This window comes from Urocitellus parryii, chromosome 5 (genome assembly GCF_045843805.1).
Source record: "Urocitellus parryii isolate mUroPar1 chromosome 5, mUroPar1.hap1, whole genome shotgun sequence".
Classification (NCBI taxonomy): Eukaryota; Metazoa; Chordata; class Mammalia; order Rodentia; family Sciuridae; genus Urocitellus; species Urocitellus parryii.
In genome coordinates this window covers 102,759,332-102,831,420 of record NC_135535.1, presented here as the reverse complement: position 1 = coordinate 102,831,420, position 72,089 = coordinate 102,759,332, and the positions used below count along the sequence as shown (strand labels likewise).

The 72,089-nt window shown below is 37.3% G+C and overlaps 2 protein-coding genes across 2 annotated transcripts; both read right to left on the bottom strand.

Annotated features, from left to right (window-relative positions):
• Positions 1-12,947: 12,947 nt before the first annotated feature.
• Positions 12,948-23,148, bottom strand: LOC113201514 (C-type lectin domain family 4 member A-like). The gene is made up of 5 exons (XM_077799080.1): positions 23,047-23,148; positions 21,400-21,466; positions 18,274-18,396; positions 14,865-15,013; positions 12,948-13,049 (listed from the first exon to the last, which is right to left on the bottom strand). Exons 1-5 carry the CDS (start codon positions 23,146-23,148, stop codon positions 12,948-12,950), a joined length of 543 nt encoding a protein of 180 aa, XP_077655206.1.
• Positions 23,149-46,430: 23,282 nt separating this feature from the next.
• On the bottom strand, positions 46,431-60,055 carry Necap1 (NECAP endocytosis associated 1). The gene is made up of 8 exons (XM_026415274.2): positions 59,950-60,055; positions 52,752-52,852; positions 52,493-52,597; positions 51,568-51,649; positions 50,627-50,735; positions 50,328-50,511; positions 48,446-48,548; positions 46,431-48,114 (listed from the first exon to the last, which is right to left on the bottom strand). Exons 1-8 carry the CDS (start codon positions 60,042-60,044, stop codon positions 48,066-48,068), a joined length of 828 nt encoding a protein of 275 aa, XP_026271059.1. The 5' UTR covers positions 60,045-60,055; the 3' UTR covers positions 46,431-48,065.
• Between the last annotated feature and the right edge of the window lie 12,034 nt (positions 60,056-72,089).

The window sequence follows — 72,089 nt, the reverse complement described above, 5'->3', positions numbered from 1 at the left end:
TTTCTCCAGGATTTGTTTCACCATGCTTAGCTACCCAGGCACTCAGAGGCCACTGCAGTATTAGCTCAAAGGAACTCAGCTACTACTTGAACTTAGAAGACCTTGATGACATCTGTTTCTGAAGAAATGTAGATGCTAGAGTAAAGTGCTCATGGAGGCTTCCACTGAGATTTCAGAGGAGGACCTGTGAGGCCAGGCAAAGTGTAGCATAGTTGGAATCTCTTCAGGCAGCCCCTGAGAAGGCAATGCAGTCGTGAAAAGAAAGACAAAGCTGAAAGAGATCCTGAGGATTAATAGATGCCAGGAACATGCAACATCTGCTGAGGAAAGATGCCGGATACAAAGCCAGCCTAAGAGCAAAGCCAGGTTGCCTGTGATCAGCAAGACCAAAGGTGCAAGGCTGACCAGGCCTGGTACCAGGGATTGAACCCAAGGGTGTTTAGCCACTGAGTCACATCCCCAGCCCTTTTTTATTTTTTATTTTGAGAGGCTCTCACTAGGTTGCTTAAATTCTTACTAGAGCTATTGGATTTTGCCCAACTGGACTTTGGTCTTGCTTTGGTCCCGTCCCTTCTTCCTATGCCCCTATTTCTTCCTTTTGGAATAAGAATATTTATTCTGAGTCTTTGTAATATTGGATGTAACTTGCTTTTGGTTCTTACAGAGGCTCATAGCCAAAAGTTTGTCTTGAGTCTCAAAGAAGATTCTGCACCTGTACTTTTGGGCAATTCTGGAACTGTTAAGATTATAAGGACTCTTGGAGATGGGTAGAATGCATTTTGCATTGTGAGATGGAGATGAGTTTGGGAGGAAATGCTATGGTTAGAATATAAGGTGTCCCCCAAAAAAGCTCATGAGCAATATTCAGAGGTGAAATGATTATATTATGGCAGCTGTAACCTAATCAGTGTATTATTTTTTTGAATGGATTATTGAGTGAAAACTATAGGCAAGTGGGGTGTAGCTGGAGGAAGTAGGTCGGTGAGGGCATGTAATCTGGAATTATATTTCATCCCTGGCTTCTTTGTCTATCTCTCCCTCTCCCCTCCCCTTCATTCTCTCTCTCTCTCTCACCCTCTCCCTCTCCCTCCCTCTCTTCTTCCTCTACCCCTCCTCTCCTCTCTCTCCTTTCTCTCTCTGATCCCTGGTGGCCAGGAGCTGAGAAAATTTCCTTCACACACCTCTCCACTGTAATGTTCTGCCATCACCTTGGGCCCAGAGCAAGGATGTCAGTCAATCATAGCCTGAACCTTTAAAATTGTTAGCCTAAAACAAATTTTTCCTCCTCTAAGTTGTTCTTGTTATTATTTTGGCCATAGCAATGACAAGCTAACACAGTTAATTATCTAGACTTAATTATTCCATTTCAGAGCATGTTGTACTTAAGAAGTACATACAGTCTGTCAATTAAAAAAAAAAAACAGAAAAAAACACAACATTACACATACCAAAAAGAATAATTAGATATAAATGTCACATAATATGTACAAGGTTTTATGGGAGAAAACACAAAACTTTAATGAAACATTAACTAAATAAATAAATAAACAAACAAATAGGAAGATATCCCATGTTCACGGAAAGGATTTCTAAACATTGTTAAGGCACCAGTTTTGGGGGGATTTGGAGGGGTTTTTTGTTTGTTTGTTTTTCCAATTTGATCTGTGTTCAATGCAATCTCAACCAAAACCCCAGCAAACTACTCTTTTGGATATCAACAAACTGATTCCAAAAATTGTACAGACAGCATAATCTTGAAGAAGAATAAAGTTGGAGGGCTGACACTGTCAGTCTTACTATAGTAATCAAGACAGTGTGGAATTCATAAAAGACAAATGGATCAAGGGAACAGAATAGAGTATGGAAACAAACACAACTGATTTTCAACAAGAGAGCAAAGGCAATCCAATGAAGAAATGATAGATTTTCACACCAAAGATGGTGCTAGAACAACTGGAAGTCTACATTTTTAAAAATATATATATATAGACACAGATATAATATTTTCAAAAAATAACTCAAATGAAATATTGGCCTAAATGAAACACAAAGAGAAAACTTCTGGGATATGAGAGAGAAAAAATCGAGGTGGTCTTGGGTTTGGCAGTGACTTCTAAGGTTCAAGACCAAAAGTCTTGGAAAAAAAAAACGATAAGTTATAATCCAGAAAAATTTAAAACCTCTATTCTAAAAAGACAATGTCAAGAGAATGGAATTATAAGGCACAGTCTAGAAGACAATATTTGAAAATCACAAACATGATACAGAACTTATATTGCAAAATAACTAGAAAATTTCTTAGTTTTCACCAAAAAAATTAAGAATAAGCTGTGCTTTAAGAATAGTCAATTCAGTGACTGAACAAAGCATTTAATAAACCAGGTTCTTTCCATGACTTTACTCTGGCATTCACAGTGTTTCCATCATTCTAAAACTAGGCCAGCCGTGGTGGCTCAGGCCTGTAATCCCAGGTGCTCGGGAGGCTGAGGCAGGAGGAGCTTGAGTTTAAAGCCAGCCTCCGCAATTTAGGGAGGCACTAAGCAACTCAGTGAAAGCCTGTCTCTAATAAAATACAAAATAGGGTTAGGGATGTGGCTCAGTGATAGAGAGCCCCTGAGTTCAATTCCCATATCTTCCCCCTCCCGAAAAAAAGTGTATTCTACTGTCAAGTATAACTAATTAAAACAAATTAAAAATTAAAAAAAGAGAGAGATTCATTCCCTGATTACTCTGAAAGCAATTTGTTGGCAGGATTTGCATTTCATGATGTTCCTACCCAGCCACTACTGTGATTGTTTTGATAACTTGAGTTAATCACTATCTACCCACAGAGCTGAATGTGAAATCAACAGCCCAAATCACCTGAGCTTCACCAAGGAAAGTGACATTAAACAACATTGAACTTTTGTTGGAATAACTTTTGTGAGGAAAAGGTATGGATAAACATGAACCACAATCCTCAATATCAGTTCCTCATGAAATCTCATTTGCAACATTCTTAACTGCTGCAAACCACTTACTTGTGTATACATAATATTTCCTCAAACCCTCAGATGAAGATTGGTTTAACACATTTGGATTGCATCTTACTATTTCTTCTCTCCTTGAGTCACTGTGTTTATTCCCAGTAAATATACACTATTGACTTCTATGTAGGCAAAGAAAGAACTATTAACATTCAGTACTAAGATTATCTGAACAAAATGAAGATAAAATGGGCCCTGAAGGGTTGTCAAGTGTCAGCAGATTTCTACATTTAGAAAAATCATTCAGGTTGATGACCTATAACTCCAATGTACAAACATTTTTCTCAGTATTGGACATGCCCCAGAATTTCTTCCTCCTCTTCCATTTACTAAATGGCAGATTGGCCAAAACAGTTAAAAATGAAGATTTATCATCTTATGGTTTATTTGTTTTTTTATTTTGTTTTTGTTTTTGTTTTTGTTCCAGGGATTGAACCCTGGGGTCACTTAATCCCTGAGCCACATCCCCAGCCCATTTTATATTTTATTTAAAGACAGGATCTTGCTAAGTTGTGAAGGCTGTCTTTGAACTCAAAATCTTCCTGCCTCAGCCTCATGAACAGCTGGGATTACAGGCATTACATACAACTGTTTTATTTGTTTTTAAAAGCAACTATAAAAATGAATATGGAGCCTGTTACGGTTTAGATATGAGGTGCCCCCCAAAAGCTCACGTGTGAGACAATGCAAGAAGGTTCAGAGGAGAAAATTATTGGATTGTGAGAGTCTTAACCCAATCAGTGAATTAATCCCCAATGGGATTAACTAAGTGGTATCTGGAGGCAGGTAAGATGTGGCTGGAGGAAGTGATTAATTGGGGGTGTGACTATGGGATATATTTTGTATCTAGAGACTGGAGTCTCTCTCTTTGCTTCATGATCACCATGATGTGAGCTGCTTCCCTCTACCACACACTTCACCATGATGTTCAGCCTCATCTCTAGCCCTGAGAAATGGAGCCAGCCTTCTATAGACTAAGACCTCTGAAACCATGAGCCATCAAATAAAATTTTCCCCCACTATACTTTTTCTGGTCAGATCCTTTAGTCACAGCAACAAAAAAAAAAGCTGACTAAACAGAGCCTAAAATTCTAAAATACATACAATTTTATCTGCCAATTAAACATTAATGAAGCCAAAGATGGGGAAAGAAAATAGAGGAATTATATCATATATCAGTAAATAAATCTTAACAATCAGAAAGAAATTTGCAGAGAGACCTGTGTGCCTCCCATGTGTTCACAAAAGCAGTCTCTGGGATAGTTTCTGGCACTTTCAAAATTCTCAGTAAATGCTTTGTGAATCAGGAAATAAATTAATCATTGAGTAAATATATAGAAAATATTCTCATAAGTGAAATAGTTGACCACATATCTAAAATTCTATATATGTAAAGATAATAAGTACTTTATATATATATATATATATATATATATATATATATATATATATATATATATATATATTAGATAACCATTCAATCACATGTACATTGAGAATATTTTGATTCATAAGAAGATCTTCATCATCTCACAAACTGACCTAGAATCATGCTGACAAACCACATCATTCAAGTCCCATCCTGTATTTTGATGGAAAGTTAGCATAACACATTGCTCTTGGCTGTGACTGGGCCTACCTAGATGCCAGAATCTGAAAGAGAGAAAAAAGATGAATAGTAATTTTAAAAGGGTTAGAGACAGTAAAAGGGCCAGAGGCCAGGGTAGAATTTTGTGAAAATCAGAGTCAGATACCCCAAACAACCCTTCCCTGCTTCTCATGCAGTTTCTGTTTCACTATCCCCTCTAGTATTCCCCTTGAAAACTGTGCCTACATCACCAAGTATTCTTATACCTTAAAAGCATTAAACATCTTCCCAGCGAGTGCAATGGTGCACACAGCAGCTCGGGAGGCTGAGACAGTCAGATCAGGAGTTCAAAACCAGCCTCAGCAAAAGCGAGGCTCTAATCAACTCAGTGAGACCCTGTCTCTAAATAAAATACAAAAATAAATAAATAAATAATAGGGCTAGGGATGTGGCTCAGTGGTCGAGTGCCCCTGAGTTCAATCCCTGGTACCCCCAAAAAAAATCCTCCCAAAAAATATCCCAGTTTCTCCTCAGTTTGTGCATCCATAGGTCCTGTTGCCAGGAGACTGTCAATCCATAGGGCTTTCTTATATAATGAAGAGATGTCACCATGGTCTCATGTAAATAGTATTTTTTCTTCTTCTTCTTCTTAATGGAATGATTTTTGGAGTCTGAAGAACTAGTTAAAATCTATAGATTCTTTACTTATTCTTGTCTTCTTGGACAAATAATTTAATTTCCTCAATTCTCAGTTTGCCCATCTAATAATTGGAGAGTACAATAAGAGTACTATATGTTTCACAAAATAGATATGAAGATCAAAGGTGGAAATATGCTGAAGAACTTAAGGGTTTTTTAAGATTATATAAATATGAGATATTATAAAATTACAAGAATTTAGGCTTCTTGCTTTTTATGAGAAACATTAAAGCTTCATCAATTTTGATCTTTTTTTTTTTTTTTTTTATTGGTCGTTCATAACATTACATAGTTCTTAATACATCATATTACACGGTTTGATTCAAGTGGATTATGAACTCCCGCTTTTACCCCGTATACAAATTGCTGTATCACATCAGTTACCCTTCCATTGATTGACATATTGCCTTTCTAGTGTCTGATGTATTCTGCTGTCTGTCCTATTGTCTACTATCCCCCCTCCCCTCCCCTCCCCTCCCCTCCCCTTTTCTCTCTCTACCCCTTCTACTGTAAATCATGTCTTCCATTTGTATTCTCTTGACTTACCCCTCCTTACCTCTTATATGACATTTTGTATAACCCTGAGGATCGCCTTCCATTTCCATGCAATTTCCCTTCTCACTCCCTTTCCCTCCCACCTCTCATCCCTGTTTACTGTAAATATTCTTCTCAAGCTCTTCGTCCCTACCCTGTCCTTGTTTACACCCCTTATATCAAAGGAGTCATTTGGTATTTGTTTTTTAAAGATTGACTAGCTTCACTTAGCATAATCTGCTCTAATGCCATCCATTTCCCTCCAAATTCTATAATTTTGTCATTTTTTAATGCAGAGTAATACTCCATAGTGTATAAATGCCACATTTTTTTTATCCATTCATCTATTGAAGGGCATCTAGGCTGGTTCCACAGTCTTGCTATCGTGAATTGAGCTGCGATGAACATCGATGTAGCAGTGTCCCTGTAGCATGCTCTTGTTAGGGCTTTAGGGAATAGACCGAGAAGGGGAATAGCTGGGTCAAATGGTGGTTCCATTCCCAGCTTTCCAAGAAATCTCCATACTGCTTTCCAAATTGGCTGCACCAATTTGCAGTCCCACCAGCAATGAACAAGAGTGCCCTTTTCCCCGCATCCTCTCCAGCACTTATTGTTGTTTGACTTCCTAATGGCTGCCAGTCTTACTGGAGTGAGATGGTATCTTAGGGTAGTTTTGATTTGCATTTCTCTGACTGCTAGCGATGGTGAGCATTTTTTCATGTACTTGTTGATTGATTGTATGTCCTCCTCTGAGAAGTGTCTGTTCAGGTCCTTGGCCCATTTATTGATTGGGTTATTTGTTATCTTATTGTCTAATTTTTTGAGTTCTTTGTATATTCTGGTTATTAGGGCTCTATCTGAAGTGTGTGGAGTAAAGATTTGTTCCCAGGATGTAGGCTCCCTATTTATCTCTCTTATTGTTTCTTTTGCTGAGAAAAAACTTTTTAGTTTGAGTAAGTCCCATTTGTTGATTCTATTTGTTAACTCTAGCGCTATGGGTGTCCTATTGAGGAATTTGGAGCCCGATCCCACAGCGTGTAGATCATAACCAACTTTTTCTTCTATCAGATGCCGTGTCTCTGATTTAATATCAAGCTCCTTGATCCATTTTGAGTTAACTTTTGTGCACGGCGAGAGATAGGGATTCAGATTCATTTTGGTGCAAATGGATTTCCAGTTTTCCCAGCACCATTTGTTGAAGATGCTATCCTTCCTCCATTGCATGCTTTTAGCCCCTTTATCAAAAATAAGATAGTTGTAGTTTTGTGGATTAGTTACTGTGTCCTCTATTCTGTACCATTGGTCCACCCGCCTGTTTTGGTACCAGTACCATGCTGTTTTTGTTACTATTGCTCTGTAGTATAGCTTGAAGTCTGGTATCGCTATACCGCCTGATTCACACTTCCTGCTTAGTATTGTTTTTGCTATTCTGGGTCTTTTATTATTCCATATGAATTTCATGATTCTTTTATCTATTTCTACAAGATATGCTGTTGGGATTTTGATTGGCATTGCATTGAACTTATAGAGAACTTTTGGTAATATCGCCATTTTGATGATGTTAGTTCTGCCTATCCATGAGCAGGGTATGTTTTTCCATCTTCTAAGGTCTTCTTCTATGTCTTTCTTTAGGGTTCTGTAATTTTCATTGTATAAATCTTTCACCTCTTTTGTTAGGTTGATTCCCAAGTATTTTATTTTTGGGGGGGATATTGTGAATGGAGTAGTTGTCCTCATTTCCGTTTCAGAGGATTTGTCGCTCATATACAGGAACGCCTTTGATTTATGCGTGTTGATCTTATATCCTGCCACTTTGCTGAATTCATTTATTAGCTCTAATAGCTTCTTTGTAGACCCTTTTGGGTCTGCTAGGTATAGAATCATATCATCTGCAAATAGTGATAATTTAAGTTCTTCTTTTCCTATTTTTATGCCTTTAATTTCTTTTGACTGTCTAATTGCTCTGGCCAGTGTTTCGAGGACTATGTTGAACAGAAGTGGTGAGAGAGGGCATCCCTGTCTTGTACCAGATCTTAGAGGGAATGCCTTCAATTTTTCTCCATTCAGAATGATGCTGGCCTGTGGCTTATCATAGATTGCTTTTACAATGTTGAGGTATGATCCTGTTATCCCTAATTTTTCTAGCGTTTTGAACATAAAGGGATGCTGTACTTTGTCGAATGCTTTTTCTGCATCTATTGAGATGATCATATGGTTCTTATTTTTAAGTCTATTGATGTGGTGAATAACATTTATTGATTTCCGTATATTAAACCAGCCTTGCATCCCAGGGATGAATCCTACTTGATCATGATGTATAATTTTTTTGATATGTATTTGAATCCGATTCGCCAGAATTTTATTGAGGATTTTTGCGTCAAGGTTCATTAGAGATATTGGTCTGTAGTTTTCCTTCTTTGATGTGTCTTTGTCTGGTTTCGGAATCAGGGTGATGTTGGCCTCGTAGAATGAATTTGGAAGTTCTCCCTCTTTTTCTATTTCCTGAAATAGCTTGAAAAGTATTGGTGTTAGTTCCTCTTTAAAGGTTTTGTAAAACTCTGCTGTATACCCATCCGGTCCTGGGCTTTTCTTAGTTGGTAGTCTTTTGATGGTTTCTTCTATTTCCTCTATTGTTATTGGTCTGTTTAGGTTGTCTATATCCTCCTGGCTCAATCTGGGCAGATCATAGGACTCAAGGAATTTATCTATGCCTTCACTATCTTCTATTTTATTGGAGTATAAGGATTCAAAGTAATTTCTGATTATCTTCTGTATTTCTGAAGTGTCTGTTGTGATATTGCCTTTTTCATCCCGTATGCTAGTAATTTGGGTTCTCTCTCTTCTTCTCTTCGTTAGCATGGCTAAGGGTCTGTCAATTTTATTTATTTTTTCAAAGAACCAGCTTTTAGTTTTGTCAATTTTTTTAATTGTTTCTTTTGTTTCAATTTCATTAATTTCAGCTCTGATTTTAATTATTTCTTGCCTTCTACTTCTTTTGCTGTTGTTTTGCTCTTCTTTTTCTAGGATTTTGAGATGAAGTATGAGATCATTTATTTGTTGGTTTTTTCTTTTTTTGAGGAATGAACTCCAAGCAATGAATTTTCCTCTTAGAACTGCTTTCAATGTGTCCCATAGATTCCGATATGTTGTGTCTGTGTTTTCATTTAACTCTAGGAATTTTTTAATTTCCTCCTTGATGTCTTCTAAAACCCATTGATCACTCAGCAACCTATTGTTCATTCTCCAGGTGATGCTTGCTTTTTCCTTTCTTCTTTTATCATTGATTTTCAGTTTCATTCCATTATGATCAGATAAGATGCATGGTATTATCTCTACCCCTTTGTATTGTCTAAGAGTTGCCCTGTGACATAGTATATGGTCTATTTTTGAGAAGGTTCCATGTGCTGCTGAGAAAAAAGTGTAGCTACTTGATGTTGGGTGGTATAGTCTATATATGTCAATTAAGTCTAGGTTGTTAATTGTGTTATTGAGTTCTATAGTTTCCTTATTTAACTTTTGTTTGGAAGATCTGTCCAGTGGTGAGAGAGGTGTGTTGAAGTCTCCCATGATTATTGTATGTTGGTCTATTAGACTCTTGAACTTGAGAAGAGTTTGCTTGATGAATACAGCTGCACCATTATTTGGGGCATATATATTTATGATTGTTATGTCTTGTTGGTGTATGGTTCCCTTGAGCAGTATGAAGTGTCCTTCTATATCCCTTTTGATTAGCTTTGGCTTGAAATCTATTTTATTAGATATGAGTATGGACACTCCTGCTTGTTTCCGCGGTCCATATGAGTGATATGATTTTTCCCAACCTTTCACCTTCAGTCTATGTATATCTTTTCCTATCAAATGCGTCTCCTGTAGACAGCATATTGTTGGGTCTTGTTTTGTGATCCATTCTACTAGCCTGTGTCTCTTAATTGGTGAGTTTAAGCCATTAACATTTAGGGTTATTATTGAGATATGGTTTGTTCTTCTATCCATATTTGTTTATTGATGTTACTAAACCTGATTTGTTATCCTCTATGACTACTTTCCCCCCTTTACTGTCCTACCTCCCATTGTTGGTTTTCAATGTTGTTTTCCATTTCCTCTTCCTGTAATGTTTTGCCAAGGATTTTTTGAAGAGATGGTTTTCTAGCTGCGAATTCTTTTAACTTTTGTTTATTGTGGAAGGTTTTAATTTCATCTTCTAACCTGAAGCTTAATTTCGCCGGATACACGATTCTTGGTTGGAGCCCATTGTCTTTCAGTGTTTGAAATATGTTATTCCAGGATCTTCTAGCTTTCAGAGTCTGTGTTGAGAGATCAGCTGTTATCCTGATTGGTTTACCCCTAAATGTAATCTGCTTTCTTTCTCTTGCAGCTTTTAAAATTCTCTCCTTATTCTGTATGTTGGACATCTTCATTATAATGTGTCTAGGTGTGGATCTCTTATGATTTTGCACATTCGGCGTCCTGTAGGCTTCTAGGATTTGGGATTCTGTCTCAATCTTCAATTCTGGGAAGTTTTCTCGTATTATTTCACTGAATAGACTGTTTATTCCTTTGGAATGGAGCTCTGTGCCTTCCTGTATCCCAATGACTCTTAAATTTGGTCTTTTGATATTGTCCCATAATTCTTGGATGTTCTGCTCATGGTTTCTTAGCAGACTTGCTGAGCTGTCTATGTTCTTTTCCAGTTGAAATACTTTGTCTTCATTGTCTGATGTTCTCTCTTCTAAGTGATCTACTCTGCTGGTAGTATTCTCAATTGAGTTTTTAAGTTGGTTTATTGTTTCCTGCATTTCTAGAATTTCAATTTGTTTGTTTTTTATTACCTCTATCTCCCTGTGAAATTGATCTTTGACTTCCTGGATTTGTTTGTCAATGTGATCTTTCATTGTCTGATTTTGCTGTCTCATGTCTTCCTTGAGACTCCAGATCATCTGAAGCATATATATCCTGAACTCTTTATCTGATATTCCATCTGTTGCAGCTATTACCTCTTCTAAAGTTGAGTTGACCTGCATTGCTTGTGGTCCTTTCTTTCCTTGTCTTTTCATACTGCCCGCGTTTCTTTCTGCTTGGTGCAACTGTTGTGTTTTGAAATTTACCCCCTATTTATTTATGTTGCTCTTGTATACTTGAAAAGTCTCCCTTGCAGGTGCGGGCGGTGGCTGTGCCCCTACTCCAATTGGGGTGACGTGTCTATCACGCTGGCGGCTCTCTGGGCCTGTTCCGGGAGTGGAAGGCGGCTCTGCTCTGTCCCTATTCCAATTGGGGTGTCGTGACTACAATGCTGGCAGATCGCTGGGCCTCTTCCGGGCGTGGGCGGTGGGCTTGGCTGGTGGGATTCCACCTAATGGCAGTCCCTAACCTCCCTGCTTGCTAATTAATGGCTTCTCTGAGGCGCCACGCCTTCTGTAGCTGCGGGGCAGGCCGCGCGAATCAGTTGGCCTGGATCTCCGGGGTCCTGCTGCTGGCTGTTTTGATGTTACAAGCTGTTGGAGAGTGGTGGTGTATTCTTCAGCTTTCCCGGATGGTGGCCACTGACTGCCTGGATGGAGTGTCCGCTGTTTTGATGTTGCACTCTGAAGGAGAGTGGCGGTGTATCCTTCAGCTTTCCCGGATGGTGGCCGCTGACTGGCTCGGCGGAGTGTCCGCTGTGGGGGATGGGACTGTACCGCTTCCTTCCCCTTCTGAGAACCCGTGCTCGGCCCAAGGGTCCGTGTGGGCTTGGCTGGTGGGATTCCACCTAATGGCCTTCCCTAACCTCCCTGCTTGCCAATTAATGGCTTCACTGAGGCGCCACGCCTTCTGTAGCCGCAGGGCAGGCCACGCGAATCAGTTGGCCTGGCTCTCCGGGCCCTGCTGCAGGCTGCTGGGATCCCTGGCACTCTATCACTTTGATTTTTTCTGCTTGCCCCTCCCCCAGCGCTGGCTAGCCAGGTTTCCTTTTGGCTGCTACTGGGAGGAGGGGTTGGAGGTCAGGTGTCTCTGGTTTCCCCCTAGCCTGTATGGAGGCTCAGCTTGATACTCCCTCTCCCGGCAAGCCTAGGAGAGATTTTATGCGAATTCCCGCTGTCTGGGGGGTGAGCTGAATGACACCGACCTGTTTTGATGTCGCACTCTGAAGGAGAGTGGCGGTGTATCCTTCAGCTTTCCCGGATGGTGGCCGCTGACTGGCTCGGCGGAGTGTCCACTGTGGGGGATGGGACTGTACCGCTTCCTTCCCCTTCTGAGAACCCGTGCTCGGCCCAAGGGTCCGTGTGGGCTTGGCTGGTGGGATTCCACCTAATGGCCTTCCCTAACCTCCCTGCTTGCCAATTAATGGCTTCACTGAGGCGCCACGCCTTCTGTAGCCGCAGGGCAGGCCACGCGAATCAGTTGGCCTGGCTCTCCGGGCCCTGTTGCAGGCTGCTGGGATCCCTGGCACTCTATCACTTTGATTCTTTCTGCTTGCCCCTCCCCCAGCGCTGGCTAGCCAGGTTTCCTTTTGGCTGCTACTGGGAGGAGGGGTTGGAGGTCAGGTGTCTCTGGTTTCCCCCTAGCCTGTATGGAGGCTCAGCTTGATACTCCCTCTCCCGGCAAGCCTAGGAGAGATTTTATGCGAATTCCCGCTGTCTGGGGGGTGAGCTGAATGACACCGACCTGTTTTGATGTCGCACTCTGAAGGAGAGTGGCGGTGTATCCTTCAGCTTTCCCGGATGGTGGCCGCTGACTGGCTCGGCGGAGTGTCCGCTGTGGGGGATGGGACCAATTTTGATCTTAACAAGAATTTTATTATAGAACTACAAATAGTTAAAAATCAATGCAGAACATACCTGGATTCGAGGACCATTGTTGGGTGACCTTAGTTGAAGTATCTATACTCTCCAAACACAATCTGCCTCGTCTCTATAGTGGAAAAAATAATAATCTATGTGTCTCACAAGTTTCTTGTGATGATTAAATGACAATAGAATTTCTTAATCCTGTGCTCTACAGTCAGTACAAGAGAGTGAGCTGTTTTAGTTTTAGTTTCATAACTGATGTTGGACAACCTACATACCCTGCCTGATCCAGGACCCTGCCTTTATCTAATTCAATACTCACACGGCACTCGGATCCTAAGGTGTCCCATTGACCCATTGCCAATGTCTCTGACACTCTGGATCTGACAGGCCCACATCATAAACCGCATCTATTTGCAGATTTGGAATGATAAAATCCTAAGGGGAACAAAAACAAAGGAAAAGTACTCAGCAAAACTAAGTTCCTTTTGTTGTTGTTGTTGTGGTGGTTGTTGTTTGTAACTTTGGATTTTTTTAATGTATTTTAATTATACAAATTTATGGGGTACACTTTCGGTGATGGGGCGACCCTGCGGCCTGATGGCTCTGTGTAGGTCCAAGGCCTGACCTCCTGCACAGGTGCAATGGAGCATCTTGCCAGTGGCGGGGCTGACACAGCGGCAGTGCTAGCGCCAGGAAGTTTGCCTACCAGAAGCTACCAGAAGCTACCAGAAGCTAAGCGCCTTCAATGAGACGCTGCGGCCTTGAAAAAAAGTGACTGAACCTGCTTGTGGTGTGATCTTCTCCAGGACAACCAACCAGCTTCTGCAGCCCGGTTAAGATCCAAAGAGTCCAAGAAGGATATAGTCCAGCCTCACCCGGTGGCCGCAGCCCACCTCCATCCTTGTCCAGGGACTTGCTGGGACACCTTCCTCTGCTGGGGGCTCAGAGAAGTTACTTTTTTACATAGGCTGAGGTCACGTGTTAACACCAAGAACATTAAGATTTATGGATGAAGTTTCAGAATATCAACTGGAATAATAACTTAAGTTTTAAGCAAAAGGTGTTCGAGTGCATTAAAAGATTTGCTTCATGTGCTTAAAAAATACATATGAGAAATTTATGGGGTACAAGGTGATAAGTTGATCCATTGTATAGTGTGTAATAATCAAATCAGAGTTGTTAACATTTCCATCTCCTTTAACATTTTTTAAGTTTTTTAACATGTAGAAATTATACCTATTTATAGGTACAGTGTAATATTTCAACTGAGTTCTTCAAGGTCAAACAGAAATGAGAAGAAAAAGAAAAAGCATCCAGGAATAGCCACATGGGGGTTCCCCAGAAAGGCAGGTCTTCTCTAGCTGAGCAAAGCAAGGTCAAAGACATCACTTACGATCCTGATTTTCATTACATATGAAAGCAATTCCTACCCATGATCTTAATGATTTCTCATCTCAGATTCAATTCCCCTCTTTTTTTCACTAAGAGAGGGCATTGTTCAAAGTTGTCCACAAGAATTTTTTTTCAAATCTAATCATTTTCCTTTCATAATTTCAAAGATTCTTTTTTTAAATATTTTAAAAATTGCCAATGGATCTTTACTTTATTTATTTATATGTGGTGCTGAGAATCAAACCCAGTGCCTCACACACGCTAGGCAAGCACTCTACCACTGAGCCACAACCCCAGTGCTCAAAGAATCTTTTTTTAAAATATATTTTTTTAGTTGTAAATGGATCTCTTTTATTTTATTTATTTCTTTACATGAGGTGCTGAGGATCGAATCCAGGGCCACACACATGCCAGGCAAGTACTTTACCACTGAGCTACAATTCCAGCCCCCCTCAAAGATTCTTTATATTCATTTTTGATTGTTTATTGTGACTCTTCATAAATTAACTTTATTTTCCCATTCAAATTAATACTCCTCTCTCTAAGAAGTTAACAATTCATAAAACACTTACATATTAAAATAATAAGCTGGTATTTCAGGTAGAAATATATTCATCTTTTCACTAAACCCCTAGTTGCATATTTTTAATGCCACAATTTCTTTGGGGTAATTTAGTTACACTGAAGTAGGAATAAGGTGTGGAATGAATGGAATGGCTGAGCAAGCCTTTCCTACCTATTTTCTTGAAAGCCTTCTGCCATAGCACCAATACCCAGAACAATAAAAACTACCGCCTTTTAGGAAAAGAGTATAAATAATCAGACAGGCTCATGACTCCATTATCTCCTAGAAAGTACCTGCTCTTCCTTGCTGTTGATCACTAGCAAATGAGCCTCCATTCTAGAGCAGTTCTGACTCTTATTCCAAGATTTTGCATCAGTAGAAATAAAGTAGCAACTGGAACTAAATGACTTCCAATTCTTTGGGCAACAGCTCCAGATTTTTCCTTTATTGGGAAGAGAGGGATATAGGTGTAATATAAGGAAATATCTTTTAAAATAGTGTGTAGTGTTAAAATTAAGGCCCAATGGAGACCACAAGAACACTGTAATCCTATCTCCATCCAGATGTAGCAAGGAGTCTTGTCCTATCAGGTGTCAATGAGCCCAGTCTGCATCAACCTGGATGTCAGTGTCCCTTTCTTCTGCTGAAGTGCTATCAGGCAAAGTCAGCTAAAATATAATGTTTAAATAAGACCCAGACTCCAAAACCTCAATACAAAACTGTCCAAGTCTCAACAGAAAATAATTAATTATACCAAGGACCAGGAGTTCTCAAAAAAAAAAAAAAAAAACAGATATCAACAGATGCCAAAAATCAAGATAACAAAAAGTTAGAATTATCTGACAAAGATTTCAAAGCTGTCATATATTTCAAGAAAAATGAATAAAATAAATGTCCATCAATAACGAAAGAAAGAAAGAAAGAAAGAAAGAAAGAAAGATTGACAATGAGAGTTTTTTAAAAAAGAATGTAGAAATATTCTTGAAATGAAAGGAAAAATAGACTCAGCAAAGAAACTGAAGATGTAAAGAACAAAATGGAAATATTATCATTGAAAAATCCAAAAACCTCTTTAAAAGCTTATGGATGAACTGGGCATGGTGGTGCGTGCCTGTAATTCCAGCGGCTTGGGAGGCTGAGGCAGCAGGATCGCAAGTTCAAAGCCAGCCGCAGCAAAAACGGTGCACTAAGCAACTCAGTGAGACCCTGTTTCTAAATAAAATACAAAAAATAGGGCTAGGAATGTGGCTAGTGGGAAAGTGCCCCTGAGTTCAATCCTTGGTACCCCCCCCCAAAAAAAAATTAAAAATCTTATAGGTGAGATAAACATCAGAATGGAGAAGGGGACAGAGATATCAGTGAATTGTCAGAAAAAAAATAATAGAAATTTCCAACAGAAAAACAGATGAAATAAATATAAAAAATATAATAAAACCCCATATCATGATCCTAAATGTGTAATACCAAACAATAGAGGTCCAAAATATATAAAGTAAAAACTTACACCAATGCAGAGTGAAAACAAAAGAGAGATTTACATTATCATAGGTGGACACAACTATACATGCCAAATATCAACAAGAATATTGAAGAACTCAAAAACCTCATCAACCAAGAGATTCTAATGAACATGTTTAGAACAGTTCACTCAACAACTGAATACCCATTCTTTACAAATGTCCATGGAACATATACCAAGATAGACCACACACTGAGATGTAAAACCTCAACAAATTTACCATCATTAAAATCACATAGTGCCCTCTAACCATTATGAAAACATACTAAAAATCAAAAACAAAACAGGAAAATCACCAAACACTAGGCACTAAGTAAATGAAGTGCCTCCCAATGCCTAAGCTAGAAAAACAAAATAAATTTTTTTTAAAGTATTGAATTATGGCCCAAAATATAAAATAAATATCCATGGGTACATGTAGATATAAATTACTGAATAAATTAGTAAATAAGATAGAAGAGGCAAATCTCATACACATAAGCCTTTCAATTAAATTATGTAGATATTTGGGGTGGTTCATTTTACATACTATTTTGATCAAGCACTCTGGGTATTGCTTCAAGGATGTTTCTGGATGAGATTTACATTTTAATCGGTGGACTTTGAGTAAAGAAGATTGCTCCCTTAATATGGATGGGCCTTGTTTTATCAGTTGAAGATTTAAACAAAACAAAAGAATGCCCTCCCCAGAGCAAGAGAGAACTCTCCAGCACACTGCCTTTAGACTTCATCTGCAACACTCACTTTTCCTGATCCTGCAGCAGACTGTCATTGGCCTCAAACTGCCACTCTTTCCTGATCTCCAGCCAACTGGTTTTCCCAACCACATTTTGGGCTTTTCAAGCCTCCATAATTGCATGAGCTAATTTCTTGAAAGGAAATATCCATATTTTCTATGTATTCTACTGGTTATGTTTCTCTGGAGAACCCGGACTAATGGACACCCTAATGGACAGGGAGCATAACTCCTCAATCCTGAAATGTGGACAGCACTTAGCAGCTTTCCTTGGAAGAAAACAGTGTGGAATAGGGAGAGAAAAAGAGCAGCTTTACAGTGGAGAAACCTGAGAAACACTACTTTACCTAGGTGATCAAGGTCAACAAATCAGCAGCCAAAAAGTACTTTGATAATATATATCCTTGATATGATGTAATGAAAATAGCAGTTTACATCTATGGCCTTCCTCCCAAAAACTAATAACCCCAGTCTAATCATTAGAAAAACATTAAAAATTTTGTTTTTTGGACCAGGGATTGAATCCAGGGGTGCTTTGTCTCTGGGCCACATCCCCAGCACTTTTTTATACTTTCTTTAGAGACAGGGTCTAACTAAGTTGCCTAGGCCTTCACTAAGATGCTGAAGCTGGCTTTGAATTCTCATTCCTCTTGCCTCAGCCTCTCAAGCTGCTGGGATTACAGACATGCACCATCACACCCAGCAAAACATCACATTTTAATGGAGGGACAGCCTAGACTAGTATTCCTAAAAAATATCAGTCATCAAAAAAAGTTTGAAAATTATCATAGCCAAGAAGAAAATAGATATGAAAACTAAATATAACATGATGTTCTGAGTGAGATTCTAGTACAGAAAAAGAACATTAGGTGAAAACTAAGAAAACCTTAATATATAATGAACTTCAGTGATAATATATCAATATTGGCTCATTAATTATAATGAATGCCCTCACTCATGTAAGGTGGTAATAATAGGGAATATTGTATATACAAGGTAGGGTTCAAATAGGACCTATTCATATTGTCTGCTCAATTTTTCTGTAAATGTAAAAATGTTCATTGAAAAATGAACATAAAATGTGAGTAAAATACTCAAAAAATAAAATGTCATTAAAAATACATTTTTATTTGCATATTTTAATGTTTCAAATAAATTAGTTCATTAATAAAAATACTCATAAAAATGTGAGAGAAAAAGTAAGTGTGCACAGAAACTTCAGAAAGAAACTAAAACTAAAGAGATGTAAAGGCAATATGTCCTTTTTCATAGTCAAACCTCCAATGAGCAACTTAAAATATACATATAAGATTATTAGGTCCTATAACATTCTATACATGTAGTTTAGAATGATCATGAAACTCCCTTTTTTAATATTATAAACCTGGAAATCTTATTGTAAATAATAATTTAGGATCCTTACTAAATTCTACTCATTAAATTTTACCTTTCATGGTTGAATAGTGTCTTGAACACTTCAATTCTGGGTGGATTGGTTCTTTTGTAGAATTTGGATACTTCTTTTCTTCAAGAATCTGAGAATATTTTTGAAATAAAACTGGAAAAGAGAATTTAAAGACATGCATTTTTCCAGGTAGTATTATGACTTTGTTCTTTACTATTATTTTCTTGCATTCTTTATAGAAACAAAATATACTAATGTCTGATTACCTGAGTAAATGTAGCCCTACTGGAAAACATTTCCCATCATCCCACAGACAATGTAATCCTAACCCTGTTGATTTTGAAACTATAAACTCACACACACACACACACTACAGATATATAACATATAAAGTATATTTATATAGAGATTAAAAGAGGACGTGAAAGTTCCATCATAATGGGTCTAAAAGAACTTATCCATGTTATCCATAAACATATACAAAAATTCATATAAAGATTAAATTTCAGTGAAAGGGAATAAAAGTCAGAAAATACTTTCATTTAATTGGTACACAGCCTGGGACTTTGTGGGAGGGAGAAATTAGCTAATTCTGAGGAGTTTCGAGATATCTTAGATAATAGAAATTTTTAAAAGAACCCAACATTGATCAAGAGGACATGCTTTTTCTCCTATTCTTTCCTTTCTCTTCATCCCAACTGCCTCTTATTCCTCAGGGTACGAACACTCTCATGTCACTCCCTATTTAAAATTAACTCTCCTCTCTCCCTCCGCCCCCCTCTCTCTATTAGATTTGCTCTGTTTCTTCCTAACCTTCTATTTGTTTCTTGACCCACCTCATTCTGGCTTTGATTTCTACCATTTCACCATTTCTACCATTTCTACCATTTCTACCATTTCAAAGAGATCACCTAAGACCACTTACTAGTCATCTTCCTAATGAACTTCTTGCAATATTTGACTCCAGTTCTCTGCCTCCTTAACTCTTCGGACACTACTTTCTATTTTCACCTAACCTTTCTTGCTATTGCTTCTTGTGTTTTTTTTATGAGCTCTTGCCCCTCCATCCATCTCTTCTAAACTGTTAACATTCCCCAGAATTCCACCCTTATCATTTCTTCTCATACTAAGTCCTCTTCCTGAGTAATATCATATATTCCCTGGTCTCACCTGTTGCCATTATGTGAATAACTTCCAGAACTCAGACCTAACTCCTAAAACCCAGACAAATGTTCCTCCCACTAAACATGGGCACATCCAATGTACCCAAAAGTTAAATCATCATCTTCCAACTAAACCTGCTACTCATGCTATCTTGTCTATCTTTTTGAATGGCTTCATTGTTGCTGAGTTTACCAGGTCCAGAATATTAGAGTCACACTTAACTTCTCTGGGTCTGTTAATCACCAGATCTAAATATTCATCAAGCCTCTTTGATTATATCTTCTTTGTCATTCAGAGCTACCTTCTCTTCTCTTTCTTCAGTAATAGTATCCTTGAATCAGGTTCTCAATGTGCCTCAACAGGATTATCCATTAGCCTTCTAACCTTTCTTTAACACCAACATTGTGCTCATTGTGCCATCGTCACAGCTTTGTAAAAACAAACTTTCTATAAGTCAAATTTGATCATATCAATTCCTTGCTCAAAATTCCTCAATGGCTCACCATGACTGTGACACATTGTTAAAATGGCCTCAATGTTTAACCCTCCCTGTATGAATTCACACGCCTTTGCAATGTGACTTTGCAGCTTTTCCAATCAAGAAGTGAGGTCTATTTCTCCACCACTTGAGTCTGAGCTGCTTTTAAATCTTTCTTTGGCCAATAGAATGTGCAAATGAAACTGTGATTGTTCCAAATTAAAACTTCAATATGACTTCGTTCCACACGCAGCCCTGGAAGTCTGCAAGGGGTAATGTGAACAAACCCAGTCTAGATTGATGAATGATGCCAGAAATGTGGTGAAACTGTCCCTGTCATTCCTTGACATCCTCTTTCTCAGAAGCCAAGTTACATGTGACTGGTATCTGACATCATATGCATGAGTGAGTTCAGCTAGGAAGAGGAAACTTTCAGCTGAGACCAGTCTAAGTGGCCAAACCTCAGAAGTGGAAGGTAAATATATAGTTTTAGACTATAAATTTTAGATTGGTTTATTAAGCAGCAAAAGACACTTTGTAAAATAATCTTTAGGAAAAAAATCCAAATTTTTTCTAATGGTACACTACACTCTTGGTAATCTGAGCCCTGCTCATGCCTGCCACCTACAACTTCCTTTCAAATTTCTTCATTTAGCTCTTTAGGTTTCAGTCATATACACTTACATTTCCCCAAAAATTATTCCATGATGCCTATGCCATTCTTGGTACACATAGCTCTAGATGTCGCCTCCTGAGGAAGTCTATCCAGCCTCCCATGCTCACTTCTTCCCTGCACAACACTTCCTGTTGCAATATTGTAAGCACTGGTCTGCTTGACTATACTCTTAATCTCTTAAAACCAGGGCTTTGTGGCTGGCTTTTTCTGTGTCTCTAACACAGTGCCTGACAAATTTCCATTGCTACTTATTGAATGGCCAAATGATGAGTAAAATATCTATATGAAAATATACTAAGCTTTATGGCTTCTAAATTTTTGATAAATTCTGAAAATATGAACATGCAGTAACTCAACTATTTCCTAAATTGGCTTTTAGGTCTCACACAGTCTTGAGCAGGACAAAAAAATAATTACAAAGAAATTCATTGAAGAATTCTTCTTGGAATATTTCTTCCCATCTCCTTGTCCACCTGATCACCCCAAAATACATTCGTACTCTCAAAGAGGGCCGGCCTTATAAATTTTACTAAGGAAGTATAGATTTTTCCTCATATAGAGTGTAATATAAAGATGATGCCCCATAGATTTCACTGGACGACATCGACACATACATACACATACACTTTTCAAATTTTCTAATAAGAATGGATTTCATTATTTTTGTAGAAGAGTTACTAAATCCAATTAAAGAGCAAAATTCCCAATGGATTCTTGTGAATCATATCTCCTCAGGAAAAGAATTTTAGATGTGTGGTTAAACTCATTGTGAAATGTCAATTTCAAATGGGCATCTTCTCTTCACATAAAGCAGATATTGTTCATTGTTCATTGTTCATAACATACTTATCAATAAAAGCAACAGATAATAAGACTGTCTTTAGCAGAAAAACTATCAGTGATGAGAAAAGAAGCAACTTTGGAACATGTGGATTACTTTTGTGAGCTGAAGAAAAAATCAAATTAATTTCATCAGTAAAAATTTGTCATTATTTCCTCTTCTCCCTTCTCTTATTCTCCTTTTTCTTCCATGACACACAATTAGTATAATGACAGTTGAAATAATATAGTAATAGGAACAGAAAAAAATAATGATGCTCATTATAGAAAATTTGAAAAATACATAAAAACACAAATCCCAACTATTGAGAATAACATTGTTAATATTTTGCTATATATCCTTTCAGCAATTTTTTTCTCACCAGTTCTTGCCATCATGCCAAAAAGATAACAGATATGTTGCTCAGAATAACAGACTTGAGTTTATTAGAAAAAATAGGGAAAAGGAAATGGGGACCACTCTCAAGGGAGAGTGATTTCTGTCAGAGAGAAAAAGGACCATCCTTTCAGCGATTTTTGAAGAGTATATACATATATGCACATTGCCTTTTTTTTCTTTTATGTGGTGCTAAGGATCAAACCCAGGGTCTCACATATGCTAGGCAAGTGCCTGCCACTGAGCCACAGCCTCAGCCTCCCTATTTTCTTTTGTAACACTCTTTATTATGGTTTCATATTATTTCATTATATATTTAAATATTTTTTTCAATTGCAACTTAAAATATGCGACAGCTGGTAAATCTTTATAATCCTAATTCACATTTTTAGGATAAAGTAAGTCTTTTCAGTTGCCATCTCACAGTTGGGAACCATTTTCTGGGCTGGGGAGATAGTTTAGTGGTAGAGTGTGTTTGCCTAGGATATGCAAAGCCCTGAGTTCAGTCACTGCCAAGGGAGGGAGTGATCCATGGGGACACCTTCCATCAAGATAAAATCAATGAAACAATTTTCTTCATGTTGGGATATATTGTCAATTTCAAGGCAAAAAAGAAAAACTTCAGCTTTCTGCTTTGGAAAAAATATATACTTTACATATTATATGAATTTTTATATATGTGTAAGAATATACAATAAAATGCCAAGTATGGTTTTCTGTAAATAGAAAGTATCATAAATAACAAAGTATCATGAATCTTTTCTTTCCCACTTTATAACTCCTTAATGCCTATCTACAGAACTCAATTTCAGAGCCTGCTGGGTTTCCCAAATACAACCACTCTAAAGAACCAGCAAATAGCATCACCTGCTTGTAAACATTCCCTTCCTCCTAAACTTGACCATTAACTTTGACCACTGGAAAATAATTTTTTAAATTTTTTTTTTAGTTATAGATGGACATAATATCTTTATTTTTATTTGTTTATTTTTATATGGTGCTAGGGACCGAACCCAGGGCCTCACGCATGCAAGGCAAGCGCTCTACCACTGAGCTACAACCCCAGCCCCTGGAAATGATTTTTTAATTCTAATTTGTTATATATGACAGGAGAAGGCATTACAATTCATATTACACATATAGAGGACAATTTTCATATCTCTGGTTGTATATAAAGTATATTCACACAATTCGTGTCTTCATACATGTACTTAGGGTAATAATATCCACCTCATTCCACCATCTTTTTTTACCCCCATTCCCTCTCCTTTTCCCTCCCACCTCTTTGTGGAAAATGAAAACTGCAGGAGAATTTGAGTTGGTGACTGAGGACTTTGGTTTATTTTTGAGTCTCATTTCCATATGAGTATTTTCCAAAGCCATATTCAGAAGAGACCTTCTGCTTTCTTCAGAAAATCAGAGTCATCCCTTCCTCAAAGCATCTTATATATGATGGAGGCCAGCCTGGGCAATTTAGCAAGACCCTGTCTCAAGATAAAATAAAATAAAATAAAAATGACTGGGGATGTAGCTCAGTGGCAAAACACCCCTGGGTTCAATCCCCTGTACCAAAAAGTAAAATAAAATCTTATACATGAGTTGTCAGAATGGTGTTCAAATGTCCTATTACTCAACTAGATGAGAGCAGAAGCAATAAATAAGCACTTACCACTGAGGGGTATCATGCAAGAATTAAAAACCATATGAAGCCACTTGGTCCACAGAAGTGCAATCCCCAAGACCAGCACAGTGTGAATTATAGCCTTTAAACATACTAAACATAACTAAAAATATATATATAAGAAAAGCAGGAACTCAAGTGGTGAGGGAAAGAAATAGGAAGGAAAGGAAAAGAGGAACCAAGCAAGTTGTTCTTTTCTAAAAACTGTGTTCTGTAGATATGCCAACCCAAGTAAAATTTGTGTGCTTCCACATGCAAGCATAACTTCTTTTTTTAAAATTGCATTTATTTTTTAAATACATAACAGCAGAATGCATCACAATTCTTATTACACATATAGAACACAATTTTTCATATATTTGTATATAAAGTATGTTCACAACAATTCATGGTCTTCATACATGTACTTTAGATAATGATGTCCATCACATTCCACCATCATTGCTAATCCCCTGCCCCCACCCCTACCCTCCCACCCCTCTGCCCTATCTTGAGTTCCAATGAACCTGAGCAAACACTTGTTCATGTTGCATTCATTCCTCATGTCTGGCTAATCAGGCAGCTTCTTGGTATCACATTCTAACAATACTTGCACCAAGCTCAGGTGGACAGCCTCCCCACATTCAAGAATCAACTTCCTTTAGCATGGTGGGAAAGGCAAAGTTCAAAACTTACTGATTTTGAAGAGACTCCTCTGTGCTCTCTGTTATCCTCTGCTGTTCATAATTAGCTCCATCACGAATCTCTGTTCATTTTGCTACTGGTCACCTCCTGAACTCCTGAAGGCAGCTCTCTTTATTAGGTGATAGAGGAGAAGCCATCGTTTATTCCACACTTCTCTCTCCCTTTACTCCCCACGTCACCTCAACAGCTCTAGAAGGTACACACAACTATTTTGAACAGTTGAGATGATTAAATAGAATTATATGTAAAGAGAATAAACTTAAACTGAATGCCAAATATTATGTTTTCCAAAGGCCAAGAGGAAAACACTCCAAAAATTAAATCTTTCGTATAGGACCTTTCAACATAATTGATCTCAACTTGTGCCCACATTCTGTGCCCTCAGCTCTCTCCAAATTATTTGCTTTCTTTTAACATCCATCACCTGACCCTTCCTTGTCCTAAATAACTCACACATATACATAAGCATGAATGCACATACACATATACACACATTAACCTCTATATTTCCATTGCATTTCTATATATATGTCTATCAAAATGTACTGAAAATCATGAGGTTACAATAATACCTCTAAATCTAATCCAATGCCATAGGTTTTTATTTTGGTTTCTATATTTCTTACTTTGTGACAGTTAGAAAACTAAGTTCATTTTCTTTAACTTATTCACATATTTAGTTAACCTTCTGGATGTTACCAATCTCCCATCTTTAGTGCCAGCTCTCCCCCACTAAAACATCCTTCTCTCCCTCTCCAACTTTTCTTCCACGGTCTAATCCACTGTCCCCAGAACTGATGCCATGTGTATAATGCTTGTATATTCTCACATCTTACCAATCAATGCCTCCCTCACTGAGAACATTCTCTTCACCTTGCTGAGGTTCTGAAATCCTGTGCTGAGCTACCCCTTCATAGAAAAACCCTCTTTGCTCTGCTCCTTGAAGCTCTTAGCAATGCACACAAGGTTACCCCCATATGTAGAAGCCCTCCTTGCCATGTAAGGCTCTGACTCCCCCACACTGGGCTATGCCATCACATGGACAGCCTCCTCATCTTGTTCAGACTCTGAAATCCACACCAGGTCTACCTTCTGCCTAGACATTTGATCATCCTGCTTGGGATTTGACACCCAATATCAGGTATTACACCCTCAACAAAAATGCCTTTCTTACCTTGCTTAGGCAGTGAGTTCCCACACTGATCTCTCCACTACATAGATACCCTCCTTATCTGGCCTGGTCTTTGAAACCCCATCAGATCTACCCTCTGCAAGGATATATTCCTTACTCCTTTGGGCTCTAAATCTCAACCCACATTGGTGCCAATACTATGCATGCATACCCCCTCACCTCTCCCCAAGGCCAATATCCCACACCAGGTTGCCCCTCCACCTCAAGCATGCATGCCCTCCTCACACTGCTTGAACTCGGATTCCCAGATTGAAAATTAAAATATGCAACAGCAGATAAATCTTTATAATCCTACTTCCCGTTTTTAGGATAAAGTTAAGTCTTTTCATTTGCCATCTCATGGATGGAAAGCATTTTGGGGCCTGGGGGTATAGTTTAGTGGTAGAGTGTTTTTGCAGTGAGCTTCTTCTCTCTCAGACTCTTATCATCCCACGCTGGATTTCCCCTATTTTGGACACTTCCTCAATCCTTTATCTGTGCTACTCTACACTTGGCCAATATCGTGTGTGAACACCCTCCTTGCCATGCTCAGACTCTGATTCTCCATGCCACATGACATTCCCACACCCACGGTGATATTTTCCTTACACTGCTTAGGCTCTGATATTATTGTTAAGTAAACCCCCTGCATGGCCACCCTTCTAACACTACATGAGCTCTGACACCCAGTGCCAAACCACCGCTGAACTCCTTTAACAGTGGTCCACTCTGTGCTTTGAATATAGCCCCTGCTGCTCTGCCACTGAAGCTTATTTTTTAAAGGAACATGTTTCTTTCTCTTTCTCTGTCCCTGCTCCTCCCTAACCTCTCCCATCTCTATATCAGGGGAAACAGGATTAATTTTCTTCCCCATCCTAGGCAGAGTTATCTGTCCTTGAGCACTTACCTACCACAGGAACCAAGTAATTCAGATTTGTGGATGGCACCAGAAGCTTTCAGAAATGACTCACCTAATTTCACAAGTGAATTACAACTTCAAACCAGAACACATGGAACATAGCCTTTGAATTATCTCCTTAAACCCCCCCTTCTCCCCCAGATGAGCAGAATCACAGCCTCTGAGACAAAAGTCACCAGTGCTTCCCCTTTGCTAACAAAGCAATAAAATTTCTTTTTCCTTTTTCTCAAAACCATGTCCTCATTATTAGATTGACATCAGGGACAAGGACTGGGCTTTTGGTAACACTCACCTCACCCTACCACAAACACCTACCTTTCCTGTCCCTTACGAATTATGTAATAAGGAAAAAGTTATGACAATGAATAAAGGAGTTATAAGTTCTCTGCAATTATTGAATTTAACAAGTAGTTGCCTAAGAACATGTGTGCATGCATGCACTCTCCTCCCAGTAATAATTGCTGATTTTCAGAGGCTTTACCATCTAAGCTCCTTAAGCAATATCTATTTCTAAAGTTACCTCTCTCTCCCTAGAATAAGTCATATTATAAATGGATTAAATTGAGTCATAAACAATCAAACTCTGAGTGGTTGTTTTAGTCAGCATTTTTGTGGCTGTGACCAAAAGTCCTAACAAGAACAATTTTAGAGGAAGAACAGTTATGGTATTCATAGTTTCAGAGATCTCAGTCCACAGACAGCCAGCTCCATTGCTAGATGAAGCAGAATATCATGGCAGAAAAGTATGGTGAAGGAAAGCAGTTCAGGACATGGCACCAGGAAACAGAGAGGGAAAGAGCAAGAGCTCCTCTTAACAAGGACAAAATATGCCCCCAGTGACCTGTCTACTCCAGCCACACCCTATCTGCCTATGGTTACCACCCACCTAACCCATTCAACAGGACTAATGCACTGATTAAGTCATTTTTACCTCTAAATTTTCTTGCATTGTCTAACACATGAGTTTTGGGGGACACCTCATACCTAAACCATAACAGTAGCTTACAACAACTAATAGCTATTTCTCATTCACATTACATCTGGCTCAGAGTCTACATAGATAGAGTTGACTATAGCTCTGTTTAGTTTCTCTACAATTGTTTTCTCATTCTGGAACAGAGGATCACAGAGTAAAATGAACCTTTCAGTAGAATCCTCAATTTGGATTAAATGTGCATTATATTCATTTTGATGCTATTGGTCAAAAGAGACTACCTGGACTAACCTGCAAATGGGGCAGAAAAATATACTCTACCTACAGGAAGATATGTCAAGGAGGTCAAAAATTAATCCTTTCACAGAAGACTATATAAGTTATTGGGTAACAATAATACAATCTATACCCAAACCCTTTAAATTACTTAGCCAATAGATCTCAGGCAGTAATCTCCAAAATGGGGCAAAAGTACCCCAGATGGTATAAAAAAGGAATCACTGGAACACAAAGATAAGATACTAGAACTTCTATTTACATTTATTTATAATTTTAAGGATAATAGTCCTTAATGGTATCTTATGGATTTAATATGCTATGGGACCTATCCTGAGTGGAAGTTCCTGAGAAGCTGATAGAATGCCTTTACTTGTTGATTTATTTATTCTCAGAATGTTGCATAACATTGCAGCTGATCTGTGAAAGAAGAAAATTTGTCTGGGCTTTATTCCAGTTGCTGGGAGATAACTTCAACTCTTAGGAATTTCCTGAGGAATTGGAGTGTCTTTGCTGTCCATACTGGACCATGATACTGTATGCTATTGAGGTCTCTTCATGGTGGGCCCTTGATAATTTAGGCTAACAAGATGATTCAAGTTGGGGCTGGCCATGCTCAAAGACTAACCATGTGATTAGAGTGTTGGGGCTCTGAGCCATGAGATACCAGGCCTGGCAAGGAGGAAATACTGGAGATTGGATTCAAACTCACTATTTGAGCAATCATGCCGACATAATGAATCAAAAAAAAAATCTCTGATCATCAAAACTCAGAGTGTTCCTCTGGTTGCCAATACTCTCTGCATTTCCATATATTAAGTGCTAGAAAGGTGACAAATACATGGGGTCAATGGAATTTTCATATTTGGGACCCTCCTAGACTTTACCCCATGTGACCATCCCTTTAATTCTGATCTGTATTCGTTTAATACAATAAAACTATAATCATAAGTATGATACAATCCAAGCTCCGTGATTCATTCTAGTAAAAGATTCCTGAAAAGAGTATTAAAAGATACTTAAAGCACGACAGTGGCCATGGAAGTTGGAATCTGCTAAGGAGTATGTAACAACTCACCTACGGAATCAACTAGTCCTGCAAACGGACAGCTCTGGAGCATCGGGCCCAGACCTGTCATTGCCAGCAGTCAGATTGGGACAGGGGTGACCCACAAACTCTAAGCCACACTGAGTAGGAGGCTGCAGTGGACCAAGAAGCCTACATCACTGGCCCATGTGGAGTCACCACAGGTGCAGATTTTGGTGGTAGTAGCAAATAAAGAAAAAAATACATCAAAGAAAAATAATTAAATAAAAGATATTTAAAGACACTGTTGTTCCCAATATGACACAAAACTTCAATAAGGAAAATATTTTTAAAACCATAGTTATATTTGATATAATTTAAAAATTAATTTACTTCCTAATATTTTCTATTTATTCTGTCTGAATTTTTGTTACCTCTTATTTAATAACTTTTTAACATAATGAGTTCTGTAATATCAAGGTGTAATAATGTAAGAATAAAATGTAATTTTTTGAATTTTTAGGGTATATACCTAAAACTCAGAGATGCTCAAAAAAATTGTTTTCCACAGCTGTTTTCACAAAACATAATACTAAAATTAGACGTAAGTATATAATTACCTTCAAAAATGTTGAAATCTAGATTTATTTAGTAGTCATTAAGTGAAGCTTATCATAACTATCTCCCAATATAAGCTTTAACTATTAAAACTTGGTTGTAATACCAGTCATTCTTACAACTCTTTTATCCTTTATTCCCTTTTATTTGTCTTTATTGTGTATCAAACATTATTGGGAGTCAGGGGGAAGAAAGCAATACAATTCCTATTGTAAAGGGATAAAGTCTAATAGACATGAATGTAAATAATTTCAATACAGTGGAAGAGGCATAATATCACACTGTGTGGCAAAAAAAGAGAAGGAAGAGACTGTTTCCACTTGAGCTTATCAGGAGAAGTTCTACAGTAGAGGAAGAAGGACCTATGAAAAAATTCTGGAGCCCAGAAATGAGATTTTCTGCAACACTGACGGAGCATATAAGGAGTATTTAAGTCATGTAATTATTTGAGGCAGAAAGACCAGAGTGTGCAAAGGCACTGAGGCATGAAATAATGGAGCATTATGATTACATCTGAATGTCTGAAATATTAAGATGAATATGGAGAGTCCCTCTTTTTGTAATGAAGGTACAGAGGTAGGCCACAGTCAGTTCATTAGTCATTATCTTTTATACTAACAGAATTTACCCTCCCTATGTCTGTGTTCCTCATCTGTAAGATATAGAAAAACATATTACCTACCTTGGAGGGTTGTGTGAAGATTTAATGAGACAATTCATACAAAGGATTGAGCTAGTGCCTAGCAAATGACCACTGCTCAAAACATGCAGGGTGAAGAGGCAGTTGATTTGGGTTTCTTAATTCTACAAAAAGCTATATAATATAAAGTTATAAAGGGGGCTATGCAGAATTACAAGAGAGAATGAAATCTCAGCACTTACTTATACATTCAGTCCAGTCCAGGGAGCTAGCTTTCCAAAGCATGTCTCCCATCATCCCTTACTCCATTCCTCCCTTCCAGCTGGTTCCTCCTACTTCATTCCCCACTCTGGAACACCTACCTCAGTTCTACTACAACATCACTTTGCCCTAACACCATCCCATTAAACACCCTGACAGCAGGAAAGAGTGAGTCACACAAGCAGCATTAGTAGTAGCAAAGGAAGTAGTAGTAGCAGATATTTACATGGAACTTACCATGTACCAGGTCCTATTCCAAACACTTTTAGTTTTCAGTTAATGAGGAAACCTATCATGAAGCTGATTGCCTCAAGAAAAAATTATATTTTAATTGTTTAACTTATTTTATTGTCACAATAACTCTATGAAGTAAGTACTATTCCCCTTGTTTTGCATATGAGGAAACTAAAATCTAAAATCCAGTAAGTAACAGAGCAAAATTTTGACCAGAGGTTGTCTCCTACCAGATCTGTGGCCCTGATCACTACTCTTTATTGCCCACATAATAATCTATTATGGGTGGAGATGGGACAGAGGGGATATCATTAATAAATGTTTTTGCTATTCAAATATTTACTTAAGTATTAGTCTGAAGGAAGTATCATTTTGTACTTCACTTTCTGCCTGCCCAAACAGCTACTTTCCTACATTCTTAACAAACTCTGGAACATACTCGCTCAGACTCCCTAGGTAAAATTCACCCCGACAGTCTTCATTTCTTTCTGTTTTTTTAAACGTCTCCCTTCCACAAGAAACTTATTTCCTACAATGGAGAGTTGCTAGAGAGAGCATGCCCTCTAGTGGTTCCACGCTATCTTGCAGTCAAATGCAATAATAATATACGTACAATAATCACGGATCTTTTTTTCCTAATGCGTGGGCCAGGGCAGGACATACATGAGAACAAAGAAAATATTGAAAATCAAACAAAGAAATCGATAGACTCCGTAAATAAAATGGCTCCAACACAGTCTTTCTTTTTAAACGCTTCCTTTCCATCATGAAGTCTGAGCAATATTTCCTACAATTGTGCAAGAGTTGCTAGAGGAAGCTTGCGCTCTAGTGGTCCAAAGCTATCAGGCAGCCAGATGCAACTAGGGTTCCAGTGACATTTCTTTCTTACTGAAGAGGCAGTGGCAGAACCCACATGCGAATAGAGAAAATACTGAAAAGCAAATCAAAACGTCAGTAGTAGATCTCTGAGCAGAATGAAGAGGTGAGAACGATCCCCAGACGGAGCAAAGCAGTGCGGTTGTATCCCAGAGTCTAAGTCCCTCCTCCATAGTTTCCACCAAGCCCAAGAGAAAGGCTGAAGAGTCTGCCAAGGTGAAGGACCAACTAGAGAAAAGATCTGCAAGGTTGTCTGCTTAACCTACTCCTCCAAAGCCAGAGCCCAAGCCTAAAAAGACCCCTGCAAAAAAGGAAAAAAAGGTATCCAAAGGGAAAGAGAGAGAAACTGACACTGGTAAGGATACGAATAACCCTGCAGAAAATGAAGATTTTCATTTAGAACAGACGACACAGAAAGCTTAGCTGGAGATGCTAAGTGAAGTGTGTGCATTTTCGATAATCGTGAACTACTGGTGACTGTACAGTTTGGAATACCATTTTTTAGTTAAGCTTATAAAAAAAAGAATTTTGTTTTAGTTTTTTTTTTTTTTTTAAGCTATGTTGTTAACATTTCGTTTTTGTTTGGGGGGGGGGGAGGAGAATATGTCACTAATAGAATGACTCCGAAGCTGGATTGCTGGGGCGGTGGGGGACACCTTTCCCTGCTAGTTTTAAAAGACTTCCTCTCAACTCCAAGGAGCCACCTTGGCCAAAAAACCTTCATCTTTATGTCCTCCTTCCTCTCTGTGATCAGCATGGACTTAACTCCCCTAAACCCAGAGATGGATTGGGTCCTGACACCCCCAATCCAAAATTGGTTTTACTAATGCATACTTTCCAGTGTCCCTCAAAGGAGCAGTAGTTCCTTTCCTAAATTGTGGATTTTCTAACTGATAAATCTTAAAAGTTAGGGTTGGCTCATGAAAAATTGTTAAACAACATGCTAAATGTGAAACTTACCCTGTTCAGAGCATCAAATGAAGATACCATTGAGTTTTATAGTAGTTTTTTGCTCTAGTAGTTCAGGAAGGGAGTTTAGAAGCTGCTGTATACTGTTGATGATTGTCTTCCCAGGTCCTGGGTGAAATGCATGATTATTTATGAACAGTATTGGAGGGGGTGGCTACCGAGGAATATTCAGGAGCACTCAACCACTAAGCCACAAACCCAGCCCTATTTTGAATTTTATTTAGAGACAGGGTCTCACCGAGTTGCTTAGCACCTCGCTTTTGCAGAGGCTGACTTTGAACTCAAGATCCTACTACCTCAGCCTTCAGAGCCACTGGGCTTACAGGCATGTGCCACTGTGCTCAGCCAAAAAGTATTTTTAATAAAGCTGGATTGGCAAAATAGATCTTAATACACTGTTTTGTTTAACTGAGGACATACTACTATCGCTAAATTCATGGGACAAATTATGAGAACATAAAACACAATTATTTTACTATTGACTCGGACGCTGGCAATACAAGTGCACTAGACCTTTTTTAAAAATACATGATATACACATATCATGTATTTTTTTAAGAGAGAGAGAGAGAGAGAAGAGAGAGAGAATTTTTAATACTTATTTTTTAGTTTTCAGCGGACACAACATCTTTGTTTGTATGTGGTGCTGAGGATCAAACCTGGGCCGCACACATGCCAGGCGAGCGCGCTACCGCTTGAGCCACATCCCCAGCCCCCACATATCATATCTTTTAAAAGGTAACTGAAAATGATAATCCTGGAAAATTTTTTAAATAAATGTCAGACCATAAAATTTCTGTGAAAATCATCACAAACATCCTCAGGCATAGGAACTCACAAGTAAATAAAGTTCTCCTTTTTTCTTTCTTTTTTTTTTTAAGATATGTGATTGATAGAAAGCTTCTGAGTATGAGTTAAACACAAGCCATGTGTATATATTTATGTACAATTAAAAAGCATTAAAAGAACCAGACACAGTGGCACCTGCCTATAATCCCTGTAGCTGGGGAGGCTGAAGCAGGAGGATCATGAGTTCAAAGACAGCCTCAGCAAAAGTGAAGCACTAAGCAACTCAATGAGACCTTGTCTCTAAATAAAATACAAAAAAGGGCTGTGGATGTGGCTCAGTGGCTGAGTGACCCTGAGTTCAATCCCCTCTACAAAAACAAAAACAAAAAAAATGCAATAAAAGAGATGATTTTTATAACTCTACCAAAAAAAAGTAAAACAATGAACCAAGTGTGGTGTAATCTTACTAATTATAATCCAAATGAGGCTTTAAGCTAACAAATTTACCACAGCTGTATTACATAATACTTAGTGTTGCTACCTCAAGTCTAAGAACAGAAGGGAAATTTTTCTTTATTGCTGCTCACTTAGCCTTCTCATACTGACTCAGGAGCACAGAAAGGAAGTTTTCTATAGATATGACATGTAAATAGCATGTAAGTAATATTGAAGTCATATCACCAAGAGCAACTCACATGAAAATGAATAAGAGAAGGAAAACAATTAAATGACTAGTAACTCTTAACTGAAATCACTACAATTAATGAACAGCTACCATCTACATGATGTATGGGAAGTAATGAAAGCAGATAAAAAGAAAACATGATCCTTTTATGTTAAGAGCTAACAAACTTGTAAGAGGACAATTTCAATAGCAATTCAAACAAAATGAGGGTTTTTCACTTCTCCAACTGGGAGGATGTGAATGTTTCATGAGATAGTTATCTGAGCTAGACTGTCACAATGGGAAGGATCTCATCAGGCCAGTGAGAAAGGAAGGTATTTTAGGCTGAGGGGACTTTAGCCAGCATTCAATGCTCATGTGTGTGAAGAATGACTGGCAGTTTGCCAGAGCATGTTGTAACTGAAAGGGAAAATTGAGAGTTGCCAATAGAACAATATTTTGGACTTCATTCTGGACACAAAGAGGAATCATAAAAGCCATGAGTAGGGGAGAAAGGACACAGGTGGTACAGCTTTGCTTCAGAAAGATTATTCTAGTGGCAACAGGTAAGCTGAATTGCAAGGGAGAGAGCCAGGGGCAAGCAGGCCACAGAGCATAGAAGAAGTGAAGCAGGTCCAAATTCCAACAGGGAGGGGAGATATCAAATACAATCGAGGGAATTTTGCTGGGAAAGTGATTGTCAGCATTTTTCCCAAAAAAATCTGAGGTTTAAGACATACTTTTCTGTCAAACACAGCGCCTCAGAATCTCAGCAATGACAATAAAGGACACAGTTTGGAGGTCATCACAGCCCTAGGGTCTTAGTTCATCTTCTGCTGCTACAATAGAATGCCACGGACTGGATGTGTATGAAGAATAGAGGGGAGATTTGAATCAAAGGTGTGGCTGACGGCAACCGAACACAGGCTCCTCCGTAGCACGCGGCCCGGGCGCTCTCAAGTCCTCTGTCCAGAGCCGACCTTCAGCCCCTGGATCGGGGAGGCAGAGCAGGAGCGGTGCCGTCTGCCCAACGCTCGCACCCTCTGCCTCCCGCCAAGGGCCCGCGCCGCCCGAGCCACAAGTCCGAGGCCCGGACAAGGCACAGTCGGTGGGAGTCAGGACTGGATGGAGGAGATCAAAAAGCCGCAGATCAAAAAGCTGTAGAGCGCTCACCTAGCACGTGCAAGGTGCTAGGTTCAATCCTCAGCACCAAGTAATGTGTATTTTTTTAAAAAAGCTGCAGAAGAGCACCGACCGCAGATGTATTTTTAACTCACCTCTTTGAGGATGCCTCTCTCCCCTCTCTAGGCGCTGGCAGAGTCACTGTCTTCTCCAAGTACATGCAGCGGGTCAGGAGGATCCTCAGCGTTGAGAAAGGACTTAGCTGAGCTCCTGCAGCAGCATCCCCGGATGTTATCTGGGACTCTGGAGCCACAACTAGATACAGTGGTATCTGAGGTGCCACCTGGATTTTGCTGTCTCTGAGTAGTGTGTGCATGTTGCCCTTTAAATTTTCTTTATGAAAGAGAAGACTGTGGGCTGGGGATGTGGCTCAGGGGTAAAGCAGTTGCTTGGCATGTGTGAGGCCCTGGGTTCAGTTCTCGGCACTGCACATAAATAAACAAGTCAAATAAAGGTTCATTGGCAACTAAAAAGATATTTAAAAAAAAAAAAAAAAAAAAAAAGAAGAAGACTGCGTGTTTCCTCTGTAGCAGAGGTATTATAGGAGATTATCAACACAGTTTCAAAGGCCTGAAAAGACAGATTCTCTTTAGTTGCTGTGTTACTCATAAGATTGTTTAAGGTTTGGGAAGACATCAGATCTGTCATGTTATAAAGAAGCATATTTACTTATTATTTTAGATCTTTTGGTACTATATGCATTTTTACCATACTTATACTTTTATTAAAAATGTAAGGGAAAAATAAAAGAAGATCGCTTCCTTCTGTTACATGAAAGACTCAGCTCTCCTAGGGTACAAATCTCTGCCTCCCAGATTAATATCATTAGTGCTTGTCAACAAATGTGTTGCTTTTCAAAACTAAACTGGGAGTTGAAAAAGAAATAATTTTTTGTTTCGTTTTGTTTTAGTGCTAGGGACCAACACCAGAGCCTTAAACATGTTAAATATATTCTCTACTACCAGCCTGAAATTTTTCTTATTGCTTCTAGTAAATTTCTATTAAAATCACTCAGAAATTCCATCTCATAGAATTTAGCATTTTATTCTTAGTTGTAAAGTCATAGATATCATATTGGCCCATAATTTTCTTTTATTCTAACTTTTTTTTTCTTTTGGTATTGGGAATTGAACCCCAGGTCACTTAACCCTTGAGCTACATCTCCAGTCTTATTTATTTATTTATTTATTTATTTATTTATTTATTTATTTATTTAAATTTTGAGACAGGCTCTCACAAAGTTAGTAATCCTCCTGCCTCAGCCTCCCAATTCTCAGGAATTATAGGCATGTACCAATGAGGATTTTAAAGAATTTTAAAATCCAGGATTTTAAAGAATTTTTTTAATAGATATTACACCTTATTTTTATATGTTAAAATTAATGTTCCTCATTTGCCTCTGAAGAACCACTTATACATGTGTTCCCTACTTCAACTTCATTCCTGGTATGTTTTCAAGGATTGTTTTGTTCTTTGTTTTTGATAGCATTTATTAAATAGTCTGTATGGCAAGACAATAACTACTTAAGGGGGAGATAAGATTTCTTTGTACTTTTAAGTGATACTGTAATTCTTTAGGCACTAAGTCAGAACTAGTAATGCTTTTTTTTCTAGCTTCATATTGGCTTATTTTAACAGGTTGAGATGTTTGTTCTAAGACATATAATCTATCATTAACTTTGTGGTTTGAAGTGTTTGCTACCAAGTTGCATCCCTTAGTAGACTAGACCAAATCTTTTGTCCCTGAAGTGTTCCAAGATAGACCTTGATGTTTAAATATATATTTGTTAAAATGGCTGGAGTTTCATCTTGTTAGGATCCACTTTTTAAACTTTTTATCCCTTATAGTTATCTATTGTGTATATACTAGTCCTCTAGAATCAAGTATGTTAAACTGAAACAACTTGCTGGGAGGAACTCTCCAGGGCATGTTTTTCAAAGAAAAGTATTTAGAGGAACAAAACTTAAACCTCCCTAGGTGTATTACAAAGCTGTTCAAAAAGTAATTCAGTAAGGGTTGTGAATGGAAATATGTAGTACCCAAGTCAATATTCTGCTTTAAAGAGTAATAAACACAAATTGGTCAAAAATAAAATAAAATAAAAAATTAATGTTCCTCATTTGCAAACAGCCACAATTTAAACAAGAGAATTGAGGGATGCAGTTTTGCCTCAAGAGCAGAGATGAGCAGATAAAGTCATGTCCTTCTATCGCTGAAAGCAATTTAAGAGCTTTCCAGAGAAATTTCCATTGGAAATGCCACCCAAAGATCTGAGAAATGTGAGCAATGAATGCAGTCTACTAATAATAATGTGTTGGTCAACTAAATTCAGAGACAGACCAAAGGGAAGCACTGAGTTTTTGTGTGTGTGCTTTTTTTTAATATTTTTAGTTGTAGATACCTTTGTTTATTTAGTTGTTTTGTTGTTGTTGTTGTTGTTGTTGTTGTTTTATGTGGTGCTGGGGATCAAACCCAGTGCCTCATGCATGATAGGCAAGCGCTCTACCATTGAGCAACAACCCCAGCCTAAGCACTGAGTTTTATTGCTTAATACATTTTAACCCTTTGGAAAACTTCCCGTTTGACATCAAGTCATATTTATACAGACATTTGAATAAAGCTTGTCTATCTGTTTAAAAAAAAAAAAAGGAATAGATTATTTGGCTCTTGGTTCTGGAGATTGGGAAGCCCAAAAAGCATGGTGTGGCCATATGGCAAGGGCCTTTGTGCTACATGACCTCATAGCAGAAAGAGAGGGCAAGAACCAGACAGCAATAAAGGGCCAAACTTGCTTTTATCATAGATCCACTCTCAAGACAACTTAACGTTCTTCCATGACAACACTATCAATGCAGTCATGAAGGCTCTGTCCTCAAGATCTAATCATCACGCTGCGTGTGGTGGTACATGCCTATAATCCCAACATTTCAGGAGGCTCAGGCAGGAGGATCAAAGCCAACCTCAGCAACTTAGGGAGACCCTAAGCAACTTAGGAAGACCCTATTTCAAAATAAAAACATAAAAGGGGCTTGGGATATTGCTCAGTGGTTAAGCACCCTTGGGTCCAATTCCTGGTTAAAAAAAAAAACAAACAAACATCTAATCATCACTTATTGGCTCCATCTCCCAACCCTGGGGCTTTCGTAATCAAGTTTCTAACACAGGAATCTGGAAGAAATAGTCAAACCATACACCTACTCTAAGAGAGTAAAGGGAGAAGTTTTTCAGGATCTCTGCTTAAAATATATATTTTACTCCTTTTTCTCAGTTCTATTGAGGTATTATTGACACAACTGCATAAATTTAGGGTATACAATGTGATGTTTTGTTGTAGGTATACGTTGTGCAATAGTTGCCACAATCAACTTAACATATTCGTCACCTCACAGTTTTCATTTGTGCGTGCAGTGAGAACATTTGAGATCTACTCAGCAAATATCAAACACACAGCACATTATTATCAAGCTAATAATGCTGAGCTGTGCATTAGGTCCCCCAGTACTCTTTTATCTAATAGTGGAAAGCTTGTGCCCTTTCACCGTTATCTCCTTTTTTCCTCACCTCCCAGCTCTTAGTGACCAGCATTCTTCTCTGTTTCAAGGAGTTTGACCAATTTTAGATTCCACATAGAATCATGCAGTATCTGTCTTATCCCATCCAATATAATGTCCTCAAGGTTCATCTCTTGTTGCAAATGACAGAATTTACTTTCAAGGAGCCCCTGTAACTGCTATCCCTGTACTACCTTATGATCCCGGAATAGCTCTACCAATTTATTCTCCCACCCACAATGTAGAAGTCTCCCTTTTCTCCACATATTTTGTATTTTTCGACTTTTAATACTAAACATCTTAACAGAGGTGAGGTGATATCTTGTTGTTTTGATTTGCTTTTCCCTGATAAGTATTGATATTGACCATCTGCTCATATACTTGTTGGTCATTTGTATGTCTTCTTTGGGAAAACCTCTATTCAGGTAGTTGTGTGTGGTTAAAATGAAAAGATGACCAAAAGTGTGGTTTTATGAATTACATGGTTTATTCCATATGAGGAGATTTTGTTTTTCTTTTTTTCATAATGCTTCAATGGGGTAAAATAATGAGAAAAAAATAATCGCATTGGAATACATTTGAAAGATGAAATACATTAACCACATAGTGAATGGTTTCTAATTTTGCTTAGAATTATTCAAGTCTAGCTGATCAATTAGGATGGAAGCAGGGCTCTGTGCCTGTAAAGTTTAATCAATGTTTAACACATAGTTTTCTAGGTGTACTTGGAAGAGACTCTTTGACCAACACAGTGGAGAACCATGATCACATACAAGTCCCCTCAAAGATAATAAGCCTTGTAGAGACTTCAGGAATACCTTGAAGGCTGGTGGAGAATGATTCTGCCACAGCCTAAATAACAGTCTATGAAAATCTTAGTTTTATTTGTTTTGGAGTCCAGTGATTGAGGTCAGTAACATTCTCACAGGAAGAATGTTACATTATACTCCATGTTGTTATTACAACAAAACATGTCACTCATGTATCAAAGTAGGATTTGGAATCCTTTCAAAGCTACATAACACAGGTCCTTTGCCCATTTTTTAATCAGGCTATGTTACTTTTTTGCTATTGAGTTGCACAAGCACCTTATCTAATTTAGATATTGACCCCATCTTGGATATGTGGTTTGCATAATATTTTTCTCATTCTGACTGTTGCCTTTGCTTTTTTGTTTTGGTTGTTTCCAACACTGTGCAGAAACATTTACATTTGATCTACTCCATTTGTTTATTTTTTTAATTTAATATTTTTTTAGTTATTCATGGACACAATATCTTTATTGTTTATTTATTTTTATGTGGTGCTGAAGATCAAACCCAGTGCCTCACATGTGCAAGGCAAGCGCTCTGCCACTGTGCCACAACCCCAGCCCTCCATTTGTTTATTTTTGTTTATGTGGCCTATGCTTCAGATATCAAATCCAAACCATCATTGCCAAGGCCAATATCAAGGAACTTTTTTCCAACATTTTCTTCTAGTTTTATGGTTCATGTCTAATGTTTAAGGCCTTGATCTCTTTTGAAATAATTTTTGAGTATGGTGAAAGAGGGACTCAATTTCAATTTTTTATATACAGATACTGCGTTTTCCAATGTAATTGACTGAAGTGTCTATCATTTCCCCATTGTGTATTCTTGATTCCCTTGTTATTAGTTGTCTGTATGCGCATGATTTGTGTATAGGCTCTCTATTCTTTTCCCTTGGCCTATGTCAGTTTTTATGCCTTTCTCATACCACTTTGATAACTGTCATTTTGTAATTTAGTTTGAAACCAGGAAGTTTGTGTCCTCCAGGTTTGCTTTTTGCTTGATTGCATTGGCTGTTTGGAGTCTTTTTTGTTCCATATAAGTTTTTGGATTGTTTTCTCTGTGAAAAAAAAAATGTCATTGAATTATTGATAAGGATTGAATTGAGTCTGTAGATTGCTTTGGCTAATCTGGACACATTAACTTCCAGTCCACAAATGTAGAATATCTTACCATTTGTTCACATCTTTTTTTTATTTCTTTCATCAATGTTTTACACTTTTCAAGGTATAGGTATAGGTCTCTTTTCTTAAAAATGTGGTATATTCTTATGTAAATTGTTTTATTTATATATGACAGCAGAATGCATTACAATTCTTATTACATATATAGAGCACAATTTTTTATATCTCTGGTTGTATAGATAGTATATTCACATCAATTCATGTCTTCATACTTTGGTTATCTACTTGGTTAAGCTTATCATTATTTTATTCTTTTTGATACTAAGGCAAATAGCATTTTAATTCTTTTTCAGATAGGTCATCATTAATACACAGAAATGCTAATGATTTTTATGTTGATTATATTATCCTATAATTTTATTAGTTCTAACAGTTTTTTTTGTGGAGTCTTTATATATAGGTTTTCTAAACAGTAGATCATGACCCTTTCAAAGACAATTTTAGTTCTTCGTTCTTTCCAACTTTGATGTCTTTTTTTTTTTTTTCTTGCCTAATTGTTCTGCCTAGAACTTCCAGTACCATGTTAAATAGAAATGGTAAGAATGGGCTTCCTTCTCTTATTCTTGATGTGGAAAAATTGTGTACTTTTCACCATCAAGGATGATGTTAGCTCAGGCATATGATATATGGCCTTCACTATGTTTAAAGAAATTTCTTCGGGCTGGGGATGTGGCTCAAGCGGTAGGGAGCTCGCCTGACATGCGTGTGGCCCGGGTTCGATCCTCAGCACCACATACAGACAAAGATGTTGTATCTGTCGAAAACTAAAAAAATAAATATTAAAAAATTCTCTCTGTCTCTTTCTCTTAAAAACAAAAACAAAAAAGAAATTTCTTCTGTACCAAATTGAGTATTTTTCATTAAAGATTTTTGAATTTTGTCAAAAGCTCTTTCTGGACCTATTGAGATGATATATATTTTTCCTCCATTCTGTAAATGTGATGTACCATATTTATTTATTTGTAGCTGATAAACCATCCTTGCAGCCCAGGAATAAATCCCACTTAATCGTTGCATATGATTATTTTTATGTCCTGTTGAATTTAGCTTATTGGTGTTTTGCTAAAGATTTTTGCATCTATATTTATCAGGGATATTGACCTATAATTTTCTTTACTTATAGTGTTCTTATTTGGATTTGGTATCAGGGTAATGCTAGCCTTGTAAGCCTGGAAGTATTCCTTCCACTTCTGTTTTTTGGAAAAGTTTGAGAAGAATTTGGTGTTACTTCTTTAAATGTTTTATAGAATTCAACTGTGAAGCCATCATGTCCTGGGTTTTACTTTGATAGTAGATTTTTGATTATTGAATCAATCTTCTTACTCATTATTGGTCTGTTCAGATTACTTTATGAGTCATTCTTTTTTTTTATTTGCAATTAGTTTTTTTTATTGGTTGTTCAAAACATTACATAGTTCTTGATATATCATATTTCACACTTTGATTCAAGTGGGTTATTTTTTTTTCTTTTTTTAATTTTTATTGGTTGTTCACAACATTACAAAGCTCTTGACATATCATATTTCATACATTAGATTGAAGTGGGTTATGAACTCCCAATTTTACCCCAAATGCAGATTGCAGAATCACGTCAGTTACACATCCACAATTTTACATAATGCCCAATTAGTAATTGTTGTATTCTGCTACCTTTCCTATCCCCTACTATCCCCCCTCCCCTCCCCTCCCATCTTCTCTCTCTACGCCATCTACTGTAATTCATTTCTCTCCTTGTTTATTTTCCCATTCCCCTCACAAACTCTTATATGTAATTTTGTATAGCAATGAGGGTCTCCCTTCATTTCCATGCAATTTCCCTTTTCTCTCCCTTTCCCTCCCATCTCATGTCTCTGTTTAATGTTAATCTTTTCTTCCTGCTCTTCCTCCCTCTCTGTTCATAGTTGCTCTCATTATATCAAAGACGACATTTGGTATTTGTTTTTTAGGGATTGACTAGCTTCACTAAGCATAATCTGCTCTAGTGCCATCCATTTCCCTGCAAATTCTATGATTTTGTCATTTTTTACTGCTGCATAGTACTCCATTGTGTATAGATGCCACATTTTTTTTATCCATTCATCTATTGAAGGGCATCTGGGTTGGTTCCACAGTCTAGCTATTGTGAATTGTGCTGCTATGAACATCGATGTGGCAGCATCCCTGTAGCATGCTCTTATGAGTCATTCTTAATAGGTTGTATGTTTGTGGGAATTCATCCATTTCTTCTAATTTGTTGGGATACATAATTGCTCATAGTATTCTCTTATAATCCTTCATATTTCTATAGTATTGATTGTGATGTTTTCTCTCACTTGTCTTCTTTTTTTCTTAGTGTAGCTAAAAGTTTATCCATTTTGGATGACCTTTCAAAATCCAACTATTAGTTTCTTAATTTTTTTTTTTAGTTGTAGATGGACACAATATATTTATTTTTTTAATGTGGTGCGAGGATCAAACCTAGTGCCTCACTCATGTGAGGCAAGCGCTCAACCACTGCTACAACCCCAGCCCCTAGTCTGTTAATCTTTTATATTGTTTTTCTAGTCTCTGTTTCCCTGATTTTTACTGTTATTTTCTTCCTTCTGACAACTTTTGGCTACTTGTTCTTTTTCTGGTTCCTTGATGTGTAACATTAGTTATTTGAGACCTTTATTTTTTCTTAAAACAAGCATTTATCATCATTAATTTTCCTCTTGAAATTCCTTTTTTCCCATAAGTTTTGGTATATTGTTATTTTTGTCTCAAAATACTTTTTAACTTATTTTTTTGTCTTGCAGTGCTGGGAATCAAACATAGGCCTTACAACGTACTTGGCAAACACTCTACTACTGAGCTATACTCCTAGCCCCTTAATTTCCTTTTTGATTCCTTCTTGACACACTGGCTATTAAGAAACATGTTTGATTAACACATATTCATGAATTTTGTTTTAGTTAGTTTTTTTTCATGCTATGACCAAAAGATCTGACAAGAACAATTTTTTATTTATTTATATTTGTTCAAGAACAATTTTTTAATGGGGGGGGGGTCATGTCAGGCAGGGATTGAACTCAGGGCACTCGACCACTGAGCCACAACCCCAGCCCTATTTTGTATTTTATTTAGAGACCAGGTCTCACTGAGTTGCTTAATGTCTCAATACTTTTGCTGAGTCTGGCTTTGAACTCGTGATCCTCCTACCTCAGCCTCCCAAGCTGCTGGGTAATATTACATGAGTGCACAACTGCACCTGGGTAGGAACAATTTTAGAGGAGAAAAAGTTTATTTAGTGCTCACAGTTTCAGAGGTCTCAGTACATAGATATCCCACTCCATTGCCCTGAACCCGAGGTGAGGCAAAACATCATGGTGGAAGGGTAGAGAGGAGGAAAGTAGCTCAGGTCATGACAATCATGAAACAGAGAGCTCCACTCACCAGAAACAAAATATAAACCCTAATGCCTGGCCCCAGTGACTGACCTACCTCCAGCCATATCCTACACCACACAGTTAATCTCAGTGAATTAATGCACTGATTAGATCCATGCTGTCATAACCCAATCATTTCACCTCTGAACTTTTTTTTCTCTTCCCACATTTCCTATTGGTGCATTATAGTTGCACATATGATGGAATTTGTTGTTACATATTCATACATGCATACACAATATAACAATATAATTTCCCCCTCCCTCTTTACCTTCCACTTCTGATCTCTTTCCTCTATTGATCTCCCTTTGATTTTCTTGAGATCCCCTCCACATCTTTCTTTTTCTTTTTCCTCTCTAGCTTCCACATATGAGAGAAAACAAATAAGCCTTGATCTTTAGAATTTGATTTATTTCATTTAACATAAGGGTCTCTTAAGTCCATCCATTTTCCTGCAAATGACAATTTCATTTTGCTTCATGGCTCAATAAAACCCCAATGTGTTTATATACCACATTCTCTATCCATTCATCCAAGATGGACACTCAAGTTGGTTCCATAGTTTGGCTATTGTGAATTGTGATGCTATAAACATGGGTATACATGCATCACTGCACTGTGATGACTTTAATTCTTTAGGATAAATACCAAGAAGTGGTATAGCTGGGTCAAATGGTACTTCCATGCTTACTCTTTTGAAGAACCTCTATACTGATATCCATAGAGGTTGTACTAATTTACAATTCCAAAAGTGGAAGGGTTCCTTTTTCTGCACGTTCCCTCCAACAATGCTTTGTATTTTTTTTTTTTTTTTTTGGGGGGGAAGGGAGTTGGGAGCAAGTACTGGGGATTGAACCCAGGGATACTCAACTACTGAATCATATCCCCAGCCCCATTTGTTATTTTTGAGACAGGTTCTCACTAACTTGCTGGAACTTGCAATCCTCCTGCCTCAGCCTCCCAAGCCACTAAATTACAGGCATGTACCAGCATGCCCAGCTATTATTGTTTATATTCTTGATGACTGCCAATCTGACTGGAATGAGATGAAATTTCAGTGTAGTTTTGATTTGCCTTTCCCCAAATGCTAATGGTGTTGAACATTTTTTCATATATTTTTTGGCCAATTTTATTTCTTCTTTTGAGGCATGTCCATTTAATTCATTTGCCTATTTACTAATTGGGATGTTTGCATGGTATTTTGGTGTAAAGTTTTGAGTTCTTTGTATATTCTAGATATTAATCCTGTCAGAATAATAGCTAGCAAAAAAATTCTTCCATTCTGTAGGTTCTGTTCACATTCCTAATTGTTTCCTTTGCTATGCAGCTTTTTCATTTAATGCCATCCCATTTATTATTTCTTGGCATTATTTCCTGAGCTTTAAGAAAGTTGTTGCCTGTTCCTTCAAGCTGGAGTATTGATCCTACATTTTCTTCTAGGAGTTTCTGGTCTAATTACTAGGTCTTTGATCCATTTTGAGTTGATTTTTGTGCAGGCTGATGAGCTTTTGGGCAACACCATATATTCAAACCATAACACCAATTTCCCTTGTTATTGATTTTTAGCTTCATACCATTGTAGTAAGATATTTGATAGTTTCAACCATCTTAAATTTGTTAACTTGTTTTGCAGCCTAACATATGCCACATTCTGAAGAATGTTTCATTGGCACTTAAGAACATGTATTCTGTGTTCTTAGATGGTTGTTATATACATGTCCCTTAGGTCCATTTTGTCTAAAGTACAATTCCAGTTCAATGATTCCTTTTGATTTTGTCTGCATGCTCTACCCATTATTGAAAGTAGGGTACTGAAATACCCTACTATTATTTTACAGCTGCCTACTTCTCCCTTTGAATATACTAAAAGGTTTATAATTTGGTGCTCTGATATTGTATGTTTATTTACAATTGTCATAACCTCTTGAAAAATTGACCTCTATTACAATGTCTCTTATCTCTTGTTTATAATATCTATTTCATCTGATAACTAGTTTTAAATTTAAATATTCTTGTCCTTCACCAGATGTGCATGATTTACACAGTACCACACAGTATTATTGTTTGCTTGTTTGTTTGGTACCAGGGATTGAATTCACAGGCACCTGACCACTGAGCCACATCCCCAGCCCTATTTTGTATTTTATTTAGAGACAGAGTCTCACCAAGTTACTTAGTGCCTGACTTTTGCTGAGACTGGCTTTGAACTCATGATCCTCCTGACTCAGACTCTAGAGCCACTGGATTACAGGTGTGCACCACCGCTCCGGCCTTTCATGTTTTTATGCTACTAATTGGCAGCCTTTTGTTTCAGCTCAAAGAACGTCCTTTAACATTTCTTGTAAGGTAAGTCTTCTGTACCCACATATTCTATGACAATCACTGTACAAGAACTCCAAGATCTTTTCTAGTTTCCAAAGTTTATGACTGACTTTAGTTCTGTTTCTTATGCTGATTCTTTTCATTTCTGCTGATTATATTATAGGATGTGAGAGGTGGCCTTAGTCATGAATATAATTTGAGGCAAATGAAATTATGGTACCAGCAAATAAATAAATATTCATGTATTATAAGGCGTACTCTGTCCATTTAGAACCTTGAACATCAAGGTCTACTCTCAAATTCTTAAGGCCCCATTTCTTAAAAAAAAAAAAAAAAGTAATAGATATATATGCCCTTTTATTACTTACTGGCCCATTTATATTGGGTCAATTAAATTAAAAAGGTAATTAAATAGACAAAAGATAAACATCATTTTCCATATTTTTAATTACCATTATTGCACCAATACAGCATACGCTTTATATACATATATCTTAAACTTCATTTTCAATTTTTCAGCAATTCAAATACATAATATATTATCATCTTGAGAATACAAAGAACACAACATGGAGGAAGATTGAGAAAATAGGTTCCCAATAGTTAGTCACTAGTGATTCTACAGACTTTCTTTTTAGTGTTTTCTATTGGAATTTTAAAATGTCCTGCCATGGCTCTGCAAGAATAGAGCTGCCTGGAAGGGGAAGCAATGAAAATTATGGACCCAAAGTTAGAAAGAGTTAAGAATGGAATCCAGGAGAAACAATATATTTTCAAACTAAATATAAGGATCCCCCTTCAGCCAGAATGTAAATCTCCAAATAGGTGCTAAGGGAAGTAATTACATCCTCCCATCTAATTCTCAAAATTGCCCTTTAACAAACAAAATAGGTAGTGTCCATTCATCTGAGGAGGTGAACTGTCTTCACAGCATTGTAAAAGGAATGGCAGGGCAGAGGGAAAGGAAAGTGAAGGGAGAGCAACTTGCTTTTAAGATACCCTAGCTAGTGGGTATCAAAGTCCAAGACAAAACCTGTCACAATAAAGCTGTGACTCTCTAACATCCTTCATAAGTGACAATATATGTAATAGCAGCTTTCTATTGAAAAGCCAGATTGAAAAAAAAAAAAAATGCTTATGGAAAGGGGTCAGATACCCAGGCAGCAAGGCAATGTGGGTACTGAATAAGACTTAAGTGCTTTCAACGTCTCTGTTCTACAGATCAGGTTAAAAACACAACTCTTCAAATTAGGTCAAATAAAGGGATGAACATAAATTAATGCTGTGCTTCAAATGCAGCAACGAGGTGGAGCTGCAAGAAATCAAACACTTCTATGGAATATAACTTGGAAAGCACAGCCTCTTGAACTTCCTCCATCCCAGAAACATCCAAAGATGTCAAAGATGTTGCACTATTCAATAAACACAACAGTAGCGATGCCACCAATACAACCCTCTTATCATAGGAAAAGACATGTAAACACACAAGAGGGCGATGGAGCTGCACCTAGCGCTGGACGTTCATTGAATAGGACAAGCCTAGAGGCTATACAGAAGAGACCCAAGATACCCATCTTTCTCCAAACATACCCTTATCAAAATTCTGAATCTGTAAATACTGAGGTCAGCCTGTCCATTTTTAGAGTCTTGGGTTAGTGGAAAAGAAAGTTTCAAGGCTTTGTCTCCCCTGAAATTGTAAAATAGGGTTTCACAAAGAGGCACACAAGGATCATGAGATGATTCTAAAATAAGTTCAAGAATTTAAAAGATGGAGAAAAATTTTACAGATTAAAGGTCATTTCCCCTCAAAAAGACACTGGTCTTTTGAACCCTGCATAGCCAGCCACAAGTATACTTAAGATCTACTGTTCTCCTGCATTGGTAATCACCAGGAAATAACAGATACTCTCTTGGCTGTATAGCAAGTAATGACATAGAAGAGTGACATAAATCAACTTGAATATAATGGAAAAGCTATGAAGAAGATTGTCCATTAATTTTGGTTTGGGGGAGGGAAGAGGTTCCTAACCTCCCTCACAGATTGGTGCCCTCAACGTCATTTTTATTCTTCAAGTCTGTCCTTACTGTCTTGCAATGCTATTCAAAACTGGACCCAGTTGGATGGCTGTGGTGCCTGGTTTGGAACTGAGCTGCAAGACAGAAAGAGAGAGAAAGCCAAAGGCATAACATTAGCATAACTATACTTTATTTATTTATTTCCAAGAAATCACTGTCCAGAATTTCTAAAATCATACTTTGCACAAATTCTACTTACCAAGGCTTGAAATATCCCATTTAAACCTCACCCTGGAGTTTTCTTCTCCCACCATTCCCAACACAACTACATTTCTTTCCTAGAACTCCTACAAAAGACTCTATTGTGACTTGCAAATCCCCTGCTTTCCAACATCAAGATTAATTTGACCATACAAATCTTCTAAACACTGAGACAAAGTATGCTGGTTTCACTATGTTCACTACCTGGATGCAGTACTAAAGTCTCCCCACAAGTCATTGCTTGCAGAAACTGGAGCTGGTGCTGTTGTTGTGACAGGTACAGGAGAATCCAAATCTAAAAGGATATCTGAACACAGGTAAGAGGAGAAAAAAGAAAAAGGGATACAATAAAAATCCTGGAAATGTTCACACAAAAACCTATAAACAAATGTCACAGCAGCTTTACCTATAAGTGCCAAAAACTGGAAACAACCCAAATGTCCTTCCATGGATAACATCATAGAATACTACTCAGCAATAAAAGGGAACTATTGTTATACACAACTTGGATTAATCTCAAGAAATTTACACTCAGTGTAAAAAGCCAGTCCCAAATGGTTACAAACTATATGACTCAATTTATATAACATTCCAGAAGTGACAAAGTTACACAGAAAGAGACCAGAATAGGGTTGAGGAAAGAAAGACTAAAAAGGAGATCAGTGTGGTTATAAAAGGGTGACACAAAGGATTCCTTAGATTTATGGAACTATTCTGTAGCCTAGTTATAATGACCAATCTGTGACTAATCAATGCATGACAAAACTGCATAAAACTAAAGAAACATATACTCAAACAAATACATGTAAAACTGGTAAAATCTGGGAGATATAGCTCAGTTGATAGTGTTTGCCTCGCATGCACAAGGCCCTGGGTTCAATCCCTAGCACCACACACACACACACCAAAAAAAAAAAAAAAAAAATGGTAAAATCTGAGTAAGATTGGCAGAGATTTCAATGTCAATTTCCTGATTATGATATTTAATAATTTTATAAGATGTCACCATTGAGGGAAATTGGATAAAAGTTACACAGGATTTCCTTGTATTAGTCTTACAATTGCATGTGAACCTATAATTATCTAAAAATAAAAAGTTCAATTTAAAAAAAACAAATTTTAGATACTATTCCCAGTGCTGGTGACACCAAGAGAAGTGGTTACAACATTTTCACCTAAAAACTCCAGAAAGAGCTAGGGATGTAGCTCAGCTGCAGAACACTTACCTGGCATATATGAGGCTCTAGGTTCAATCATCAGTACAGGGCTGGGGATACAGCTTAGTGATAAAGCTCAGAGTGTGAGGCCCTAAGTTGAATCCCCAGCCTCCCTCCATCCCTGCTCCCCCCAAAAATCCCTAGTACTAAGAAAAAGAAAACAGACTTGGGCCGTCCCTACAGATGATTAGTTGCAGAAAGAGAAAACTTACCTTTAGAATTAATTCAAAAATTATTTGTATTGCCTAATACATTAAGTTAAAACTCCCGGTATCTAATATCTGGTTCTCTAATCTCAGGAAAATTCTTTTCAGTTCTAATGTTCTTATTTAACTATATCTTTTTCGAACCAGATAGATGAACACAATTCCTTTTCTCTCAACTGACTTTGTAAAGGATTAAGAAATAATAATAATTTACTAAATGGCTACTATATCCCAAGAAATGTGCTGGGTGTTATCCTATCATTTAACCTTACCATGATGACATAGCTTTACATCTCCATTTTGGAGAAAAAAAACTAAGACTCAATGAACTTAAGAAATATTTATCAAATGCACTCAGATATAAAGTATTAGAGCCACGATCATAATGTTGGTCTATCTGATTCACATGCCTAGAAGCATCTAACCAATGAACAATGAAGGAAACAGTTTTTTTTAATAAATTTTCTGTCAAAGAACCCACTAAATACAGTAACTAAGTTCACCAATTAAAAAAAAACAAAAAACAAAAAACTCTGATTCTTTGCCAAAATCACCTTCAAAAAAGTCACTTCTTAGCAAAAACATTAGTACTCTGTTAGAAAACTGGTTTATCCAATTACAACACTAGATATGATTTACCAAACTTAGAAGTTTTAGATTTACCTGAATTACTACCTCCATGGTTAGATTTTGGAATGGGTGGTGGAGTGACATGATTACTGATGGCAACTGAGGAAGATGGTGGGGGAATAGTGACTTTGCCTCCAGGGGGAGGAGGAAGTAAACTTAGGCCCCCAGCTCCTGTAGTCCTGGGCTTAGAAGCAGCTCCTTTCTTGGTTGTAATGTTCTAAACAGGAGGAAGAGGAGGGAGAGTGAGAGAGTGAGAGAGAAAGAGAGAGAGAGAAAGAAATGTCACAAACTTATAGAAGAACAGGAAAATACATTTAAAAAAAAATACTCACCCCAATACTCAACTTGATGGTCTGTCCTTCCTTGAAGCCTAGATCCAACTTGGGACGAGTATCCATTTCCTGAGATTCTTTGGAAATCTCAGATTCCTGCTTTACCCACCTTTGGAAAAACAGTAATTTATCTTAGTTTGCGATTCCCTGAAAGCAAAGTCTGACACACAAGTTTGGGTATATTTAGTTTGTATGAAATGGGATTCCAAAATACAGAGTAAGGAATCAGGAAAAATCAGAAAGGAAAAGGAGATAAGAAGCTAAGAAAGAGGCCAACTGGGGTTCAGTCCCATTAAGAACCCTCTGAGAAACCATAAAGAATGTGTATTAAACTGGTCCCTCTTCAAAGGAGGGCCTCTAGCCACCATTTCCTATCTCTGACAGTTGGACACTGTCCCAGAGTGGGTGTTCCTTAGTCCTCGCAGATTACACTCTTCTGCTAACCATGTGGCCTTCAACAACTTCAGAATCCTGAAGCAGAAAAGCAGAAATATGTTTGTTCTTGAGGTAGAAAGCTGATGATATATATGGTAGTGTCTAGCAAAGCTGTACCAAAATCGGGTGGGCTGAAGACATGAATGCACAAAACATACAGCTATATAAGTTAACAAAATTGGTACACAACTCCTCACTTCATATATAGCCCTGCTGTTAACTATATTCTCCCTCCACTTCCTAAAAGCAAGGGCAAATTTTCCGAGAGGCATAAACAGAAGCATCACAAATCATTGTACAAGGGATCTAAAACATAGACAATACAGAAAGAAACCAGAATAGATACAAAGATTAGGAAACAGGCATGAAGGGGGGAGATTTATATTCATAATTAACTAGTAAACCAAATAAAGAAACCACAAGGCCAAAGCAACAGTGCCCATTCAATTGAAAAGGGACACTCCCATAAGCATTTAACATGGTAACTAAGGACAAACTTTACTCACTTGAAGTGATCTTGCAAGGAAACATTAAAGTCAAAGGCATCTCCCCGATCTGTGAATCCAATGCCAATGAACGCACTTCGACCTGTGAAAAAGTCAGTAATACTAAGTATAAGAAGTTTCTGCCCAATGAAAATATGCAAGTTACTCTAACTATATAAAGTCTATGAATATAAAACATTTTCTCACAAGACCCACTCAGTAGGCTACATACAGTCATGGGCAAATTCTATCATTGTTTGTTTTTGTAAATAAAGTTTTATTGATACACAGCTATATCAATTATTGTCTACTGCTGTTTTCATAATACAACAGCAAAACTGAGAATGCTAGGTGCAACAGAGACTATTTGACCTGCAAAATCTACAATACTTCTTCCTGTTATAAACTATGAAGAAATGATTACGCCAGGAGTTGTGGCACATGCTTCTAATCCGAGTGACTCAGAGGTTGAGGCAAGAAGATCACAGTTTAAGGACAGCCTTGACAACTCAGGGAAACTTGTTTCAAAATATAAAAATTTAAAAAGGCCTAGGGATGTAGCTCAGTGGTAGAGTGCCCCTGGGTTCAATCCCAGTAGTGGAAAAAGAAAGAAATAATTGAGAATCACTGTCCTAGAAATACAGACTCAAGATGGTCCCACCAAAAACCACCACAAACCATAAAGGAGCAAAATGTGTCAATTCTTTCATTAGATATGCATAATTAATTTTAAGTCCTACCTATTAATTACCACATCTTGAACTTGTGTTCATATCTATTACAAATAACAGGTTAATACTTCTCCCTCAGCAGTTATAGCAACTTCAGAGAAAGAAAAGGAATAATTTAGTAAATAGAAGTAAGAAATACAATCAGAACACAATTTCACTGAAGTGCCTTGTCCATTTTCCTAACTACATCCCATTCAAAATCTCAGGTCCCTTACCAGTACCATCCTGGATCCGAATTACAAAGTAGCGGCTAGAATCTGTCACTGTCTCCACAGCAATACCAGGATATTGTTCTACTGGTGCCTGAGCAAAGAGCTCTCCTGACAAATAAGAAAAAGACCTCTGAGCAAAGGAAGCAAAAAATCAGAACTCCAATTAACAAGTATTTCCATTCTAGGTCCCCAACTTAAAGGTATTTATAAAAGCACGTTAAACCAAAACCCTTAATATATTAAAGGGTCACCTGCACTTTACCTGAAACTTTATCTTCGAGTTTGATATAGGCAATCTTTCCTTTTGAAGTAATTCGGAGACGACCGGTCCAATCAGGTTGGTCTAATTTCCAGTCAGATGCCCTAGAACAGGAAAATGGGAAGCCTCAGGCCTCAGGTACATTTCTTTAATATTACTAAAGCCTACCCATAATCATCTGCCACATTGCTACATGCCTGTCCTGAATTGCCTATTCTTTCTACTTATTAAATAATCAAAAAAATAACATCCATGATCTTCTTATATAGCTGCCTCTTGTTATGTTACTACTGGAGGATTTTAGAGTCTAAAAAGTGTCAACTAGAACAAGTATAAATAAAAGCCATAAAAAATATAAAATTTCTTGGAACTGGGGGTGTTGCTCAGTGACAAAGTGCTTGCCTAGCATGTGTGAGACACTGCAAAAAAAAATTAAAAATAAAAATAAAAAACTTCTTATGGGCTGGGATTGTGGCTCAGCGGTGGAGCACTCGCCTAGGATGGATGGAACCCGGGTTCAATCCTCAGCACCACATAAAAATAAAGGCATTGTGCTGTGTCCATCTACACCTAAAAAATAAATATTTTTTAAAAAAGCTCTTATAATGATGTTATATTCATACTATAGATTACATTATATATAATAGTGTTTTATTGATCAGGTAACAACAAAGTATATCTACTAATTGAAATATCCTGGGTAACAGAAGCCTTCCCAAATCACTGAGCATATTATCTTTCATTGAATACAGCCAATATTTACAGAGTGCTTATTAAGTCACAAGCATTGTTCTAGATGCTTGTGACATAAAAGCAAACAAAACATCCTCCTTCTTATTAGACTTACATTCCAAAAAAAAAGACACAATAAAAAGGCAACATGAGGGGCTGGGGTTGTGGCTCAAGTGGTAGAGCACTCGCCTAGCACCTGTGAGGCACTGGGTTCAATCCTCAGTACCACATAAAAATAAAATGTATTGTATCCACCTAAAACTAAAACATAAATATTTTTTTAAAGGCAGAATGATAAATAACATAACATAGTATCTTAGAATGTTATAAGTGCTAAAGTAAAAAGAAAATAAAGAGGCAGACATGAAGTTTGGGGAAAGCAGTGGGAGAGTAAACAGGTTGCAATATTCAAGAGGGTGGTCAGAGTATGCCTCACTAGTGGGTGGAATGTGTGCAAAAGTTGTGAAGTAAGTGAGGGGAAATACCTGGAGGATCAAGATTTCTGGGTCCAGGGAATGGCTAGTGCAAAGATGCTAAGGTAAGAACATGCTTGGGGGGCTGGGGATATGGCTCAAGCGGTAGCGTGCTCGCCTGGCATGCGTGCAGCCCGGGTTCGATCCTCAGCACCACATACAAAGATGTTGTGTCTGACAAAAACTAAAAAATAAATATTAAAAAATTCTCCCTCTCTCTCTCTCTCTCTCTCTCTCTCTCTTAAAAAAAAAAAAAATAGAACATGCTTGCCATGTTTGAGGGAAAGCAAGAAAGTCACTGTGCTTAGAATAGAGTAAGAGACCAAGAGGGAGAGGTACAGAGAGCCAGTTCATGCAGGAAGGGGTTTACAGGCTATCAAAACAACTTGGCCTTTTACTGAGTAAAAGAGGAGCCATTGCAGGCTTTCAGCAGATGTATGACATGACCTGCCTTATGTCTTAAAAGGATTAATTTGTCTGCTGAGTGGAGAAGAGATGTATGGACATGATGGCTGAAGCACAGAGATTAGTTAAAAGAGTATTGCAGTAATCTAGGTGATTCATGATGATGGCTCAGAAAAGATAATAGCAGAACTGGCTAGATTCTAGATATATTTAAAGGAAAGGGAGTAGGATTTCCTAATGGATTGGATATGTCAGAAGAGAAAAAGAGAAGTATAGGGTTATTTTAAGAATTTTAGCCTGAGCAAAGGAGTTACCAATAACTGAGATGAGGAAGGCCAAAGGTGGAGCCTCACTGGGAATAAAGATTAGATGTTTTCTTTTGGAGATGCTGAGTTCTAGATGTCAAAAAGATTTAAGAGGAGATGTAGACTAGGAAATTGAATATATGTGAGCCCAAATTCAGAAGAAAAATCTGGAATGAAAACACAAATGTCTGTAAAAACATTAGAAATACTAAAATGTATACTCAGATGATGTGTGTTTACATGAACTTGAACAAAATCTAACTATTACTTATGGTGGATTTTTATGAACATTTATAAAATTGTGACTTGTTTTGCCAGGAGTATAGAAAAGGGAGAGGAAAATAAAAGTTATTAATAATGCACCCCTTAAGAACCTGAAGACTAATACTTAGAGGCTAAAAAAAAAGTAACAATAAGTAAGGTATATATGAACAAAAATGAGTTTAACATAATATGCAAAAGGCTGAAATAAAGAAAGTAAAAAATGTAGCACAGGTTTTTGACAGGATTTGTAAGATAAATTCTTATCATTCCCTTCTCTTTTGATGCTCTGCCCTCCAAGAGCCTCAAGTATCTGAATCTGATCTAGATTAGAATACTCTACAGATCCCCTCTATTAATTATTTATATACTTAACGTTTACTTATTCTGGTCATACCAAAAGCTAGACTTAAGCATAAGTGAGCTATTGAAAATATTAGAAACAATCCTACTTGATGTATTTCTTCCAGTTCAGACTCTTTGTCTTTTTATCTAGTACCCAATTCTCTTGCTGAAAATCAGCAAATTCTCAGTAAGTAAAATGGATATTCATTACAGCAGTTTCCCTAAGCCATGAGCCTTAGTTCCTCTCCTACTCCAAAACCTAGCCTAAAGAACTCTTGGTTTTGCTGGTCTTTTGACAATACTATGAACTGATTTCACAAATTTTCATTTACATTAGCCTAAAACTGTATGTATAAGTCATTACTATAAATCACAATAAGTTTCCACATGTACCTTTTATTAAACCCTTAGAGCAGCCATGAAAAGTATGTCTCCCCACCCCTTTTCTCTGTCAATAAAGGAAAATAATGCCTAATTTCAATAATAATACCTAATTCAAAGTCCAGTATTCTTTACATTAAAATTAAAATACTACAGAATTTAATATTAATTTAGGTAGGGGAGGAAAGTAGTGATGAAGGAAAAAAAATTATAGAATGGAAAATCATTTTCTATTCATTTATAAATTTCTGATCAACCTATATTTTCCTTCTCTTTTGGTCCAAAAGTCTGATAAGCAGTGACTGTTTAGGAAGCAAGAGTTTATATAAAGTCATTTTATTCCCTTTGATCTTACTTGTCACTCAAAGGTAGGAATCCCCCTGCTTGCTAAAAAGCCCAATTTGTCCTTTAAAGGCAGCCTAAAGAATAAATCATGCTCATAATGTAAAATGGGATCTGGGAAACAATAAGAAAGACTATTCAGACAAAGAAAAAAGTAAATTTATAAAGTATCTATTATACGCCTGGCATTAAGCCTATTCTTGTAAAAATTGAGAAAATCTTACAAGGTAAGTACTGCTATATTCATTTTTACAGATAAGAAGCCTAAAGTTTGATACAGTTAAGTGATTTGCCAAAGGTAACCCAGCAAAAAAATGAAGAGATACAATTCAAACTTAATTCTGCTGTATTCATTCACCATACTAAAGAAGAAAAGAAAAAATGCCTATCGAAGGTTAAAAATTCTAATAATCATGGAAAACACAGTAGGATAACAGGAAAGGGTGCAAAGGAAAATTAAGAAATTGCTTTAATGGCTCATTGTAATTAACTGATATATAAGTAAAGGCTTACGGATAAACTAGAAAGTAAAGGTAAAGAATGCAAATAGGTGAGAGTGAAGATGTTTTTAAATGCCTGAAGTAGAATATAAGAAATAGACTTCAACTTCAATGTGTATCATATCATTTAGAAAGTCTTAACTACTGAAAGTTCAAAGTCATGAGGTATTTGACCTTATTTAGCAGTTCAAGCTATGTTAATTTATATGATGAGGTTTATCTATATTGTCTAACTAATTTCTTCTTTCATTCAGCATTTACAGAGTGCCCATTAAGTGTCACACACTGTGCTAGACCCTAAGAATACAAAATTTAAAAAGACCTCAGGTTGTTGACATTTTACCTACTCTGGAGAAACAGGAATATGAACAATCCACTACAAAAGAGAATGCAGAGCACTGAGATGGAGACAACCAAAGGGTACCAATGAAACACAAAGAGAGCATACCTAAATCAGAAAGGAAGAGTCAGGCAGGGCTTCCCAAAGAAGGTTATGCCTAAGGTGAGTCAAAATTATATATTAACCGTAAATACCATCAAAACCATGATTTCTATATATGGGGTCTAGCTGACAGCTTCTTGAAAATAGAACTAGTTCTTTATTTTTTTTTTTTCTGTTTTCTTTTTTTTTTTTTATTGGTCGTTCATAACATTACATAGTTCTTTTTTTTTTTTTTTTTTTTATTGGTCGTTCATAACATTACATAGTTCTTAATACATCATATTACACGGTTTGATTCAAGTGGATTATGAACTCCCGCTATTACCCCTTATACAAATTGCTGTATCACATCAGTTACCCTTCCATTGATTGACATATTGCCTTTCTAGTGTCTGATGTATTCTGCTGTCTGTCCTATTGTCTACTATCCCCCCTCCCCTCCCCTCCCCTCCCCTCCCCTTTTCTCTCTCTACCCCTTCTACTGTAAATCATGTCTTCCATTTGTATTCTCTTGACTTACCCCTCCTTACCTCTTATATGACATTTTGTATAACCCTGAGGATCGCCTTCCATTTCCATGCAATTTCCCTTCTCACTCCCTTTCCCTCCCACCTCTCATCCCTGTTTACTGTAAATATTCTTCTCAAGCTCTTCGTCCCTACCCTGTCCTTGTTTACACCCCTTATATCAAAGGAGTCATTTGGTATTTGTTTTTTAAAGATTGACTAGCTTCACTTAGCATAATCTGCTCTAATGCCATCCATTTCCCTCCAAATTCTATGATTTTGTCATTTTTTAATGCAGAGTAATACTCCATAGTGTATAAATGCCACATTTTTTTTATCCATTCATCTATTGAAGGGCATCTAGGCTGGTTCCACAGTCTTGCTATCGTGAATTGAGCTGCTATGAACATCGATGTAGCAGTGTCCCTGTAGCATGCTCTTGTTAGGGCTTTAGGGAATAGACCGAGAAGGGGAATAGCTGGGTCAAATGGTGGTTCCATTCCCAGCTTTCTGAGAAATCTCCATACTGCTTTCCAAATTGGCTGCACCAATTTGCAGTCCCACCAGCAATGAACAAGAGTGCCCTTTTCCCCGCATCCTCTCCAGCACTTATTGTTGTTTGACTTCCTAATGGCTGCCAGTCTTACTGGAGTGAGATGGTATCTTAGGGTAGTTTTGATTTGCATTTCTCTGACTGCTAGTGATGGTGAGCATTTTTTCATGTACTTGTTGATTGATTGTATGTCCTCCTCTGAGAAGTGTCTGTTCAGGTCCTTGGCCCATTTATTGATTGGGTTATTTGTTATCTTATTGTCTAATTTTTTGAGTTCTTTGTATATTCTGGTTATTAGGGCTCTATCTGAAGTGTGTGGAGTAAAGATTTGTTCCCAGGATGTAGGCTCCCTATTTATCTCTCTTATTGTTTCTTTTGCTGAGAAAAAACTTTTTAGTTTGAGTAAGTCCCATTTGTTGATTCTATTTGTTAACTCTAGCGCTATGGGTGTCCTATTGAGGAATTTGGAGCCCGATCCCACAGCGTGTAGATCATAACCAACTTTTTCTTCTATCAGATGCCGTGTCTCTGATTTAATATCAAGCTCCTTGATCCATTTTGAGTTAACTTTTGTGCACGGCGAGAGATAGGGATTCAGATTCATTTTGGTGCAAATGGATTTCCAGTTTTCCCAGCACCATTTGTTGAAGATGCTATCCTTCCTCCATTGCATGCTTTTAGCCCCTTTATCAAAAATAAGATAGTTGTAGTTTTGTGGATTGGTTACTGTGTCCTCTATTCTGTACCATTGGTCCACCCGCCTGTTTTGGTACCAGTACCATGCTGTTTTTGTTACTATTGCTCTAGTTCTTTAAAAGGTAAACTCACAAGGGCCCAGTGCATAAGTCTGCAAGTACAAAGATATTGCTTCATGATAAATGAACCTCGGCTAAAGAGGCAAAATGGACCTATGGAGAAGATAACTTTTCAGCCAAAGTAATGGTAAATACCAAGAGAAAAATCATTATGGTAATATGAATAAGAGAGAGAAATAAGAACAGCATGTGTAATTATGATGCTTTGATGTTTCTTATATTCTTTCCTATCTACTATGATTACATTTTTCTCTCCAAAACCTCACTCGATGTACATAAGAAGAGCATTTTTTTCTATTTCACAGATGAAAAAACTAAGCCTTGGAGAGGCTTAAGATTTCCCCCCAAGTTATTTAATGCCAGGGCTCATACTGATATTTTTTTAACTTCTATGCCAGTGGATTATCTTTCAACTACATAACATAGCACTACTCAGACCTTCATAGTTACTGGATTATGAGGTTGTTGGTTAGGCCCTACCAAGAAAATGCTGCATTAATTCTGGACAGAAACACCACAGAAAATGAGAGGAAGGAAAGGAAGATAAAAAAAAATACAATATAACCAAGAAAATATATTGAAAAGAAGCATAATAGACAATCATTGGAAAACTTATGATCATTATATTTGCCACTAGCAAAACAATCGTAGGAAAAACCGAACGATGAATAATGATACTTGATGTGAGACTGACAATACAAAAGATAAATTTGATCATCCAACAGTGACCAATAACACAATGATTACCCACATATGTGCAGTGGGTACTGGAAATGTATTTGTCAGGGATTGGGGAGAGAGGATTACAAGCTGAAGGACGCACTTAAGAACGAACAGAAGGTGAATGGCGATGGAACAGATATGAATGGATGTGGATGATGGGGAGCATATGGATGTCCCAAGAGAGATGGGGGAGAAGTGGAATGATTCAGGATGGTAAAAAAGAAAAAAAAAAAAAAGGATAACTGGCGGAAACAAGACCAATGATAATGAACTCTGTAGAAGTGGAACAAGAGAACAGGACGGTAACAACCCAGAGGGTAAGCTAGCAAGGTGACAACCTAGAGCAAAGACAGCGTGCTACTTTAAAAACAGAAATGTCATTCCTGACACATGTGCGGCAGTGCCTCAGAGTTGGTACCTGTAACCGCGGTTGGAGGCCCGGGGTGGAATCCGGTAGACGCTGACGTCCGGCTTTACACACAGCACAGATTCATACTCCAACTCGGCCGCCATCTTGACTCCGCTCTCCGCCGCCAGGGGCGGGGCGTAGAGCCGGGGGCGGGACGTTGAGGACGGGAGTTGCGTAAGCGACTACTTCCTCTGCGTCACTTCCTCCCGAGTTCGGTTTCAATCCTGAAATTAACCTCTTCGATGGCGTGGGTTAGGGGATCCATATTGGAACCTGGGAACATTGAGGATACCCTGTTCACCATCTTGAGTAATGGCAAAATGCCTTCTCGGCGAACGACTTACGTTATGAAAATCTCTGTCCCGTAGAAAGCGCCATCTTGCCAGCAGGTCCCCGCATCTCTCAGAAGGATGGGACCTCATCTGGAAATCTGGCTGAGTGCCTTCCAAGAGCCACTTTTTAATCATAGGTTCCTGGCAGGAAAATGATACCTCCTCTTGTGGAATCTCATACCCGGTACCTGCGGGAAATGTTTGGGACACTCATGGACACGTGCTTTTTACCTTCCAGAATCTGTTAAAAATGCCCAGCCTGATTTTTTTTTTTTTTCCTGTCGGAGAGCAACTCTTTACTTCGGACTTTAAAGAACGACACCTTTTGAAATATTTTGCTGTGCTTTCCAGTGTGTACTGTGATTACCTTTTTGGAAAATTTGACCCTGATACGCTTTAAATGGAATCAACCGATTTGTGATAACTCAGGAAGCATAATGAACTATGTAATGGCTGCTATTTGCTCCTGCTTCTATAATGATAAATACTAAGGAACTCTGTACCTGTGTGCACTCCAAATATAAACTTACCACAACACTATAACTTAGAAATGCTTTAATTAGCACAGATAGCAAGTGCCAAAACCTAGATTGGAGCTCATTTGTGTGACTAAGCAAGTGGCAGTTTTCAACACTTAATTGTATTGACTGGTTGAATTATACCTCTAATTTTTCTATTCTACCTAGGAAAATGATATCTTAAAATATTAAAAGATTATAATTTTGTTACTGTTGAGGAGGAGGAGCTTGGACTATTCCCAAATACTGTTGGCAGAAATGTAAATTACCACAGCGTTTTGAAGGGAAATCTAGTGGAATTAACCAAAATATTAAGTATTTGTAACCTTCAATTTAGCAATTTCACTAATAGGTATTTTAGAGAAATCCTGATATGCATAAAAAGGTATATGCAATGATGGTTATTTCAGTAAAGAAATATTGGAAAACATGAACTATCAATAGAAAATGGTTAGTGGCATATCTGTTACTATGGGGTGATTTGCCCTAGGAGTAAAGAAAAATACACACACACACCTATTAAGGCCATTAAAAGGAATCCAAGTAGCATCGTGTCACATGCCTATGATCCCAGCGACTTGGAGGCTAAGGCAGGAGAATTAAAAACAAAAGAGAGATCCAAGATTAAAAAAAGGGGGGGGGACTGCAAAAACAAAACGAAAAACAACTATCAATTTATGTCAAAACACAAAAATTACATGTGTAGGGCTAGGGACATAGCTCAGTTGGTAGAGTGCTTGCCTGGCATGCACAAGGCGTTGGGTTCAATCCCCAGCACCACAAAAAAATAAAAAGAAAAAAATTTAAAAAGATTGTGTGTCCATCTACAACTAAAAAAATAATAATTTAAAAAATTTTTGCCCTGGATGGATGCAAGATTAAAAAAAAAAAAATTACATGTGTATGCATGTAAGTGGATTTAAAAGGGTTTCAAAGAATAGAGGACTGGATGGGAGAAATATTTTATACCCCATATATTTCTCTGCTTTTCCATAATTATAAAAAGAATAAATAGGAAAGACAGTAGAATGAATCAGACATAACTTTCCTATGTTCACATATGAATATATAACCAGTGTAACTCCACATCACATACAACCACAAGAATGGCAAGTTATACTCTATGTATGTCAAAATACATTCTATGGTCATGTATAACTAAAAAGAAAAAAGTTTTTAAAGAATAAACATAGCTGGGCTGGGGATGTGGCTCAAGTGGTAGGGCGCTCGCCTGGCATGCATGCAGCCCAGGTTCGATCCTCAGCACCACATACAAACAAAGATGTTGTGTCTGCCAAAAACTAAAAAATATATATTAAAATTCTCTCTCTCTCTTTCTCTCTCTCTCTCTCTCTCTCTCTCTCTCTCTAAAAAAAAAAAAGAATAAATATAGCTACCACCTTCACTTAATACATTTTTAAAAACACGTAAAGAGAGGGAAGTGGACTATTGTTTCTATTTCTGACCTTATGATCTCACCTGAAACCTAAGTCATGTGACTATACCACAAGATACATTCCCGCCCCCTTCTGTGTCAACAGTCACTATCACTTATTGTTCAATTTTTACTGTTTTATATTCTTCCTCCCAAATCTTTCCATCTTAGAGACTTCTAGTTTCATATTGTTAAATCTTCCTAGCCATACACTCCTCTGACCTAGAAATCATCTTTAACTCATCTCATGTCCTTGCTCTTCATCAGGTTTTTTCACACCCAAAATGGCTCCATTTCTGAAATCTTGGACTCTGTATCTAGCTTATCACAGACTCTTTTCCTAACTTCTTTCAAAATTGAGGTCTCATTACAGCTTGTAATTCATTATGTCATGCAATCATATTAGCTTTCTCCTTTTTATTCCTCTTTTCTGTTTCAACTCTCCTTTTGCCAGTATCCTTAAACCCCCTTTGCTCTTTTACCACAGCCAGCCAAAAAGACTCCAGTAATGTATACTCCAACCATGCACCTCCATTATGCCCCCAAGAACAAATTACATAATGTTAGACATTGGTGTACATAAAACTTTGTGGTACAAGTCCTAGATTTGCCCTGAGATTTGGCCTTGATAATTACCAATTTTATGCCTTTCAATGGTTGTTCCAAACATTAGTGCTCTTTTCAAGCTTACAGCTCCAAGCTTTCTCCTCTTCTTTCTATACAGATAAATCATTTTACTATTTCCCTCATAAAATAAAATTTCCGTGAACTCTCTGAACTTAATGCCACTGTATTCTTATTCTTGAGCATCTTCACTTATAGTTCCGCCTATCCACTTGTGCATGCCCTGAATTCTTTACTCCCCAACCTTCTCAAGAACCTGACTTCATTGTCTGTTTCCTTTCTTCTCTGTATCTTAGAACTCTAATTTTTCCATTTACCCTTTTCTCTCAACATATAAGTATATAAGTATATTCAGGTTGTTTCCATCTTAAAAAAAAAAAAAAAACTTCTATTTAATCATTTCTACTTGGCTGGCATGTGTGAGGCACTAGGTTTGATTCTTAGCACCACATATAAATAATAAATAAATAAAATAAAGATTTATCAACAATTAAAACATTTTTTTAATTTCCCTTGTCTTACTCTCTCAGTACAAATTTGAAATTCTCCACCATTCACAGCCAATTGAAAGTAGTTCATACTTGCTCTTTCAACTGGCTCATCTTTTCAATTCTTAATTCACTATTCTCAACTTCTGTTCCTACCTTCCCATGATAGTGACAACAGTTATCACTAAAGTTACCAGTGACCCTCAAGTTAGCAAATCTAGTAGGACCATTTAAACTATTCATAAAATTATAAAATATATCTTGTTTTTGTTCCCTCCTTTTTTCCTACTCTCACTCCCCTAATTCAGGCCCTTATCATCTCTAGACTGGACTTAATATTCATTACCATTCAACCATAACTCTACTTTCCCTTTATCCATTTTATCATAAGCAAAACTCTAAATAAAATCACTCCCCTGCTCAAAATTCTTTAGTAACTTCCAAATAGTAGTAAGATAAAATGCAAACTAATTCAGGGTAAATAACTTCCTTCAATATTTAGCCCTGGTTTATCATAAAGTTCCAGCCTTGCCCAGCTTTATCTCTGACTTCCAACCTTTAATTTAAAATGTGAGAAATCTTGCCTGGTGTGGTGGTGCACATCTGTAATCCCAACACCTCAAGGCTGAGGCAGAAGGATCTCAAATTCAAAGCCAGACTCAGAAGATTAGTGAGGCACTTAGCAAAACAGCAAGACCCTGTTTCTGAATAAAATATAAAAAAGGTCTGGGGATGTGGCTCAGTAGTTCAGCACCCCTGGGTTCAATCCCTGGTAAACCCCCGCCCAAAAAAATTAGTAATCTTCAATTTATGCTTTCTTAACATGTCCATGTTCTTTACATCCTTTATACCTTTGCATGCATTAAACTTTCTACCTGAAACACTCTCCTCTACCCTGTCAATTTGGCAAACATATACTTTTAAGTATCACCTCAAATAATACCTTCTTTTGAGTCTTTGCCTGGCACTTTGGATAAATTTCTCTAATGCTTCTACTTGCTTGCTTCTGTTATGCTCAATCTTTTGTGCTTTATGTGTTACTATGCTTTAATATCTCCCGCTAAAGCATAAGCTCCATAAATGCAGGAAACTTACTTTTTTCATCTTTTATCTCCCAACACCCAGTGCAATACTCTTCACAATCTAGGCATCCAATAATAATTACTGAATAATACAAATTTTCAATTTGTCTAATTACTTAACATTAATTTGGCTATTTATTAAATAAATTGACTTTATTACTGAAAACTTTTCTCACAGAAAACTCCAGCATCAGCATAAATAAAATATTTTTGGAATAAATCCTATATAAATTATATATATATATATATATATATATATATATATATATATATATATACACACACACATATATATATGTGTGTGTGTGTTATAGTGGACACAATACTTGTAAATATTTTTGAATAAATCCTATATAAATTATATATATATATATATACACATTGTAGGTGGACACAATACCTTTATTTTATTTTTATGTGGTGCTGAGGATCAAACCCAGTGCCTCACACATGCTAGGCGAGCTCTCTACCACCATGCCACAACCCCAGCCCACAAATTCTTTTTTTTTTTTAGTTGTCAATGGACCCTTAACATTTATTTATTTGATTTGTTTGTTTATATGTGATGCTGAAAATTGAACTCAGTGCTTCACATTTTCTAGGCAAGCACTCTACCACTGGGCTATAACCCTAGCCCTCGTATACAAATTCTTATGAGAATACAGAGGAAAAAAAGCTTTCCAGTTAATCTTTATGAGACCATCACTAGCTTGATACCAAACCCATACAAAATGTTAGGAGAAAAGAAAACTACAGACAGCCCTGGTGGCATATGCCAATAATCCCAGCCATTCAGAAGGGCTGAGGCAAGAAGATCACATAAATTTAGGAGGATCACAAATTAGAGGCTTGCCTCAGCAATTTAGCAAGACGCTGTCTCAAAATAAAAACGAAAAAGAGGTAGGGGTGGCTCAGTGGTTAAGTACCCTGAATTTAATCCCTGGTACCAAGGTAATAATAATGACAATAATAATAATATAATGAAATAAACAGAAACGGCTGGGAATATGGCTCAATATTTAAGCTCCCCTGGGTTCAATCCCTGCTACTAAAATAAAGTCTTGGCTGGAATTACCTCTTCTCACCACTGGATAGCAGTAGCTACGCAATTCAAGGATTTCAGGTTGGAGAATAACTGCTGAAAATCAGGCTAATTTTCTTTTACGTGTGACTTTCCAAGTACATGTGACTTAACCAAGTTCAACAAAAGCACTTTTGTTGGACATGATAAAGGCTTCATGCATCTCTAATCTTGATTACTTTTAGACATACTATACACATGAGGGCTGGGGTTGTGATTTATTGGTAGAGTGCTGGTCTCACAAGTTCGAGGCCCTGGGTTCGATCGATCCTCAGCATCACATAAAAATAAATAAAATAAAGGTATTGTGTCCAAATACAACTAAAAAAATAAGTATTTAAAAAATACATATATACACATGAAAATAAGTCATAGTTTTTTTGACTTATCCCTATCTCACATAGTTTCTCACTCTTCTTTATCCACACACACAAAAATTATATTACAAGTTTTTAAATCTGACTTGCCTTTGCTCAGAGTACTGCTATCAATGGTATTCATTAAAGTATAATTTTTTTAATGCTGAAGTTGCTACATGGACAGTGATAATAAAAATTATATGGCCATGTGGGGGTTATGTCTGTAATCCCAGTGATTCCAGGGTCTGAGGCAGGAGGATCTCAAGTTCAAGGCCAGCCTAGGCAATTTAGCAAGACCCTGTCTTCAAGATAAAAAATAATAAGGGCTGGGAATGTAGTTCAGTGGTAGAGCACCCTGGCTTCAAACCCTAGTAAAGAAAAAAAAATGTCTTTCCTAAATATGCAAAGATATATGTGAAATATTCATTGCAGTGTTACTATAATAAAAACTCAACTAATCTAGTCAAGCACAGTGGCACACCGGTAATTTCAATAGCTCAGGTGGCTGAGGCAATTTATCGAGGTCTTTAGTAAGTTAGCAAACCCGGTCTCAAAATAAAAAATAAAAGGAGCTGGAGATATGGCTCAGTGGTTAAGTGCCCCTGGGTTCATTCCCTGGTAAAAAAAATTAATTAATTAATTTAAAATGAAGCTGTGTATGGTGAAGCACCCTGTAATCACAGCTACTTGGAAGGCTGAGACTGAGACTTTGAATTTAAGCCCAGCCTGAGCAATATATAGTGAGACCCCCATCTCAAAAAAAAAAAAAAAAAAAAAAAAGGCCTTTCTTGGGACTAGGGGTATAGCCACCGGTAGAGCACTTGCATAGCATATCCAAGGCCCTGGATTCAATCCCCAGAACAACAACAACAAAAAAAAAGTAAAATATTTAGGCTTCATAGGCATAAAAGAATTGTAGAACAGTAGTCAAGATATTAAACAAGGACTGGGAAATACAAAGGGTAAGAGAAACTTTTTCATTTATTTAACCCTACTTTACACTATTCTTATAATAAGAGTAATAAATTATAAAACATGAAAATAAAACTAATATCTGGTCAGGCACCATGGTACCTGCCTATAATCTCAGTGGCTTGGGATGGTAAGGCAGAAGGATAGCAAAACAGCAAAAGAGGGCCAAACTCACTTTCATCACAAGCCCACTTTCAGACAACTTACGTTCTTCCATGACAACAACATCAGTTTAGTCACGGAGGCTCTGTCCTCAAGATCTAATCATCACACAGGGTGTGGTGGTATGTGCCTGTAATCCTAGTAGTTTGGGATGCTGACGCAGAAGGCTTGCAAGTTCAAAGCCAGCCTCAGCAAATTAGAGAGACCTTGTTTCAAAATAAAAAGGGCTGTGGATGTGGCTCAGAGATTAAGCACTCCTGGGTTCAATCACTGATACCAAAAAAAAAAAAAAAAATCTATACATATCAAATAAAAGCATTAAAGAATGTAGCAGACAAAAAGTAGTTACTTTTGGGTACAGAAGGAAATAAAATGTTTTGCAAAGAGTATGCCAAGAGTTTATATTCTATTTTAATGTCTTATAACTTTAAAAAAATCACCCAACTATAGGAAAATATGAAGTCCCTGATAAAGCTGATTGATTCTGACTTGCTAAAGCTAATGTTAATTATATTTTTTGTATACTTGTTCGTTTTAAAATTTTCATAATAATAAAGTGGGTAATAGGAGACCAATGGATAAAAATAATAAGGTAAATAATAAAGAAATGACCTGAAAAATTATTAAGTGATATATGAGTTGCAAAATTTTTTATATTGTTAAAATATACAACACACTCAGACTTAAATGTACATAGAAAAATTGGAAAAAATATACCCCTAACATTTTTTAGCAGTCACCTCTTAGGAAATGGACCTAGGAGAGGAAATAGCTAAATAATTCTAACTACTGTATAAGTGTTGACATTTTATTTTTACAATGTTCAAGTATTGGTGTTGTGATTCAAAAACATGCAAATTTTAAATTTTGAAAACATGATGGTAGTCTTACCATGATTTCAAAATGTCTTAACTAAATAGTGGATAAAGTCAGTCATTGACCTAAATCCAGTCATCCCTATTCCTTGCTCCCTAGGGCTGTATTGTAACTGCTGTGTCAGGTTAAACTGGCCCAACCTGTAAATCTGATAATTTCTAAATCTGAGAGTTATAAATTCTAACTTTGATTTATTTACCACTGTATCCTCAGACCTAGAACAGTATCTAACACATAGTAGGTGTTTAATCAATATTTGTAGTTTGAATGATAATGATAGAAATATATTATATAAAAAAAAGCCCTAGTGCTATAGAATTTAGGATCAAAGCCACTTTAGTATTTGTGGAGAAAACACTTTTAAGTCCTACAGCTCTGAAAAGCAAAGGATATGTCTTACTCAAAGACACTCTCTTTATGTCCCAATGAGAACTTTTGAGTTAGGAGTCTGTTTCCTGCTGATTTCAGGAAATATTCTTTCCTCCTCACTCTCCACGCTATAACAGCTAGGAAACATGATAATGATTCAGCCCCAGAGAGGTTTAGCCATGAGTCATCCTTTGAGAACTCCATAAAGAGGATGTGAGGCATGTGACAGGCAATACATGAAATTAGGCACTAAAACTAGAGTCTGCTTTTCTTCCTAACTCCTCCATTCCCTACTACACCATCAAATGCAAACTCGGTAGAAGTAATTTCTACTCCCGGTTATAGCTTAGAGTCTGCAGAATGGCTTATCAAAGAAATCTTTTATTTCAAGAGCAATGTTTTTATCCAGTGAAAAATCTCATAGGACATTTCTCATACCCTAGATTGTCAAAAAGAATTTTTTTTAATATTGGTTGTACTTTACCACTGAGCCACATCCCCATCCCTTTTCATTTTTTATTTTGAAGCAGGGTCTTGCTAAGTTGCTATGGCCTCTCTAAATTGCTGAAGCTGGCTTTGAACTTACTAACCTCCTGCCTTAGCCTCCTGCCTCAGCCTCCTCAGTCACTGAGGTTACAGGCTTGTGCCACAGCACCCAGCTCAAAATTTTAAAATATCTATCAACACCCACTGCTGATAAAGAAATAAGACAATAGGAGCTGGTAAGACTTTGACAGCCTAGTAAATGTATACATGCTCAGAGTTCCCCACTTAAGTAAAGCAACTCCTCCACTATCGGAAAAATGCAAAAGAATTTTGTTGCAGTATTTTTTATCATTTACAACAACAGGAGATTAGAAATAACTCAAAAGTCTATAATTATAACAAATAAATTCAGGCATATTCATATAACTAAATATTGTAAATAGTGAACATGATGAACTACATTGTACAATGTATCAACGTGGATAGTTGACAAAAACACAATGTTGAACTGGCACAGTTGCCGATGTCTGTAATCCCAGTGATTATCAAGCCTGAGGCCAGCGGATTGCAAATTCAAAATCAGCTTGGACAACTTAATGAAATCCTGTCTCAAAATTTTTAAAAAAACTTGGCTTGAGTTGTAGCTCAGTGGTAGCACGTGTGAGGCACTGGGTTCCATCCTCAGCACCACATAAAAATAAATAAGCCATGCATGGGGTGCCCATGCCTGTAATCCCAGCAGTTTGGGAGCCTGAGACAGGAGGATTGTGAGTTCAAAACAAGCCTTTGCAATGGCAAGGCACTAAGCAACTCAGTGAGACCCTGTCTCTAAGTAAAATACAAAATAGGGCTAGGGATGTGACTTAGTGGTTGAATGCCTCTGAGTCCAATCCCTGGTACCAAAAAATACAGATTAAATTAATTAATTAATTAATTAAAGGTATTTTGTCCATCTACAACAATTTTTAAAAGATACAGAAGAGGGCTAGAAATGTAGCTCATTGACAGAATACTCCTACCATTCAATCACCAGTACCTAAAAGAAAAAGGGGGTTCTGGGGTTGTGGCTCAGTGGTAGCGCTCTTGCCTAGCATGTGTGAGGAGGCACTGAGTTCGAATCTCAGCACTGCATATAAATAAATAAGTAAATAAAATAAAGATCCATCAACAACTAATAAAAATATTTTTTAAAAAAGAGGGCTGGGTAGAGTGCTAGCCTAGCATGAGCAGGACCTGGGTTCAATTCTCAGCACCACATAAAAATAAAGGTATTGTGTTGTGTCCATCTACACCTAAAAAATAAATATTTTAAAAAGAAAATAAAATCAGAAAAATTATGTGGGAAAGGGAGGACAAATTAAAAACTGCACAATGTTCAAAATAGACAAATCTAATTTGTATAGTTTAGGTGACAAGCGAGTTTTAAAATGTGAGAAAATGATACACATAAAATTCCTAATTTCAATTTTTCTGGTGGAGCAGCATAAGAGGGCATTTAGAGAGGGAGCTTAAAAGCTATTGGTAGCACTCTACTTTTGAGGTTTAGTGGTGAGTTCATAGGTGATCATTTCATTATTTTCACAACATATATATTCATAATATACACTCTTTGAAAATGTACCATACCATTTTTAAAGGGATATGATGAAGCAACTATGTTTTCAGAGATTTTTGTTTGTTTTGTTTTGTTATTCCAGGGATTGAACCCAAGGGCACTTAACCACTGAGCCACATCCCCAGCCCTTTTTATTTTTTGAGACAGGTTCTCACTAAGTTGCTTAGAGCCTCACTAAATTGCTGAGGCTGAGCTTGAACTTGCAATCCTCCTGCCCCGCCTCCCTACTCACTGGGATTACAGGCATGTGCCACCATGCCAGGCTCAGGTACTAATTTTTTTTAATATTTATTTTTTAGGCGTAGATGGACACAACACAATGCCTTCATTTTTATGTGGTGCTGAGGATTGAACCCGGGTCCCGTCCGTGCTAGGTAAGCGCTCTTCCGCTGAGCCATAATTCCAGCCCTTCAGGTACTAATTTTAAACAATAATATTTCTGGCTGTGTGTGATGATCTACACCTATAATTCCAGAAATTTGGGACACTGAGGCAGGAGGATCACAAGGTCCAGACCATCCTCAGCAATTTAGCAAGACTCTCAGCAACTTAGTGATACTCTCGGCAATTTAGCAAGACCAGGTCTCAGAATAAAATATAAAAAGGGCTGGGGATGTAGCTCAGTGGTAATGGGCTCCTGAGTTCAATTCCCAGTACCAAAAACCATTTTTTTTTCTGTATAATAATGATGATCCTTTAGAAAAATGCTTTCACATATACTTTCTCATTTATTTCTCACAACAATCTTGCCTGGTAAATAGGGTTATTCCCATTTTTATAAAAAATGGTGAGTAGGTCAGATTTATTCATTGCTCATCCAATGTGTAAGTGTCAGAAAAGGAAAATCCTAGAGTCTGATACCAAAGTAATAACTGCCCATAACCTATATTTTAAAATGTTTGTATATATTATTAGTATTCTTTTGCCTGTGATTGAATTATACTACTGCCTAACATTAATTAAGTACTGAATGCTATTCTACATGCTTATAGTAATTATATCATTAATCCTCATGTGAGACATGTAATATTATTATAATGCCCATCTGACAGGTGAGAAGCTGATAAAGTGTGATTAAGTGATTTGTCAACAGTAAGAAATGGCAGACATTGATCTCATCATCTCCAAACTTAGGTCCTTAAGCACTGTGTAATTCTTCACTTATAAAATGGACAAAAAACCCAAGTGTTATAGCAGTCATGTTAAATCTTCATTATTTATGAATTCCATATTTGTGAATCACCTACTCACTAAAATTTATCTGCAGATGTAACAGTGGTTTCACTTTATGCTTTGACTACATCCCTTGGTGCTCTAAAACAGACATGTTTTTTCTTTTTCCTGACCTTCTCCTCCCTGATCTTCTGCATGATCTTCTCCTCCCTGACCTTCTACTTCCTAATCTTCTCCTTAATCTCTCCTCCCTAATCCAGGGAAACAGGATTTCTCTGAATCACCTCTTTAAAAACCCCTTGTTTCCCATGATGGGGAAAATCACAGCCTCTGGAACTGGAGTACCCCGTGTTTCTCCTTTGCTAGCAAAGCAATAAAACTTATTTTTCCTTTTTCTCAAAACCATGTCCTCACTATTGGATTGACACTGGGGACAAGGACCAAGCTTTCAGTAGTAACACAAGCTCAAAACCAACATTCAAAAGCTTTCATAGTCCTTCAAACATGCAAAGGTGGCAAAAAAATTAAGTCACAGGACATACAAGTAACCTAGCTGAGGTCAAACAAGGTGACTCTA

Bases quoted from the DNA above. Each gene is read 5' to 3' on its own strand.
- LOC113201514 (XM_077799080.1), bottom strand. From the start codon at position 23,148: ATGGCTTTGGAAAATACTCATATGGAAATGAGACTCAAAAATAAACCA. The intron at 21,467-23,046 runs GTGGGAGGGAAA...CATGTTCCAAAG, and splicing joins TTTTCATTTTCCACAAAGAG to TTGCTTCTTTTCTCATCACT. The intron at 15,014-18,273 runs GTAAAATTTAAT...TTCCCAATAAAG, and splicing joins ACACTATTCAACCATGAAAG to GAAAAATCTGGAGCTGTTGC.
- Necap1 (XM_026415274.2), bottom strand. From the start codon at position 60,044: ATGGCGGCCGAGTTGGAGTATGAATCTGTGCTGTGTGTAAAGCCGGAC. The intron at 50,736-51,567 runs GTGAGTAAAGTT...GTTTTTCCAAAG, and splicing joins TCCTTGCAAGATCACTTCAA to GTGGGTAAAGCAGGAATCTG. The intron at 48,549-50,327 runs GTAAATCTAAAA...ACCTGTGTTCAG, and splicing joins CCATGGAGGTAGTAATTCAG to ATATCCTTTTAGATTTGGAT.